The sequence below is a fragment of the Ascidiella aspersa genome, chromosome 1, assembly GCF_963924565.1.
Source record: "Ascidiella aspersa chromosome 1, kaAscAspe10.2, whole genome shotgun sequence".
Lineage (NCBI taxonomy): Eukaryota > Metazoa > Chordata > Ascidiacea > Phlebobranchia > Ascidiidae > Ascidiella > Ascidiella aspersa.
The window spans coordinates 16811179-16883267 of NC_139447.1; the positions used below are offsets into that span (position 1 = coordinate 16811179).

At 35.7% G+C, this 72089-nt stretch overlaps 4 protein-coding genes and 2 non-coding genes across 7 annotated transcripts; 4 read left to right on the plus strand and 2 right to left on the minus strand.

Annotated features, from left to right (window-relative positions):
• The first annotated feature begins 11323 nt into the window (after positions 1–11323).
• On the plus strand, positions 11324–14464 carry LOC146168092 (uncharacterized). Its single transcript, XM_083381034.1, has 3 exons — positions 11324–11836; positions 12240–12350; positions 13499–14464. Exons 1-3 carry the CDS (start codon positions 11456–11458, stop codon positions 13850–13852), a joined length of 846 nt encoding a protein of 281 aa, XP_083237160.1. The 5' UTR covers positions 11324–11455; the 3' UTR covers positions 13853–14464.
• Positions 14465–24413: 9949 nt separating this feature from the next.
• Positions 24414–36841, plus strand: LOC146168093 (glycogen phosphorylase, brain form-like). 2 transcript variants are annotated; one of them, XM_083390977.1, is made up of 21 exons: positions 24447–24496; positions 27815–27894; positions 27956–28072; positions 28215–28367; positions 28962–29109; positions 29328–29464; positions 29558–29701; positions 29849–29960; positions 30048–30130; positions 30187–30330; positions 30466–30705; positions 31177–31340; positions 34135–34264; positions 34375–34476; positions 35001–35081; positions 35153–35278; positions 35399–35520; positions 35614–35713; positions 35774–35895; positions 35995–36202; positions 36401–36841. In XM_083390977.1, exons 3-21 carry the CDS (start codon positions 27980–27982, stop codon positions 36587–36589), a joined length of 2598 nt encoding a protein of 865 aa, XP_083247103.1. In that variant the 5' UTR covers positions 24447–24496; positions 27815–27894; positions 27956–27979; the 3' UTR covers positions 36590–36841. The 2 variants fall into 2 exon arrangements, with proteins under 2 accessions (XP_083247104.1, XP_083247103.1); XM_083390978.1 differs by lacking the exon at positions 27815–27894 and having other exon boundaries at positions 24414–24496.
• A 4409-nt stretch (positions 36842–41250) lies between these two features.
• Positions 41251–49526, minus strand: LOC146168094 (poly(A)-specific ribonuclease PARN-like). The gene is made up of 10 exons (XM_083383290.1): positions 49314–49526; positions 48446–48551; positions 48215–48390; positions 47975–48146; positions 46794–46985; positions 46537–46726; positions 46302–46461; positions 46082–46191; positions 42328–42534; positions 41251–42250 (listed from the first exon to the last, which is right to left on the minus strand). The coding sequence occupies exons 1-10, from the start codon at positions 49510–49512 to the stop codon at positions 41753–41755; spliced, it is 2010 nt and encodes a 669-aa protein (XP_083239416.1). The 5' UTR covers positions 49513–49526; the 3' UTR covers positions 41251–41752.
• A 1732-nt stretch (positions 49527–51258) lies between these two features.
• On the minus strand, positions 51259–51333 carry Trnaa-ggc (transfer RNA alanine (anticodon GGC)). Its single transcript has one exon. It is a non-coding gene; the product is annotated as a tRNA-Ala (tRNA).
• Positions 51334–51403: 70 nt separating this feature from the next.
• Trnaa-ggc (transfer RNA alanine (anticodon GGC)) lies at positions 51404–51478 on the plus strand. The gene has a single exon. It is a non-coding gene; the product is annotated as a tRNA-Ala (tRNA).
• A 12663-nt stretch (positions 51479–64141) lies between these two features.
• On the plus strand, positions 64142–71406 carry LOC146168097 (denticleless protein homolog). Its single transcript, XM_083389248.1, has 10 exons — positions 64142–64247; positions 64488–64579; positions 66516–66552; positions 67512–67814; positions 68123–68307; positions 68377–68485; positions 69988–70198; positions 70266–70371; positions 70435–70663; positions 70813–71406. The coding sequence occupies exons 1-10, from the start codon at positions 64196–64198 to the stop codon at positions 71181–71183; spliced, it is 1695 nt and encodes a 564-aa protein (XP_083245374.1). The 5' UTR covers positions 64142–64195; the 3' UTR covers positions 71184–71406.
• The last annotated feature ends 683 nt before the right edge of the window (positions 71407–72089 follow it).

Consider the following 72089-nt stretch of genomic DNA (forward strand, 5'->3'; position numbering starts at 1 on the left):
CTTCGCCAGTTCTGTAGTTTGCAGCATTGCGACGTAAAATAAAGTTAGTTATTGGTCTACTTTGAACTTTATCGTACGTCACAATGCTACAAGTGTTGTGCCCAACTGTTTAAAAGAGGGCTACAACTCGTTAAAGTATTAAACTTTAAGACCAGTTGTACGTGAAAAAAAAGACAGCAGCAAATTGCTTATTACATTGAAGGTTTCGTTTTTTGCTTTTAAGTTGCATACTTTTGTCGTAACATTTTGGGTTGATTTTGATTTTCGAAGGTCCACCGGTCCAAATTTGTTTTGTAATTTTACCGGCCATAAGCTAAAAAGGTTGAGAACCACTCCTGTATAGCATTGATTTTTAACCAGGTGTATCGTACACCCCAGGGATCAAAAGGTCTGACTTTTAGACTTTGAGGTCTTAAACAATGCGCTAATTTGACTTAACAAATCTGCATAAGAAGATTAAGTTTAATGATACTTGACCCACCCAAATGCCAACCAGCACCCTAACTCAAATATTGTGCGTTGATTTAATAATTACATAAACCCTTTAGGTCTCAATACATCAATGTGTGACGTAACAATCCTATATACCCTGGACGAGAAATTGTGTTATGGCCACCAGAGTTTTGACTTTTTCCCTCAGCGTACAAATAATTATTAAAGTAACGCACATTATTTGGGTTGGGATTTGGGGTTAATTCTATCTCACTTTTTTGCTATCTTTTGTGAATTTTCAGCGAATATACTTTCAATTTATCTATGCCGGGGGTTTACCTAACTGTCCAATTAGTGCATTGCCACGACCTCAAGGGCTAAAAGTCAGACTTTTCTGCCAACGTATGCCATAATTGTCGTAGACCTTTTTGCGTAGAACTGCACTAATTTCTAACAGATCGGGTGGAATTTTGGGTATCGCTTCTCAACATTCCTAAATACCGAAATCTCAGTGAAAAAGCGATTTCATCCTTGTTCGCATGCCCACTACATACCTTTGCGAGCAAAGATTTTCTGCTCTTGTTGAGATTAAAAACAAAAAAGAAATTTTATCAAGGATGTTTATAGCAGACTTGGACAACTAGATTTATTTTAGCTTTTTAAAATTAGATTAGAATTAAAATTAGAGCATTTTTAGTTTTTCCAAATTAGATTAGAATTAGAATTAGATCGTTTCTAATTTTTTCAAATTAGATTAGAATTAGAATTACCGAATTCCTAAAAAATCAACTAGAATTTTAACTAGAATCACATTTAGTTTTTACAACCAATTTAATTTAATCACAATTTATTCTTATAAGAACGTGAATGGTAAATATGTGTGTGCTAATTTGTATGCCTTTTAAAGCTTTGTAGCCTGTAAAAATTACATACAAGTCGTTCCAACCAGAAAATTTTAATTGAAATTCTGTGTTTGAACTGAGAGCCTAAAAATGCCGTTGGACAAAGTAGCATTTTTGGTAAAATCCAAATTATATTAGAACTAGAATTAGAGAAAACAAGCAATTCACAAATTAGATTAGAAGTAGAATTAGCCGCATTTTGCTCTAATTCAATAAATTAGAAAACTAGAATTATCTAGTTGTCCAAGTCTGGTTTATAGGCTTATGATAGGAGCACTCTAAACAAGGTTATACTGCAGTGGTTTGATTCAGCCGGTTCGCACCAGTTCTATAGAACCGTCTCACGAAATTGTATGAGATCAGCGAACCGGTTAGCATGGGAACACACAATAAAAAGTATTTCCGACCCGTCGATGTAATTTATTCGGCCCGCCGCCTCTTTGACAATTTAGACACGACTCGGTTTTATATATTTTTTGACTATTTTAACTACGGAAGTGCGAAAATTTTTAGTGCTTCGCGCGACATCCTTCTACATCCGGTTTGTTTACGTTTTAATGTTGTCTTTTCACCTATATTAGCGCTGCTTTACCGTTGCGCCGTGGAAGGCAGCCAAGTGCGTCACGGAAAACGCATTCAAATTGGACGTATATTTTTTATCATATTTTTATTTTCGGTAATGTAATAAAAACTTGCAAGAAATTTAAAAGAAATGCCGGTCTACCAAAAAAATTTACAGCCTTCTTAAATGTTATTACGATCCGAGGTCCGGCTGATTCACGGTGGTTTTAACATGAAAATAACACAATTATTAGTTATCATTTTGTGCGGCCCGCAGAGATCTTTGTGAGTTTGATTTTGGCCCGCGAATAGAAAAAGGTTGCCGACCCCTGATTTAGACCAACGACATAATAAGGGCAAATGCGCTGTAGGCTAATATTCAGAACAGAATAAGATCAAAATCGTCTAAATAAGACATAAATCTGCCAGAATACGTCCTAAATGCATCGGAATAAAGCCTAAATTGCCAACATCACGCCTGAAACTGTATAGGTAGTGGGTAATTAGGATCGGAGAACGTCGGTCTGGCATCGGCCGTTTCGCTGTCGACGTTTGGACGCCCTACAAATCAGACTTGGGCAAAATACGGCCCACCAAGCCATTTAATCTGGCACGCGGCTCATTTTTCTTAAAATAAAAACCATGGTGACTCACATGTTTGGTTGTAAGATAAATAAACACTCTTTCCAGGATGGATCTATTACCCGCCAATCTCCATTTTAGTTTTAAGACCAAAAAGGAAATCTCTTTTTTTTTTTTAAGTTCCAAGCGTTTTTTGAGCGTCTTTTTAGACAGAAGTCGCCCTCTGTACTGTGACTCTTTTAAACGAAAGTTTGTCAAACTTAATATTCCGTCTTAAAAATATCTAAATGAAAATTAGTACATTAACCGTTTACCAACCTCTGAACATATCGATTTCTCATTTTGACAAATAAATTTGGTTAATGACATGTTTTTGTTTTTCCAAATTTATACCGTTTTTGCAATATGTCAAATTGTATAGCAAACACATCGGCAACGTATAAAGCCTCAAAAAGCAAAAAAGGCATTTTTGGTTTTCTGTGCAAAATTTTCACTTATTTTAACCTTGGGCGTTGCATGAGTTAACGCCCCTGACTACTTGGTTAATGCCAACATATCAAGAAATGTACATATATTTATCTGTAATCAATGTGTGACGTCCCCCTCTAAATATAAATTAAAACATTTGAACCAAATAGCCGCGATTTTCGATTTCGCGCGATGTCTTGTCGCCTTCAAATCGTCTACAGGTGTACGTACATTTGCTCACAACTCCCAACGTAATATAACATATGTTATTTAGCTTACTAGGTTTTTAGCGTCATATTACGTAATTTAGGATCCTATTTTAGACCTGGCCCGCCACATCATTTTGTTTTCTCATGCGGAAAATATTTGTCCACCCCTACCCGAGATTGACCGGCGTTAGAGCGCCGCTGTTTTGGTACCGCATTTTTGGCTCTGTTTAGGGTTATTGGTGGGTAATCGGTGGGGTGTGAAAATGGTTAGAGTGATAATTGTTAGGTGAGTTAGTGACAGGAACGTGCAGTCAGGGGAGGCAGGTGATGAGGCACTGCCTCACCTGCCAACATCTGGCAAAGCAGAAGATATATCAAGCAAAAGTCATATCAGTTAATCTCTACCGCAAATTTTACGTTTCCATACCTAAAGCGTGCTTTATTTTTTTGTATTTCTGTTGCGTTTTTCATATCAAGCGTTCACGCGGTCAAAATCATTGAAATACGCAAAGTGAGGCAACGCCGTTCCTCTCTTCAGATCAAGCCGTTCCTCTCTTCAGATGAGACTTGGACAACTAGATAATTTTAGTTTTCTAATTCATTGAATTAGAGAAAAATGCGGCTAATTCTACTTCTAATCTAATTTGTATTTTACCAATAATGCTACTTTGTCCAACTGCATTTTTAGTCTCTCAGTTCAAACACAGAATTTAAATTTAAATTTTCTGGCTGGAACGACTTGTATGTAATTTTTACTGTCTCAAAAGCATAAAAATGCATACAAATTAGCACACACATATTTACCATTCACGTTCTTAAAAGAATAAATTGTGATTAAATTAAATTGGTTGTAAAAACTAAATGTGATTCTAGTTCAAATTCTTGTAATGTGGCCCGAAAAAAAAAAATTTTTTTTTGGACACATGTTGTTTTTGTACGAATTATTATTTTTTTTTTCAGTCAATTTTTTTGTTGTTCACTTTTGACAAAGAAAAAAACATAGTTGGAACATGAAATTTTCACAACTGGTAAATACCCTCCCAAATTTGTTTCTAATATAAAATTTTTGTGCACAAGATCTAAGGGGAGGTTTTTAGGGGGGCAAAACTGTCATTTTTTGTTAATTTTGGTTTTAAGCACTTTTCAGAGATAAAAAAATGTAAAAAAAATCTGATATATTTATGGATGATGGATACATGACATATACAATGCTAAGTAACAAAATTTTAAACCTTACCCCTGAACTTTTCATCCGGGGGGTCAAAATGCACAACACTTTAGGAAATTTCAATGATATATTTACACTAGAAGAAAATGACATAAACATCTGAAAATTTCACAAATGTTAGAGAACCATTTAAAGCTGATGTTAAAATAAACATTTTACCTCTTGAAAAAAAGGGGAGTAATTTAGGGGGGTAAAATTAAAATTCGGCCGTTTTTGTGTTTAGAGGTGTCTAAAAAACTAAAGAAAACATTGTTAAATAGTTTTCAATTATAAAGACAAATTATAGATTGCTCCTCAGGCCAATTTTGAACTTCAATTTAAAATAATTAACCTATGGGGGAAAATAACTAAACAAAAATATAGAAATTAAAGTGATTTCATTCATAGAATAAAAACTGGAAACAGAGTGGTGTACACTGCCTCCACAATTTTTCATTTCAATCTGCGGCGGTAAAATATGTTGTTTTGTAAAAGCAATAAGTTAATTTACTAAGAGAAGCCTCTTTTTAAAAGGCAAGTCGCACGCGCTTAGTTTCAGTAAGACAAGCCACTTCGCACAATGAATGTTGCACGCGCTGGACAAAAAAAGCACAGTAGGCAGCCAGACGCTTCGCGGCCAGAATAAAGCAAGCGATATGAACAAATTCTGCATTGAAGGTTTTCTGCCGCTAGGTTAGAGTATATAGCTGTAAAGAACTAAATCGATTACGTCACACTATTGACTTTTGTCCCCAATGAGAGGCGTACAGGGGTGCAAGAAAAAATTGTCAAATATTTTTTAATTATGAAGACAAGTTATAGGTTTGCTTCGCAGCCAAATTTATATTAAGACCACTGACAATCATTCTTGTAAAAGTGCACCATGTCCAACCTATACCACGCAACTTCGGGCCACATCCGCTTTTGCCTGCTAAAGCACCGAAACTGGAAGCACAACATTGGGAGTATATGGACACTGACAAATAAGACCCGTTTAAAGAATATAGAATAACTAAGGAATGACACCCTGGTAAAGTATATTAGAACTGCGCTGTACCCCCCTGGTATAATATAGTAGAACCGCACCATACCCCCTGATATAATATAGTAGAACCGCGCTATACCCTCTGGAAAAATATACAAAAACCGCACACCCTGTCAACCGCACAACACGTTAACTGAGAAGAGGCCTTGTTTACAAGCGGATAGCGGCCCTAAGTAGCCACAGACAATCGAATGCTGACCGCCGAGATAATCGCGGAACAGGACATTTAGCATTTACACTTAGGTGCGAGTAGACAATAAATCTGGGGCATAAGCCGTTACAGCGTAAATTGCACAATAAACACAAAATCTCTTAGTCGGTAAATAGTCGTGCGCTACACCAGCATATTTATTTGTGTTCGATACGCAGTTCATACAATGGCAAAAGCTAAACAAAAAGAGTTCACTGGTTAGTGATGTACTTCGGGATTGGGTTAGGGCAGGGGTCGGCAACCTTTACATCTTTGGCCCGCCATATAAAACGAATTGCTTCCGTGGCAAAATTTAGTTAGACCACGCTGCTCTAGATTATAACTTTACAGTTTTTTTACAAAGATAACGTCGGTTGGTCTTATTAAGTTGTTGCGTATGGGCCTATTTTTTCGGTGGGCCTGGGGCTGCAGCCCCCTTAGCCCCTGCCTTAATCCGCCCCTGATTAGGATTACTATAAATTCGGTGAATTACGCGTGGACTGGGGTGTATAACTTTTGAGTAAACATAAAAAGGGTTTACCATTCCGAAAAAGGTTGACAAGCACTGCTGTATAATCCTACACCGCAGTGTAGGTTTGCTGAATTCGCGTCTTACAGATAACACTGGTCAGCATCCTAAAAGTTTGCAGAAAAATTCAACTTAACCAACTGTTGTTTTTCTGGAAATCTAAAGTAACCTAATAGCGATTTCGAGTCAGTAGCCAGCCGAAATTATTATTATTATTTTTTTTTGGGGGGGGGGAAAGAGTTTGAACTTGTACCAGTAAGAGTATTTGTTTTGGATACCCCCTATCGATGCTGAAAAAGACAAGACACGCTCAATAGGCAAACTATAATTTAATAACTTGAAGCTGCTACCTCAGAGATAAATCGACTTTATATAAAACATTAGCAAATAACTATATTTACAACAATTCAGTAATGACATTACGATTAAAAGTCCATTCGTCGCTTCCGCCAGCGAGGTTCGTTACAGCTTGATCGTCTTTTCATTTATCCTTTCACGTTAACAATGAAACACATATAAAACTATAAGAGCCTGGAAAGTCATCGCTGAGCGTAACCAGGTTTTGACCCGTTTCATACACGGGAATGACCGCTCAGGCTCAACGATTGTTGTAAGTAATGGCATGATAATTTCAATTGCGGTGCTAACGCTTGGGTAATCTTGAGCGTTTAAAAAAACCCCTGTAAGCATTCTTCGTTGATTTAAGGGCCCAAAGAATATCTCCGCAGGCTTACTTCGCTATCAAGCTTATACTAAGAGTACAAGCGCTTATTTATCAGGAGGGGGAATTGATATTATCGGGAGGGGGAATTGATAGCAAAGCGAAAAACTGTGGGTTGTCTTTGAATCGTTCCCTGAGAGAGCAGATCAGGCCGTATGGGGTATATACTAAACGATGAAGTACTGTAAAGCCGGTTCAGCACAGTTATCACGATAAACTTGTACCTCGACTACTATGGGCATTATCAGCTCTTTTATGCCAGCTAATTCACTAGCTTCACTATAAATGTTCGATGAAAAAGTCCATGCGTTCTTCTTCAAGAACGCTCTAAAGAGAACGAATAAGGCTCATCACAAATGGTATTCTGACTCCGACAGTGTGAAGCTTACGCGCTAATGGTTCTACGAGGGCCGAAAATCGCCAAATCAAACACACAGCGTAAGTAACAGCGGACTTCTCTAGAGCAGATTTTAAAGACAACTCCTTGGCCCTCGCTTCACTGCTTGCCTCTCTCATCAAAAAACCAAGAATAGCAAGTAAACCCCAAAAATATCGCACGACTCGTCAGCCATTACAGACACAAACGAGTTGTTTGCCTCGGTGACTATTTCGTGCACTATCAAATTGCTGGCTACCCTGAGAATTTCATTTGAGATCATTGGGCTTGTATACTTCGCATTTTCTGCCATTCCAGCAAAATGCTTTTTTAAACCTTCATCCACGGCGTAGATCCAAAATTGAAAAAGATTCCCAAAATTTCCTTATGCTGGGAAATTTCACGCACAGCTATGTTCCTTGAGGCACAGAATATCATGCACAGTCTTAACAATAGAAGTCATTGTGTTTCTATTTTCTCTCTTTTACAGCATATTTTGCCTCCAAGCTCGTACACACATTTTTGTCAGTTTCTATGCTTGGGACAAAAATTTTAGCAGCATAAGTGGCTTCGTTGTGGTAAACGTGTCCCGGTGTGGTAGGCGGCAGCCTTCTCAATGAATTTTTTCAATGCATGTTTTTTTGACAAAAGCAGCATTTATAAGATGTCCATGATTTAGACGTGCTTGCCTCACAATCAGAAACCCCTTCTCCAGATAGTTGAGTGAATACCAGGGGTCGGCAACCTACTGCCCGCGGGCCAGATCCGGCCAGCCAATGTAATTCATCCGGCCCGCCGCCTATTTGACAAACTATAGACACGAGTTCATTTCACATACTTTTTGACTTTTAACTACTCAATTGCGAAAATTTTTTGCGCTTAGTGCGAATGACTTTTGATACATTCGATTTGTTTACGTTTTGATGATGTCTTTTCAACTATAAATCAGCGCTTTTTTACCGTTGCGGCGTGGAAGGCTGACATTTTTTAATTTTTGGCAATGTCATAAACACTTCACAAAAAATGCCGGTATTGTATACCAAAAAAAAAATTGCGCTCGATTCGCTCGCCAGGTGCACCCAGACTTAAAAAGGTTAACAAACACTAAACTAGATTAAAACCATTAAAGTTATCGCGGTCCTTCAAAGTGGTTGTATTACATTTTTCATTAGTTGTATGGATGAAGACGTGTGGACTCGAATTTTACAAACAAATGCCTTTTTTCGTGCTTTGCGCAAACCTTTTACTGCCTCCCTAAATGAAATCAAACACGTATTTAGGTGCAAAAAAATGGGTGGGGGAGATTTTCTACCCTGGCTTATATCGGCTATTTTTGTTTCTGATTTTTTCCGAGGCCATTTTACAAAGTTACGTCCAAAAATGTGCGTTTTTTAATACTTCGCTTTAGTTTAAACTAAATAATATTATGTCTATTACGTTAATGGCCTCTTAATCATAGTGTAAAATATTTTTACTTAGATGAATGTGACATACACAAAGCTAATAAAAATACATTGTTACGTCATACAAATAGTTGTACGCCAAGTGGCCTAGATAGGTCTGTATAAACAAATTACCGCTCAGTTCCATTTGCAGTTTTGTCTCGCATGACAAGGGTCTAACTTTATTGAGGAAGGGTTCAAAGCACGAACCGCTACCCTAAATACGCTTGAGTTAGACTCTAGGTTCAAGGTTTCCAACTTTTATTTTGTCGACTTGTGTTTCTAAATATATCTTGGCAAAATGCATGACAAAACTGACTAAAAGTGCACTTCTTAAATGCGACGATTTTACTCACACGTAGCCTAAGGCTTTTTGCGCACGTCACAGTGTTGTCGAACTGCGTCAGACAACCGCAGAGTAAACAGGCTTTTTATTTTGCAAAAAAACAGAGCAATATCTCCAAGAACTACGTGGTTAAAATATCACATTAGTTTCATTGAAACGGCTTTCCTGTCGTTTTTAATTCTAATCTGTATATTTCGTGAAGCCTAATCCTCACTTTAGGGAGAAAAGTAAATAGAAATCTTTTTTCGCTGCAGTCGCATACCAGACAGTGGTTTCAGTGACGTTGCTCGGAGTTAAGAGAAATTCACTTTGCAAAACGAATGTAAGCTTAAGTGCTCGTTTCATATAAATTGCTTCAGAGGCGGGATCTTCTATTTTGCTCTTTATGAAAATAGAAATAATTTATGCTTCTTAAAATTTTAATTCGGTGACGCTTGTTATATTGGTGCCATTTTGGAAATGTTATTTGTATAGAGTGCTTTTTTACTTATTTTGATGATAGTGGTTTTAGTTGATAGGACATGTCAGCAACTTCCGTGAAATTTACCCCTCGACCAATATCCGGCCTATCAATTACCGCTGTTTACCTTTTGTTTAGCTGCCATCTGTATGACGCGCATCTATGCGCACTCGCTTCCGTGTTAAAATCCCAAATATTACTGCGTAACGAGTAAAGCCGAAGTGCAGGGACTCTGGTCTAGATGTATCAGATACTTAGACAACAAACCGCAAGGAGAAATAGCCAAAACATGAGCTGTCAAAGGACTTTCAACGCCCATGTTTTTAATTGAAATTCAAATAAATATAGACAACAAACGGACAACAGGTACACTTTTTTCATTACATCATACCGTAACCAGTGGTTAGGTCTTATTCTGTGCATTACCACCAACGTCAATTGTGAAAAAGTGTCTTTTACTTCGTGGTATTTTCATGATATATGTATCTTAAAATACTAATGTGTCGAGTTTAGCAAAAAATGCATTGGAATAAATTGTTCCGAAAGTTAATTAGGTTGTGCTGATGTAGCGGAAAAGGGCATATAATGTGTGAACAATTTTCGTATACATTCACATTTTTAGCAGCTTGCGCTATATGAACACGCAATCGGTGTTCGTTAAGGCAGTAAAAATTCTTGGTTGACTTCGTCGGACTAAAAAAAAACGAAAAAAAAAGTTTTTCGTAGATAATTTATTCCAGTAGGCTATTTAATTACGATTTTTCATCGTTAAAGCTCCAATTCCTTTTGGTGTGAAAAATAAATTTTTCCCATCGTGAAATAGAAAAAAAATGACCGTCGTCTTGTGAGGTTGTATTATAAATATGTATCAAGAAGGTCCGTTGGTCTTCTAACTGGCATACAATTTTAACCTTTTTATTCTAAGTATCTAATCAAACTTATATTTTATATCACTGAGTATTTGCCTATTTTTTTTTCATTGAAAATGAAGGAATATACTTGCGTGCAGCGTGAAAAATTTCAGAATATGTGGTGTTGTTTATTTAGCGCCCGGAATTTATTTTTGATGTCGTTAGAGCACTCTATCAATTTAACGAGCAATTTGCCTAAACATTGTTTTGTTTTCACGTCTTTTCACATAATTGAATAACAAACATTAAAATACAATAAAGGATTTAAGCAAATTGAGCTATTCGCTAACAGCCCTATTTGACCTACTTTTGAAACACCAAACGTAAATAGTTTAATAAAGCCATAAATTGTTAAGAGATTATTGAGCGGCCATAACCTTTCCAAACTTTTTTTTGTCTGTGTCAACCTCGGGAAAAAAACTCCACTGACTTTACGTAAAACATCGATAAATTGGTGGCAAGTGATTTTTTGCTTACGAAACTTCTGTGTAGAAATGCATTGGTTAGTCAATGACGAATCACACCAGTTGTAATAGTTAAGAATAGTCGCATCGATATGGGCGCCAACAATTGTTTACTGATGACATCATATTGTACGGCGTCAGATAATTGCGTTAGCTTGGAATCTTTGTAGATTTTTACAACCTTTGTAGCATTTTTTTAGATATGGTTCATACTATCGTAAATAAGTAAACTTGAAGACAAAATTAAAGATTCATATGGTTATGTACACATTTCTTTGAATAATACAAAACAAATGTTACGTCGTAAGTCAACGGATCGCGCGTGACGCGTGACGCGTCGGCGAAAGGAAAAAGGCAATGAAGTCAAGTACTAAAATTAGCCATTACCCGATATCCCAAACGAGAAGCGAGCGTGTGACGCCCATATAAAAACTCGGCGCAGTGACGCAACAATCGTCAGAAGCCTTCGAATAGCGAGACAACAAGCTTATACGTACGATTTGAAATTGTTGTAAGCAAAAATGTAATGACTTTTATTTGATTTTTTATAATACAGGATTTATGAGATCATATTAAACATTGCCTTGTAGCTTTTCTATCTGTTGGTCGAATGAAACTTCAAATGATGACGCATGGTCAGAATGATCTAACTCAAGGAAGGACATCACCTTATTACATTCCAAACTTGCACCAGGAGCGGATTTCAGATGTAAACTACCCGGTCGATCTGCGACAAAGTAGATTGTCAACCGAATTCGAGCGGAGCCAGCCATTTTATCAACAGTGCTCAATGCCATCTGCTACACACGACACCGCAAACCACCAAGACAGTGCTTCGATGTCCAGCGTTCTATCCGACGAACTTATGCTTGTTGAAGAACACCTTCGACCGCTAATTAAGCAAGAATTGCGTTATTCAATTCAAAGCAAGCGAATTGCTCGTGGCCTTCCGACAACTTTTGAAAGTGAAAATGTTCTGTCAGAAAATGAGGTAAATAAAGCATCCTTCAGTTTAAAAACTAACGGTGCCCAAACAACGTACCGAGCAAAAGTAGGCTATAAATTGTCTACCCTTTTCAAACAAATATGCCTTACTTTAAACATTTGCTTGATTTCGATTTTTTTTAATGACAGTTTTTTATCTTATTAGTAGAGGTTGTCTCCAGGCAAATTTGTAAACATCAACGAACGTTGATATTTCTAGGTTTTTCAATCAAAAATTGCTTTACGTTGGAGATTAGCTTCCTTCTATCGTTAATTTCTATTATGGAAAAACTTGCTTATATATATATATAAATCAGGTTTTCACTTTAATTATGTTTTTGACTTTAATCCGATCATTTCTTACAACCCAGTTCAAATAGATGTACCTAACCAAGTAATTGCTGTTTTAGGTTCCCTCGCCGGATACGATACTTAAGCGGGCTCGTAGACGCGAAAGAAACAAAGTAGCCGCTGCAAAATGTAGATTCAAGAAAAAAATGGTGTCAGAAAAGCTACAAGAGGTACATTATTTGAATCCTAAATCTAACTATTGCTTGGTAAGGATGCATGAGCCACGACCGGATTAAGGTTTTGGTGGACCTGGGGATATATATGCTAGTGTGAGGCCTATTGATTTCGTATTAATTGTGAGGCTATAAAAATCAGCTATGACGCCACAAATTTCGTCATAACGTGACGTCATAATTTAAGTAATATTAAGAAGTGTGCGGTATTCAATAAACTTCTGTGTGCAATACTGCAATTAAAGATTTGCACTTTTTTTTACAAAGATCGCAGTGAGTCTATTTTTTAGGCGAGCATGGGACTGTAGCACCATCAGCCCCTGATCTAATCCGGCCCTGGCATGACCGACACGCTGCAAGTAGAAACTTCCATTTGTCTTTTTCATTTTTAAATGTTCGTGTAGTTTATTTTCTTGAACATGACACGAACCGTTTGATCATTTTCTTTAAAAAAAGTTGTACGCTGGGGAATGTGTTTTCTTCAATTCGCTTGCTAGTATTATTTTTACAATTTCTCCGACTCATTAATTTATAGGATTTCGCTTCGCTCCGCCGAACTTAATAGAGACAGCGTCCTCAGGTAATAGAAACAACGAATAAACAGCGCAAAAAAGGCGCTTGCATGTAAAACTGGCAAAATGTGCCAAAGTTGTTTAATACCTGTGATTTTATTTTGCTAAACGTTAGTTTGGCACTGTAGTCATGTAACTCAGCATCTGCAAACGAGTTTATTATGTCATAATTACGAATTTTAGATAAGTCGCAAATTGCTCGGTATAAGAATATTTCTAAGATTAGGTTATTTATTGCGTTTTCTTTCTAGAATCTATGATAGTAAAAGCTTGCGAAAATATGGTTTGGGTAATGGCCTGGTGCAAGCCCCCGTGACAACACTGCACATTGTACAGTGAGTAGTCAGGTCACCGTATCAGCTAAATTTCAGAAACGGCAAAACAAGACTAATATAAATGAGAAGAATAGATTAAGTGATCGGCTTAAAATAATGTGAGTCAGTCAAGACAAAAAATACTTAAAAAAAAAATTCGTGTAAGCCAAACTCGAAAAAGTGTTTTTCCTAAAGAGTCCTTGGAACCCCAACCCCCGTTGATTTCCTATTGTTTATTTAGTATACATTTTGATTAAAGGAATCAGAACATTTGGAGCACATCAATTTGACGTTAAAAAGGGAGATTGAAAAGCTGCAAGATGAGCGCCAGAAGCTGATGTACATTCTGAACCTGCATAGACCCACCTGCATTGTTCGCAGTCCGTCGATAGGAAACCACACGAACGCAGCGTATGGTCAAGACGAAGTTGCTGATAACAAAAACAAAGCACAACTTCAGCCAACATGTTCACTGTTAACTGCATCTGGCGAAAATTTGGGACAAGTACAAGAAACAGTTGAACATTCTCAGCCCACATGGGGATCACAAACCGAGCAAGAACAGTATTTGGATAATTTACTACGATCACCAGCCGTGTGCTTAAAACAATAATTGCCAAACAACGTTTGCGGTATAACAAGAACGTTATATCACATGCCAATTACCATTCACGTCGTCACCAAGCTTTTCCTTAAAATACGCTGACCTTTGTAACACACATTGAACTAGTGGTATTTGAGCACTTAAGGGTAGCTGAAATAAAAGGTATGACATAATTGCCCTTTTTCCAAAGTCCTAAACTTATTTAAGTTTGGAGTACCGTTTGAACAAAAGTGTTCCATGGCACTAAACATTACAAATCAAAAACACAGACGCGTTTCCGTAAAACTATTTTCGTGGATTATTGATACTTACTTCATATCAAGTGAGAGATCTACCATTTTTCTGTAAAATCCTAAGATTCTAGCTTTTGGTGGACAAGGTGATGGGAGAACTTTTATTATATCATACATTATAATAACTCCTGCTGTTATGCTGTTGTAAGCATTAATCTTTTTAAAGTGCCTTATACGACAAAATTGTTATTCGGTGAACTATTCCTGTGTTATACGTTGTTAATACTTTGACCTTCGCAATAACTGTGAAACGTAGTCTACATATCAGAGATAAGTATATAAACATTATTATTACTAACTACATTGAAAGGTTCGAAACCCACTTTAAGCTCGTTGGTGCACATTTGCTGTATATAACGCAAAGTCGATCAGCATAACAAAAGGGTCAGATAGTTAGCTCGGTTTAAAGGAGCATTAAGCCTAAAAAAGAAATGAAAGTTATACCTCACAAGAAAAAACGTTATTAGAGCATGCTTCATGCCAACTGGTAGTATCGCAGGGTGGACAATTTGCACTCTCGCCAATACGAGTGCAACTCGCTTGGGGCGATTGCTGACCAACACCCACTTGCCCGACTGGCGAGTTTTCCTATTTTAGTTAATTGTTATCAGATCTAATAGACGAAAAATATCAAAGTTAAAGGCCAAGTATTGCTTAAATCGCTAGCAAATCATTATTGTGCAAATACAAAAAAACGAATTAAACACTGATAAAAACACCTCTCGCAGTTGGCGAGCCGATATTTTGGCGAATGTTATTTCGTTAGGGCATTAAGTTGCTTAATTTCAACCCTTCAATACTATTGTGTGGTATCGGTGCCGATTGGATAATATATATTGAAATCTAAGAGATGATTAGCGTTCAGGCGTAGCAATTTTTGTTTTGATAATAAATTAATCAAAAAATGGTTTAAACAACTAATTAACCTTCTTTAACAGAAGATTTTTCTGTTGGGTCATCACAAGAATGGTTCCAGAAACTCCTAAAGACGCCATAATGGCGTTATTCATATTCGTTATGGTCCACAACACTTCAAAACGTCTATGAATAGTCCATATTTTAAAGTAAGATAATAACAAAAAATTATATTCGACCAAAGTAACAAAAATTATATTGGACCAAAGCGATCAAACGAATTCATAAGATAATTAAGGGGTCATTGTGTTATTTTGGTAACTTAATGAAACAATGCAAGGTTTTAAACATTTGAATTAAAGTAAAATAACCATTAAGAATTGATAATAGGCTAAACCAGAGCTTATGAACCGGTTCGCCATGGAACGATACCATGTGCGCCGATGGCAAGTGGAAAAATATTCTTAAATGTAAAACATATGTTCTTATTATATTACATTTCTCTTTCGACTTAGCTCATTCATCCCAAAGTTATTTAACGATAAGGCAACTATGATAGGGTTACCATATTTTCGTGCCCTAAAATCCGGACACTCTTTAGTCCCCACTAGCGGTTTTTAAAATGAGGTAGAAACACATTGTCTGTCAATATGACGTCACACTGGCAATGCTTTGCCTGTCCATTGTATACCGGAGCGGATTTTTTAACATAGTGTCGTGAATTCACTAGGCTATTGGGACATCTCTGATTTGACCTCTGGTGATCTCTAGGCTAGGGTTACTATATTTGATACTGCGCAATCCATAACAAATTTATCTCAGTTGGATTGACCAATTTTAGAATATTACCAATACCAAAGTACATTACCGCCATTGCTTTTTTGTGAAGGAAGAATAAACACGAAACTATATACACAAACAGAAAAGTAATGTTGTATTGCAATACACGAATGCGAGTTCTCATTAAGCATTAAACAAAACGACAATTTCCTTGGTATTCTCATTTGGTCTGCAACAGACTTCTTGTTGCGCTATTTTTCTACTGCTTTGAAAATTTTTTCAGCGAACATACGCTCTTATCGTTTCAGACATGCTCTAAATTTTGCAATATCGACCAAGATATAAGGCCTTCAGCTACTAGCCCAGCTCCACTCATCCATGTATCCCAAATAGAGCGCTGTATTGTCGTTTTTGACGTAACAATGAAATTATTACCCGCAACAAACAATTTTAAATAATTCCGGACATTTAAGCATATTTTGGCATTTCCCCCCGGACGCAGTTTGAACACTAAAATTCCGGACATGTCCGGGGAAATCCGGACGTATGGCAACCCTAAACTAGGAGGAAAATAAAATATAAGACGCAAGTAAATTCAGAGCGATATCGGTCTTACCCAGGGCCGGATTAACATAAGTGGCAGATGTGGCAGCTGCTACGGGCCCGCGCTTCACAAGGCTCCGCGCTTGGTGAGCAAACAATTTTATTTTGGCAAAAAAATGTCTAACATAGTTGGTAAGAAATTTTTGGCTTGCAAACTGGAATGGCGTAGGATAATATTATAGTTGTAACTTGTAAGTTTAAATTACTAGTCCCAAAATATTCTAATTATTGTAAACTTTAAAAACAGTAATTTTCACTGGAGGCAATTCTGCCTTGATCGAGTGCTGTCACGAACACAATAATGTGACCGCTACTTCGGAAATACTTAGACACATTTCAGCCTGTATACCCAGAAGTGTTAACTATTAGTTGCGCTTTCAGCTTGGTTTCCCAATCGCACAAAAATCACTCATGTTAGCTCGCATTTTTCTTACATCGAACGCTCTGCTTTATATTAACGCAGTAAACATCACGCCACTTTTAGACATTGTGACGTAAAACGAACGGTTTTAGTCGTAAACAAGTTTAATAAGGGTATTTTTTTATCTTTTTTAAGGTATTTTTATCTGAAAAGAATGTTAAATACCACTGTTAGATACTAATTGTGACAAGGGCCACGATACTAGTCCTAGTTGTTTAAGAAAACATTCGAGGGAATGGCAGCTTCGCATTTGATTTAAACTGTATTTAGCCTATTGCTTCTGAGAAAAAATTGTAAGTAAGTTCTAACTACCTAGCTATTTCGTGATTGAGAGAACTATAGCACCTTTTGTACTAAACTTAGCCAGCTGGTTGAATGGTTGGGTGTCAGCTGAAGGCCTACAGTAATTCCTATGGTAGTCTGTTGTACTTTAAGTTTATGTTGTCAGGCTAACTGTAAACTGATTGTAATAGTTAATTCAGTGAAATTTAATTAAGTTCAATCTAATGCTAACTCTTATGAGACGACTTCACAAAGACTTCACGAAACAGAGATATAAGGAAATATCTTTACCGGACAGAGAAAGCCAGAAGAAAAGAGAGGCATCAGAACGGCAACAGAAATTTCTGCAAAAATGCTATTTATTTTTTCTATTCCGTCACCATCTAGTTATTTCCGTCACCATCTGTTAGCTCAACTTTTCATAATGATGCTAGTATGCTGGAACCTCAGCAGCCTTGCTCAAGCTCAGGTACTACCGAGCAAGAACAACAGGAACCAACCGAGGAAATGGAAACTCAACAGCATTCCTACTTACCAACATCTAAGGTTCTAGATCTGGCAGCTCAATTCAATGACTTGGGGGAGTGGCCTCTAGTTCTTAGATATGAACAAAAAAAGACATGGGCAGCAAGGGGCAGTTCACAATGTCAACACATGAACAGTGACTTTACCAAATCAATAAGATTCTATGAGGCTGAAGGTTACAATAGATTTTGTAAAGCAATATTTTACACATGTTCATAAAGCTACAAATGAAAAGCGGCTTAGGGAGTGGTTATGCTACAGCGAGACCAAAGTCAATCTGTATTGTTTTGCCTGCAAACTAGCAGCCTCATCCAACACTGAATTGAACGTATTTTGCGAAGGTTTCAATGCCTGGAAGCATGTTCAGCTGCTGATACAGAGACACGAGATAAGTTCGATGCACAAAGCTGGGGTCCTGTACCTGATCAATCTAAAAAAAAATGGAGAAAAAAATGATGCCGCCCTGACGAAACAACTTGAGGACGAGAAGAAATACTGGGGTTCCCTACTGGAGAGGATCATAAATGTCATAAAGTTATTATGTGAAAGAGGGTTGGCCTTCAGAGGAACAGATGAAACAGTAGGATCTCCTAACAACAGAAACTATTTGGGACTGTTGGAGCTTATTGCAGCTGTAGATCCATTCTTGTACCAACACATCAAGATGCATGCCAATCGTGGAAAAGGGTACACTTCCTACTTATCAAAGACTATTTGCGAAGAGGTAGTCGAGACATTGGGAAAAGCAGCTGAAGATATAATCGTCAGGGAACTGAAAGAAGCTAAATACTTTTCCATATCACTAGATTCAACCCCGGACATTGCTCACACGGACCAGCTTTGTTTCACAGTAAGATATGCCAATCCAACAGGGCCTGTGGAAAGGTTTCTTGCATTTCTGCCAATGGAGGGCCATACTGCTCAGCAGATTTTCGACAGCCTGGTGCTGTACACCAGTGAGAATTGGGTATCGATCTTGCCGATTGCCGTGGACAGAGTTATGACAGTGCGTCCAACATGAGCGGGAAATATAACAAAGTACAGGCACTTGTCCAAAAAAATGTAATGCTGTTGCAGAATATGTGCCATGCTATGCTCATTCGTTGAATTTAGTTGGTGTATGCTCTGCACAATCGTGTCCATTGTTTTTTTGAAATAGCGTACTCGAGCGCTTTCAGGCAACTCAAGCTTCTCTTCAATCAAAGCAGCAAAACCTCAACATTGCTTCAGCATTGTGTGCCTCTTTGGCAGAATCCCTACATACTTATAGAGAACAATTCGCTAAGTTTGAGTCACAGACGCAGAAGCTGACTCAAGTGCCAGATTACCGAACAATAAGAAGAATTGTCCGAAATCGAAGACGCGATGATGAGGATGTAGGCAGTGGCCGTTTAGTCCCAGATGCAATGGATAATCAATCACCTAAAGACAGATTTTGGGTAGCATAGAAGTTTTTCTTGCAGTATTGACAGCCTATTATCTGCGCTGAAGAAACGTCGCGAGGCATACACCCAATTGAACACACGGTTTAGTTTTTTGCGAAATCTGCATGACCTAAACACCTGCGCAGATCCAAGAAAGTGCTGACAGACTTTTAGAAGCATATCCTCAGGATTTGGAAGATGGATTAAAAGATGAACTACCTCAGTTTTCAGAATTCGTAAAGCACATTGGTATTGATTGCTCCTCTCCAGGACTCAACTATTTCACTTTGATCAAAGAAAACAATATTTACACCACGTTTCCTAACAATAACAATGTGTTACGTATTTATCTATGTATGATGGTAACTATAATTGTACTGGATAAAGATCGTTTTCATAATTGAATTAATTAAAAACTATCTGCGAAACACAATGGGGGAAGAGCGGCTACACTATTTAGTTCTTTTGAATATAGAAAATGACGTTCTAAAGTCCCTAAACTCATCTGAATAATTGCCAAATTTGCAGAAATCAAAATGCGCCGAAAATACATTTAAATAATATTGTTGAAGTTTTATATTTCTTGCAAATAAAATATTAAATTGGACTTTTTTGTTGTAGAATGTAGATTAAATTCATAAAATATTTAATTACTTCTGGTGATTATTTTTGTACATCAGATCGATCTGCCACAGTCCCCGCACTTAGTTAATCCGGCACTGGTCTTACCAAAAAAATAGAACTAGCTTCGTTTTTTGAAGATATACGTGTGCAACGCGATGTAAAATGAGGTTAAGAAACATTGTGTTTAACGGTCATATTAGCCATAGAGACATGGCATTGGTTTCATATAAAATATAAGTTTTTTGTTTAGTAATAGAAAATAAATAACATTTTAGCCATATAGACCACGTGTAAACTTTATGAAGTCGTCCACGAGAATAAAAAAAAAATATTTTAACCAAATTAGCAACACGTACGACGGAGTTATAAATGTCATTAAAAATTATATGCCTGTCTGTTGAATGGAGCAGTTGTGGCACAATTGATGAGTGCGATACTATTAAATTTGTTTGGGTGAGAGTGTAGCGTTTGCGCTCCATATTGTTACCGAGTTGAAACTTCGGTCATTCAATTGAAACAGCCTGGTGGACTGTGTCGTCGCCTCGCTAGCCTGCTGTGTGTATTCATTAATTTAACAGCATATTGCTGATCGTGTTTCCGAAATTTCCTGTTTTTTGTTGCGTCGCCGAACCGCATTGTCACGATATTTAATTACCGCCAGCTAGAATGCTGTATATAAGGGATTTCATTTTATACCAAAAATAGCAGTCTTGCATATTGTTCATTGTGGAGTCCAGATCGCGTACGTTATACGGAGGTAATTTATTGTATGTATCGTAAGTACCTGTAAGTACTGTTTGTCGTTTGTGTAATTGCAATAAATATTCTTTCATTGTGCTTAAACCCACAAGAGCATGAGTTTTAAGGCTTGATATGACAATATTATGTTATACCAAGACGTCTTTAATGTAGTAACCTAAACAGATATGATATGCCTATAGTCCAGTAGTTGTCATCATTTTCTTCCCGTGAACGCTTTTAAACTGCTATTCAAAACTGAATTGTCCCCAAAAAAATTTGCACTTGCAAAATTTGCACTTACCTTTAAATATGTCAATACAAAAGGGAGTGTACGATCTTTAAAATTGTTATATTTTGATTAGCTGTATTAGTATCAAATTATTAGTAACTAGATGAATACAGGACTAAATAGCGATATAGTGTTTTAAAAACAGTGTGAAATACAATCTGTAAATTTAATAGTGGTGATTTTTCAAAAGGCTTATAATACGCGGCTTGATTGAAAACTTACTCTGGAAATATGTTAAATTCCATTTACCGAACGTGTAGCATATTACTCTTAACTTTCATGATTTAATTTACACAGTCACAAAAAAGATGCGTCCAACGTCAGACAAACCCGTAACCCGTTTAAAATAAAAATTGCTTACTGTTAAAACTGCTGCAATCAACGCGATATTTTGAGAACCTTGTTTAAATTTGGTGGTTAAACATCCTTTAAGAACTTTTCAAGCCTAAAAGTCTTAAACTTTGCACTTGGTGGCGCTATAGCTACACTTTCAGTAAATATAAATCTCATTCCATGTAATGTGTTTTCTGCGTTTATTTAATGATTCCAAGCTATACATTGAATCGACTGGCGTAGTATAAATTATTAGCAAGCTTACTTTGTACACAGTTTTTTTACAATGCGAATTAATATGCAACCAAAAACCAATGTCAAACTATATCCAACATCAAAATAATCCCGTTTTAAATTGAGTTCTTTAAAATGAGTTTCTAAAGGCTGGTTCACACTAGACGCGTCTAGCGTTAACGTAAAACGTTTTTAAAAAACGCTTTCGGTTGCGAAAAGTTGAAATATTTTAACTTTGAGGCTTTCGGTTAGAAGCGAGTAAATTTGCCGTTGACGCTGGCAACGCGTTATGTGTGAACTGGACGACGTTAGCCGTTAGCCGCCAGACGCTAGACGTTAACGCGGCTAGTGTGAACCAGCCTTAAGTGTTATAAGCGCAACAGTTTTCGAAATCTATCTGAATTTTGCGTGGTTATACAAAATGAAACAGTTCAATTAATTATTTTTCCAGCGGTAATAAGAAATATTTTTCTTGGGGTGAAGTTGCTGGGGCTAGTTTCTTTTTTGTGTGTGGTGGGTAAAAAAAATTAAATGGATATTATCCGGCGGGTGCTGGAAATATGTTTGACGTCCTTAGCCGTTGGGTGTTTGGTCGTTTCATTTCAAATAAGCACACATTATTTGTAATTTTACTCGAAATAATTAGATGTTTCACAGTCACGCAGATAAATGCGTTAATTTATAACACGCCGACTAAATTCTGCTTCCACACAGGCGAAATAATGTGGCTCCATTTGTGGGGAAGCATTTAGGTAACCTAGGGGTCCAAACGCAGGCCCGCGGGCCGCATGTGGCCCGCGACATCATTTTTTGTGGCCCGCGAAGCACTGTTGAATTATTGTAATACGTAAAGTTGAGGGTTAAATCAATGAAATACAACTGACCAACAATCATCGACAAGCATATTGCAATTGTGTTATTATAGGCCTAGTTACATTATTAAATAAATTAACCGATTTACTATCGCCCATTAAGTTTCCAGGGGTGGCAAGAACGCCTAATTTTGGTATGTGTGGCCGGTTTAAAAGTCGCAGTACGTCCTATATGGAACTTTCCAAAATGGCTGTTTTGCGAACTTGTAGGTTACATTTGCGTTTTGTTTTACGTATTTTTAATGGACCAGTAAACATAACATAAAAAGTAAGACCCTATATAAATTAATATATTTGCCACTTTAAGGTAAGTGAACGATGAAATATATAGCGCTTCGGGAAAGTATTGTTTTACAGGATTTCACTGTGACTAAAGGTTAACGCCCTGGACCTTTCCATCGTGCAATTCTAGCCAAATATATCTAGTTAAAAAACATTCTACGCTTATAAATGCTGTATTCTGTTTTGTCAAATACGCATTTTTTTCGCGCTTCGCGCCCACCATTTAGCCTGCAGTCTCATTATCACATTACTTTTTGACGATGCTTTTTGTCGTCATGTTTAAACATTTCATGCCCCGACCTTACAAAAATCGTTGATCGCCTAGCACACATGTCGCATGTATAGCCTACTTTATGTGGCGCGCCAAGTATATCAAAGAAATATTGTGGCCCGCGATGCTGTCAACCTTAGAGCACCCTAAGTTAACCCATTTCAGGCACAATAAGCAAAATAAAATAGTCAATGGACGGCAAACAAATATGCTGTATAACAATTAGCGATTAGAGAAATTCAAATAATTTATTTAGAAAAAAATTGAAATGTTTACCATTTTACACACTATTTCGCACTCAAGCCAGGATATTACGCTATTCGTAACATTACTTTTTAGTAACATGGTAAATTACTTTTTTAAATCATCGGCAATAACACGCGGATCATGCAAATTACGCGGATTACAACATAATATGTAATAGTTTTATGAGTACGGCCTAATATTATTGCTGCTTTTACGATGGCCACATTCTATACTTTAATTTTAGAAGGTATTTACCCGACTCATTTTATTTACAATACAAAACATTACTTTCGGTAACAATTTAAATTACTTAGAGTTAAATTACTAGACCACCCTTAAAAATAGGGCCCTGAAAAATGCCATCTGACAAAATATAAAACAACAGCAAACCCGTTAAGTTAATAATTTGCATAATTTGCAGTTTTCAATAAGCGTCCCGGATTTACGTTTCTAAAAAATGGCAAGCCTATTTAAAAGTAACTTTATAGTAAGATTTGCAAGCTTATGGCGTAAGTCCTGTCTTTCTTTTAAATTTTGGAAAATTCTGTCTAGTAGGCCTAACGTAGACATTTTTTCAAATTGGATATGTTTGTAAATCAGGTTGTGTTCAACACACCAAAATCGGAAGGTCACGTAGGTGTTCCAAAAGTTGAAAGGAGATCGCGACAACAAAAAGGTCCGTTGGCATATAGGATTACGGGAAACCTATTAACAATACAGGGCAGTATAAGTCCTACGAAAATCTCGCATAACAGTACAGTTTTTACCCCAACAATAAGCAATTTTTAGAACAGTTTAAAGTATAAACTAATTTCAGCATCCCTGGAGAACGATACTTGACTGAACTAAACGACCTATACATGACTGACAACAAGTTGCAGAGCACTAAATTCTTACAAATTTTGACACAACAGTTACTCATATAATTATTAAAGATTCTGGCTTGACCCCCAACCAAACAGCAAATCAAGTGGGAACAGATCTTATAAGGTTCGCCATACCGTACCCCTTAAGCCTAAGGTGATCTTTATCTAGCTATACGATTGTACCGTGGAAAACAAACTTAGAATATTTCAGATAAAACTAACCTTCGAGTCATTGTAACAAACGACGCCCTGTTCTTATTTGGAATTAAAAGGCTCGGATAAATGTGTTTTCAGTTGATGATTTGGAATCTGTAGTGAACGTATTTTACTTCTGGAGTGAAGCATAGTAACTTTTTGGGAAGAACTAATTCTGCCTGGATCTCGGCGAAACCCAAGTTATTGACTTACGAATTTTTAATATGTTATCCGTGGAAAATTTTTGAATAGACAGTTAAAATTTTAGTGGTAAGTTTTGTGTGTTTTGCAATACCTGATATCTTATATAAACTATTATGTTGTTTAACTCCCAAACGCCGTTTACCATGTAATATTTACCTGCGGCGTTCTACTACGTGTCCAATCTTAATTTCTGTCAGATTTTAACTCATTTCGCGTTACTCACTTGTAAGGTTTAGAAGTTATATTTTTTCGATCGTTATGTTTGCAAGAAAAAACAAAACGCTGAAACAACAAAGTGAATCTAAGGATGCAGGTTGGTTTGTAATAAATAAGGAACCACGTCAACTATTACATAAGTTGGTGGTTCAATTTTTCCGCTTTTAGTAAAAGAAGTGTTGAATTAAATATTTAATATAAAAACGTAATCATTAAAACCTATCTAAAAAAGCCCTGTTATGAGGCCATATTAGTGTGTCAACTTCAATGACCACGTGGTACAATCGTTCTCCCAATGATTTACGGCCAGGAAAACTGTTCATTCGTAAATAAAGGCTGAATCTAACCGACTAAAGCTTGCTCTAGTGCAGCGCAATTTGCAAATCGAATGTTGGATAATTAGTACAAATTAACGCGCCATTTTGAGGTAGCCTATATATACGCAATATGCTTGAGGGCTCAGTAGTATACGCCGCAGGATAAATAGCTATAGGCCTACCCGCATTCAAGTCGAAACTTGACCTGCGCATCTACGAATTCCGGAAAGGCAATATTTTTTTATATTATGTTAACCAATGAGACGCTAATAACATTTTGCGCAGATTTTTGTGATATTTCTGAAAGACTGACGGGAATTTTCTTCAGTGGCACTTGATTGCAAGCGCTATTAACACGGTGTTCGAGAGCACACTATTTTAAGATGTTTTATTTAATGCGCTTCACCGAAAGCACTCTCGTTATCAAGATTTGGTTTTACGGAGCTTATTTTAAACATTATGTTACTATTGTTTAAATAACTGGCAGAGGATGTGTGATAATATAGGATCGTAGCCGATACCAAAGTGATAGCATCGGTACTTGTCATAATAGGTTTCCTAACGCATAAGCAAATTTAATACTCTTAAATCTATATCAAATTTTGCTTATTTGGTCATAGCAATGACGTCATTTGATTGGTATCAGTCGCGGTACGTTTAGCCCAAAATTTCTGATATTTTTATTTGTTTATTACAACATGATATAAATACGTACTATATGCCAGTTACAAAAATAGGTAACACTCTTTTAAGATGACATACTGTGCAAAAAATAATCGCAACACACCTATACAAAACATTTTGCAACGCACGACAAAAACAGCAATTTTATTACTTGGCAATCGCCCTTAATATATGGCAAGCAATAGTAGTAACTTTGTTAATATTAGTTTCAAAGGAATAGTATACATTTTTGTCTCTAATGTTTGTCTGTTACAAATATGTTACCAAAACCTAAAAGTTACGCGGCATACTGAGTCTCTCAAGGCACACTATATATAGTGTGCAGCGTCACGCAGTACGACAATCACTTTCTTAAAGTGTCCCAACATAGCACTATTAAGTCCTATAAAATAAAAGTTTTGAGTGTTAAAAATTTACTAAATTTAATTTAAAAAACATAGCTAGGGTAAAAAAGACATTACAGGATAACTTATAAGAGAAAAAGTTTAACCACAATACAGCTCAACCATATGGTTACCTGTGCGACTGAGAGCTGCACGGCCGTGCAACAACTTTTTTTAATTTTTTAATGGCGTGTGAAAATCAATTATAGTAAAAATTCTTGTTTTGCAAATTTCAATTTAGTACCCGTAATCGAAAAAACACAACTCCCAGATGCATGGTCGCCAACACAAAGATCGAACGACAACTTTGGGTTTTTTTAATATCTTTGTTACGTTATAGGGCAGGCCTATACTAAACTTTCATGCGTTATAAATGATAAGAAAAAATGTTCAAGCATTCTGGTTTGAAAATGTAATTTTACCTTTAGCCCTGATTCTATCTGAAACAAATCGTATACCGACATACTTATAAAAGTCAGAATTACTTCGCCACAGAGCTTAAAGCAAACTGTGACGCAAGTACATTTTGGTATCCTTCGTGACGTAACGCAAAGTATGCCAATTAGCCTATCCCGTAACCAGAGGCGTAGCTAGGGGGGTGCGGTGGGGTACATATGTCCCCGGGCGCCAAGGTACAGGGGCGCCAAAATGAGGCTTACAAATGCCAAAGGCTGCTGCTGCTTTAAATACAATGTTCTATTAAAACTTGAATTGTTTTTCCGTACAAAGTAAGGTATATTATGTTAATGTAATAGAAAATGTGATTAAACATGGAGGAGGGGGCGCCAATTTTATAATTTGTCCCCGGGTGCAAAATAGACTGGCTACGCCTCTGCCCGTAACCTCGACAACTATACGAAAAGCCTGATAGTTATAAATGACATTACGAAGGGCGGGACCACGAGGCCATGCCTTTAAACTCTATTTTTCCTAACTTTAACTACCGGTACCCTAAATACAAAAAAATCGAATTTATACTAGGTATTGCGTAAATTTTCAGTCTAAAGGCGTCGCGTAATCCTAACCGTTTCTATGTTTCCACACCCGTAAAAATAGAACACTTTATTTACCTGAACAATGAAAGGGAAATTGTTCTTGCTAAAACAAATTAAAAGTTTTAGACATGACGTCACGAAGTTACGTCATAACGGGACGTGTAAACCGAGCATGTTAGAAACCGGAGGTTATCACTCTACATCCTCAACAAAGATGCAACTGAAATCGCATAGTTAGAACATTTTTATTGGTAGGCCTACGGCTAAAGCTGCACATGAAGCATCAGTTCGAAGGTCAACAGGAGCTTTCTTACGGTTACTTGCAACAAAAGTCATTTAATGAGTGACGTCATCTTTGATTTTTTCTGCTTTCATCGCACGAAATCCTGATTACGCCCTGGCCCTGCTTTCTCTGTGTGGCCCGCGAACAGTCTGCAAATAAAAATATGGCCCCAGAAGCTACCAAACTCGCACCACCCTACCGTATTAATTTAATTATGGAGTATTAAAACAGGCTTGCACAAAATCTGAAGCTTTTAACGCGATTGGAATGCTCGTTGCAGTGTTTTTAGTTCGTGTTTTGCCTATTGGTGCGGGTATTTAAATTGCACATTTTGAACTAGTGCTTTACAAGAAGGACTACACACATTACACTTTTTTGGGTAATATTACAAATGTATTATGACCTCAAAGTTAATCGTGAACATCGCTAGTCTGCCAACCGTGAACATCACTATTCTTGACTATTTGCAAGGTCGTCTTATCTCTCTCGCGACCTCGAACAGGCGTTACACGGGATTTTTAGTTCACTCAGTATTACGTCACATCGGAACGTGACCGGCTACACGACGTTATTACCAGCAGTCCTAAACCGGCATTTTAACGTTAAGTGCCAGTTCAGACTTGCTTTAAGTCAGTTTAGCAATTGCATTTGCCTTTTCCCTAACAGTATTTAAAATATTAGTTTTTATTTTGCCGTTTGCTTTGTGGAAACAAATCGTATAGTCTCCTGATTAGTCTTAAACCTCGCTTTCAGGACCTTCCAAAGTACTGTGCAGCAAAGCAAAACAAGTAACAGCTAACATCGAAATACCGAAGGTTTCTGGAAGCAAGCCGGTATAAGAACCTTTTAAAATGTTATTTTTCTTTCAACAAAAACAGTTGTACTGTGATATAGGCAAAACCTATTGAAAAGATCAACATGGCAGCAAAACCAGTAACGGATCAAGAAAAACGCAAACAGATCTCGGTTAGGGGCATTGCATCTTTGGAGGGCGTTGCTGACATAAAAAAGGTAAGTTTTACACCAAATTTTAAATTAAGAGGCATTTTTTATGAAATGTAAAACTCTTTGTAATACTGTGAGTTTATGTTAAATGCTATAAATAGTCATGGTTTTGCTAAAAAAGGTAGCTATTATTTCATTGTTTTTAAAGTCATTCAATCGCCACTTGCATTACACTCTGGTGAAAGATAGAAATGTTGCCACCCCAAGAGATTATTACTTTGCATTGGCAAACACTGTAAGGGATCAAATGGTTGGAAGATGGATTAGAACTCAACAATATTACTATGAAAAAGATCCAAAGGTAGTGTATATTAAACACTAACTTAATAGCAATAAAAAACAGTATATTTGAATGAGTCTAACACAGTTATACATAATAAGTATCTAAACTAAGCAAAATATTCTCAACAATTTTATATCTCCTATCTTACTCTTGATTATAGAATGTACATTTTTAATTATTCACTTTTATCCCCAGCAGAGTGGCAATATCAAAATAATTTAGTATAAAATTGGTTGCAAAAGCAATGCTATGGGTGGTGCAATTTATAGGGTACAAGTATGTGTGCCATTTGTATATATAAATACTTCATTTTACCCAATAAATTTCACTGTTTGAAAAAGCATTTAAAAAATAAAAAAATTCACTACATTTTTTACTTCAAAGTAAGTTAAAAAAAAATGCCAAATTTCACACAACTAATTACAACTCGGCCATTAGTATTATGCACTGCTTAGAACGAAAATTACTTATATAGTGTTGACTGCAGGGTTGTCTAAGGTTTGAGGTGACAAGTAAATCTGCAAGCACTAATCTAATGAATTTTTTTAAAGCAGTTTTAAAAAACAAATGCTTTTGAAACCATACTTATTGTAACAAGAATCTTTTGTCCAGAGGGTATATTATCTGTCACTTGAGTTTTACATGGGAAGAGCTTTGCAAAATACCATGCTTAATTTGGGTATCCAAAGTTCCTGTGATGAGGCAATGTACCAAATTGGTTTGGATATAGAAGAGTTGGAAGAGATGGAAGAAGATGCAGGTGTGACAGAAATTTATTTTTGACAATCCTAATTCTTTTGTTTTTTCTTTTATTGTTTACACCGATATTACCTATTTATACACTAATAATGTTAATTGTTTAACTACTAACCCAAAACAGTTTTTGATTAAGGGGACAGAAGTAGATTTTAATAAAATAAAATCTACATTTACATGCCGTGTTTTACTATGTATCACCCCTTTGATTCACAAATGTAGGTTTGGGAAATGGTGGCCTTGGAAGATTGGCTGCATGTTTTTTGGATTCAATGGCAACTTTAGGTCTTGCATCCTATGGTTATGGAATTCGCTATGAGTATGGCATTTTCAATCAAAAGATTCGTGAAGGATGGCAGGTTTCTACGGGCTGATATGACTTTACAGAAATATTATTCTTACAGAAATATTATGCAGAAATAACGTATTAAAATATTGTATTCTAAAACCAGGTGGAAGAAGCTGATGACTGGTTGAGGTATGGCAATGCATGGGACAAGGCGAGACCAGAATATATGATTCCAGTTCACTTTTATGGAATTGTAGAACATGAAACTGATGATTGGTGTAAACCAAGCAAATGGAAGAATACAAGTGTAAGTTTAAAGAAAATGTACTTCTATTATCTTTGTGTTCGGTTTTTTATTTAAATTATGGATTGAATTAAATTGACTAATTTTTAAACAAATTGTAGATATTATTTATTGTCACAAATAACAAATCTAGCAAATGTTTTATTCTAGGTTGTTTTTGCAATGCCATATGATACTCCAACACCTGGATATGGAAACAACACTGTCAATACTTTAAGGCTATACACTGCTAAATCACCTAATTCTTTCAACCTAGATGTTTGTAAGTCTAAAAACCTGCATGGAAATATTTCTAACTTATTTGTTAAATAAGATAGTCAGTTTATTTTTTTGTATTTTCCTTGTTTAGTTAATACAGGAGACTACATTCAAGCTGTATGTGATCGCAACCTTGCAGAAAACATATCTCGAGTTTTGTACCCAAATGACAATGTAAGTTTTTAAAAGATTAAATCACTATTTGTTTTCGTCAACAATTTTGCTTTTAGTTTTTTGAGGGCAAAGAACTCCGACTTAAACAAGAATATTTTGTGGTCTGTGCAACTGTCCAAGATATCATACGCAGATTTAAATCTTCAATATTTGGTTGTAGAGATCCCATTCGAACATCATTTGATGCATTTCCAGATAAGGTATCCATGTTATTGCAAATTGGTAGTCCATAAAGTAAATGTGAATCAAAAAAGGTTTAAATTTGATATGTTAAGGTTAGGTAGCAAATTAATATATCTCGATCACCGCTTAAACTACAAGGAAATGCTGTTCAGGTTGCTATACAATTGAACGACACCCACCCTGCACTTGCAATCCCGGAGCTAATGCGTCTGTTTGTGGATGTGGAGAAAATGCCTTGGGATCGTGCATGGAACATTGTAAACAAAACATGTGCTTACACAAACCACACAGTTTTGCCTGAAGCTTTAGAGCGCTGGCCAGTGCACTTGATGGAGAGAATGCTTCCAAGACATTTGGAGATTATTTACGTCATCAACCAAAAGCACTTGGAGGTTAATAGTGTCCTGTGTATCTAACGCCTTTCGTTATTTCAATATTACTTTAAAAAAAAAACTTCATAAAAAATAAGCAATTTGAACTAAAAGCTTAGCTAGCAGTATAGAAGAGCAAAAGCAACCGCCGGTCTTACATCTGTGTTTATGTGACTTTTCCTTGGGTAAAGCAGTCGTGTCTATGACATCACCATGACCCTTTCAATTAATGAATCAATTGTAACAAATGTTTAATAAAAATGAATAGACGCTCAAACCGTTTACTACTTAAATCCGGAAATTTTAGCCAATTTGATATAATTCGTCCCGTTTGTTTCACAAATTAAATTTTGCCAATTTTAAAATGTGTTTTTATCGACTCCTTTTATGTATCATACACTATAATTGGGTGGTCGCGCAATTATCGAAAGCTAAAGGTTCGCGAGAACTATGACATACAGTTTCATTTTATTAACACTGGTTCTGTTGTAGAACGTTGCACGCCTGTTTCCTGATGACGAAGATCGACTTCGACGAATGTCGCTGGTGGAAGAGGAGGGTGAGAAACGTATCAACATGGCTCATCTATGTATTGTTGGATCACACGCCGTCAACGGAGTGGCTGCCATCCATTCGGAGATCATTCGTACCTCGGTGTAAGTTACCTTTTTAAATAAACTAGTTTCCGTAGTCGCAAAAATATAATGGTAATTTGTGGGCACGGCGATTTGGCGTTAGTTATGATTCGTCGGTAAAGTAATTGTTGAACATTTAAAATTATGACGCTCACGCGTCGTTTGCACTATGAAAGAGGATTTACATAAAATCTCTGCATGTCGCATCGCTTAACTGTATGCCATCTACTAACCAAGTAAAGGCACAACGGTCGGCCTATTTGTGGCGGCAAGCGTATCCCACTTTTAGACGCGTCTTTCAATTTATCGTTCTGCATGTAGTTTGTGCTAACGGAGGAACGGTGTCGAGGGTGAAGGTAAAAAAAAGCGAGAACCAACGGGAAAATATTTGCTTATCCTTGGTAGACGGGGAAAAGTTCGCACAAATATTTTACCCAAGTGTAAAACTGCAAAAAAAGATTTTAGTTTCATTTATTATTACTTCAAATATTGATAGCCAGAATAAAAATATAATTACCCCACAATTTTTTTGCTATCTAATCAGTAGATAACCGTTGAGTTTAGATTTTATTCTTCTTCCCTGACGTTTTTAGACTCTGCTCTCGAAATAAAACTTTTGCCAAACTAGGCGAAAATCCGCGACGTCAAGTTAAAGAGAAATAACCAGTTTGATTCTAACCCGGCGTTGTCCCCGGTCAAATGAGTATCTATCAGTTTAATTTTTTATCCGGTTAATCACTACTGGTAAATGACTACCGGCGTTCTACCGGCCGGCGATATAAATCAACTGCAACTGCAATAATCGTGCGATAAAAATATTTTCCATGATTAAAAACAGGAAACAATTTATTATGATGTGGCCTCTATCACTATTGCTCATGAAACTGTTTGTAACATGCGTTTGCTAGCATCGTATTGTATCCATTTATTATAGAAAAACTTCATTACATATTTACTTATGCCTATACGTTGCACTACGTGCCGCTACACGTTTGTTAAATATAAATTTGGTAACATGTGTTTTTTTGCATTTCGCGGTCATCGGAAAACATGTACCCTACATTGTAAAACAGAAATGGCGCTGGTCATCTCAGCCTCTTGCCATTTTTTTGAAATAAAACTACTAAATACTCGACTATAGCACAACACTTTTACTAATAAACCTAAAAAGTCGGTGGTTTTTAACCCTTTTTCATTCTGTGGAAACCTTGAACCGATATTCAAACTCAAATCGCATAGCGCGTTGAAAAGTATTGTTAAGCAACTGAACGTAAAGTTTTGTCTCGCTTGCGAAAATGACCTCTACTGTTTAGATTTAACAGTGAGCTCTGCTCCAATATGCATATGCACGCGAATATCACCCCAACTAAAATGTGCTTTATTTGGTTTGAATTGGTTTAACTGTACGAAATACATAGTTATGCCTATACCGTTTTTTAGAATAATTCTTATACCTCTAGAAAGCACAAGAAAAAAAAAGATTTTCCGGTTACATTGCATGGTTACGGCACATTTTCGGCCAACTGATTTACGTTTTCGCACCAATATTGCAAAAACGATAAAAAAAATACGATTTCTTACACAAATTCCCTTTCTGAGAACTTCTTAAGTTATAGCAACAATTGTTCGACTTGCGTGATATTCAAGCAAATACGTAACTGTGGTACAAAAGTAAGAAAAAATCCGTTTGCTGTTCAAACTTCTGCAATAAAGGCGACGTCTTTACATATTTCTGCATTTTTTTAAATCTGCCTACGCAAAAAAACTATTAGGTTTTAACCCGTGACCGTTCCAAGTTAAAATTGCTAATTGCTACGACCATTTTTAAGAGTAATGCGACGACGCTCGATTTAGGCTCTCCAATACATAATGTAAACTCTACTAAATTCCTAATACAACCCATTTCACACCGCTAACCCAAAACAATGGCAAAACAGTCAGGCGCCCAATCGCTTATGCCAGAATGATTAAACACCATCGTTCCATCCCCTCTCCCGGGGGTTTTCTCTGTTATTTTCCAAATTTAGATACGTTTGGTATTCCGTCTTAGGTTTAACTGCGTAGGCTATTTGATTTTATTATTGAAGCACCATGGCATTACTGATATAAATAATCCTCATTAGATATTGTTGCATTTTAAGTCCTAAATGTGTGTTCCCACCAGTGGTCCATACATTTTTTTTATCAAACCAAGTTTAAAGAAACGTGTCATTAAATGCCCTTTTAAAGAGCTCCTGTGTATCTTTTAAATATAAAATTGACCAGGGTAAACATAGTAAACAACTTTTGGATTTTTGTACGAATTCTTTCCAAACCTCTAAAAATTTTCATTTTCAACAAATTTAGTATGTGTCCTAGCTTATATTATCAGAAGGTACTTGCCCTCTGTAAGTCTAATAAATTCGTTCAAGATATTACTTTAGTCAAATGGTTATCGTTAAAGTTTTTTTTCGCTAAGCTTTTCCGCGATTTGTATTTAATAATGTTTGCAATTTAGCCATATCGACGTGAGTCGGCTCACTATTTTTTGATGCTCCTATCTTACGAGTTGTGAGTCTGAAAATCTTTCTACAACACAAACAAGCTGGTTTGTGTTTCGCGTACAGTTTTTACACTCTTTTTGTTTTTATTAACGCTATTATTTATTCTGCAATCTAGTCCCTAGAATGCCACGTTGGAAAGAAAATTTATAATATTTAGGAGAAATACCCCCTTTAATCAGTCGTGGACCTACGCACCTGGCAACTTCGTTAGTATTTGGGCCAAATTTCATTTGTTAGTTTTGCTAACCAGGTCGTTTTTTATAATTATAAAGGTTTAAGGATTTTGTCGAGTTATCTGAGAAAATGGGCGAACACAAGAAGTTCCAAAATAAAACCAATGGAATTACTCCAAGAAGATGGTTGCTGCTATGCAATCCAGGTCTTGCAGATCTTATTGCAGAAGTAAGTTTAGGGCAAAATAAAACCCTTAATAATTATTGATAAAATGTACGCTGGTGTTATATTTACATTTAGATATTTTTTGTTTGTTTAATATGCGACATTTTGTTTAGCAAATTGGTGAAGACTGGCCGAAAAATTTGACTCAGTTAAGAGAGTTGGAAGCATTTAAAGACAATCAAAGTTTTATTCGTCGTGTCAGCCAAATAAAGCAGGTATATTTTTTTGATTATTTAATATATTTTTATTTCAATTTTCTGAAAGGCTTTCGCTTCGTTTAATTTTTTAGTTGTCACAAAATAGCGCAAAGCCCGGTATTGCTTTGGTCTTTTGTAATTAACAAGAATATGTGTACATTGATAGGACTGTATAAAAGGGCGTATCTTTATTGAATCCAAAACCATTGGCAGCAGGTTTATGCTGTCGGTCACTGTTCCGCTGACGCGTATATAAACAAATAAAAATTGAAAGTTTGAAAATCTGAGAAACCAGGATCTGACATTTTATTAAAGGCGTATTAATTTCGCCTATACTGGCATCGCCAGTTCCTTAATACATATACATCGCAAAGTTATAATATAATGTATTTTATTATGGGAACTGACGATGCCAGTATAGGCGAAATATATATTCCTTTAACAAAGTGTCTGATCCTGGTTTTACTCAGGTTTTTAAACGACCAACTAAAATGTACTTTAAACTTTACAAACTGATCGTAACGCTGTATATTCTTTATTAGGAAAACAAGATGAAGTTGGCAGAATTTATCTCTAAGCAGTGGGGAATTAAAGTTGACCCTTCATCAATGTTTGACGTCCAGGTTTGTATATATAAAGCTTTTAATTGAGGTGACCTACGTAATGCATGTTCTGACATTCCTTGTTGAATCAGGTAAAAAGAATACACGAGTACAAGCGACAACTGATGAATGCCCTGCACATCATTGTCATGTACAATCGAATTAAGTCTGACCCTAACAAAGACTTTGTTCCCAGAACTATTATGATTGGAGGAAAGGTAAAAGTTAGTTTGGTCGTAAACTAAAGAATAACCAACGTTTCTTAGCTATTTGTTTATTTATTTATTTACCAACGCACATTGTGTAGTGTCCTAATTAAGTAAACCTATTTTTCCTAGGCTGCACCTGGTTATCATACCGCAAAAATGATTATTAAGTTGATTAACAACATCGCAGATGTGGTCAACCACGACCCGATTGTTGGAAACCGGCTTAAAGTGGTTTATCTTGAAAATTACAGGTAAAAATAATCTAAATTTTATTGTTTATTTAAGGCAAAATACTTGTCCTGGTAGAAGTAAAACATAAATCCTCGTTATTTTTCTGCACAAAGGGTCTCTCTTGCTGAGAAAGTGATTCCTGCTGCGGACTTGTCTGAACAAATTTCAACTGCAGGAACCGAGGCTTCGGGAACTGGGAACATGAAGTTTATGGTATGTGGAATTTGCCCATTAGAATTGTACATAAAACATAGTTGTTTAACTATGTTTTAGCTAAATGGGGCGCTGACTATCGGCACATTGGATGGAGCAAATGTCGAAATGGCCGAAGAAATGAATGGAGAAAACATTTTCATATTCGGCATGAAGGTTCATGAAGTAGAGCAACTGAAAAGGTGCAACATATTTGCCTGTTTTTTTGTGTGTTTTTGCCTAAAAGTGTAAACAAGAACTTTTTCAACTGACATCCTGTATATTGAAATTTATCATTTCAGGGAAGGTTACAACGCGCGTTCGTTTTACGAGAAAGTTCCCGAGTTGAGAACCGCCCTTGATCAAGTGGCCTCCGGATACTTTAATCCTAACGAACCAGGCCAATATTCAGACTTTGTTGAGACCTTGATTAATCACGACCGTTTTATGCTTCTTGCGGACTTTCAGTCTTATGTCGAATGCCAAGATAAAGTCAGCGAAGCCTATAAGGTATGCTCAGTTATTTATTAATTTGATAAATTATATTATTTCTTTGCATCTAATGTTTTTTTTACGATGGATGTTGCTAAATGCTTGATCTCTGAATTGCGTGTCGCGGCACACCAGTGTGACTTACGTATGCATCTTGACAAGTTGAGGTTGGAAAACCCTTGTAATAAAGCTTGTTTTTTATTAATTCCTAAACAGGATTCCTACAAATGGACCCAAATGTGCCTGGCAAACATTGCCGCTTCTGGAAAGTTTTCCAGCGACCGGACGATTGCCGAGTATGCCAGAGATATCTGGGGAGTAGAACCTCAACCCGATTTAAAAATTCCAGCCCCACATGAACCACTGGAGCGCTCAGAGAATACAGAGGGATACAATGACTTTTAGGTTTATGATTCACTAACGGTTCCGTCCTCTGCAGTATTTCCTTTGTGTAAGGCCTTTTTGTGTATTGAAACGTATTTAATAACTGCCTGTAATATCATTGGACGAACCACTGTATCGTCGTGTAGTGAGAGTCTTTGTTGCTTTAGCTGTGACTGTGAGGAGCATGATTACTCTCATTGTAACGTTCCGTTAGTTGATTGATTATTGCTTTGCTTTGTTTATTCAGTTGTACAAGTTCAAATATATCAGTTCTACTCGTACATCAGCCTAGTTTTTTTCTAATTTTAAAACTCCCAACGTGGCTGTTGGAATTTGTTTGCTGTGCCCATGATAGATCTTGAGGTTATTAAAGTGGGGAGCGCGAATAACTCGGGCTGTGGTCTGGATGTAACATTTTACACTTTTTGTGTGTTACAATATTATCAACCCCAGCTCGTTCTTGTTGGCGTCGGGTTGGAGATCTTTTAGTTAACATCAAGAAGTACCAAAAACGGTTAATTTTGGTGACTTCCAACACACTGTTTTAACATCATTTAACATAACCCAGAGTGATCTAAACCGTCTAAACCAGGGATGGACAATTATTTTTAACCGCGGGCCGAATGAGAAACTTAAAATGCTGAAGCGGGCAAGGTCAAAAATAAGATCCCAAATCCACGCAATATAACTACATATCTTGTTGATATGTTGACATTTATCAAGTTGTGGGGCACATTGACCCAAAAGTTAGGATTAAAATACGTAAAAATTTCTCACAAAAAAATGTGTTTTTTTGAGGCTTTAAGTTGCCGATGTGTTATTTGCGGTACAACGGCCATATTGCAAAGACTGTATAAATCGGGTTCATTAACTAAACTAGGATGACAACATGTAAATCGGTATGTTTCAGAGTTTAGAAAACGGCTGGTATTTAGTTCATAATTTAAAGACGGAATGCATTCGACCGAAGCGCAAAAAATAAATAAATATTAGGATAAGTTTGTTAAGAAATCAGTGTAGAAGAAATGTAACAATCTGAATGGTGATTTCACAAAAAGATAAAATAAGAATTGATGATAAATGATTAACGGCTGAGCAGGCATGTTTTATGCAAGTTGTGAGTGGAATTATGGCAAAACTGTGAGACCGGTTGAGCGGTAGTTATAGAAAGCCTTGGTTAAACGAATAAGATTGTGTAAAGTGTTTCTTGAACTGTTATTGATCAAATGGAGAGAAAATGCATTTAGGATTAACCAGACACAAAAAATCTGTATTTAGCAAATAGGCCAAAAACCAAAAAAAAGAATAAATCATAAATCACAGACAGTAGGGTGCAACAATGAGCCACTCAGCTGCGCCACGTGTCACATTGAAAAACCCCAATAAACGCATTTTTTGCGCTATGTGCGATTAGACCAGTGGTTCTCAAAGGGAGCCACTTGGCTCACTTAGGGGGAATTTTAAATATTGGGGAGGAAATTTGTTCCAGGGAGGAATTGGGGAGGAAAAGTGAATGAAAATGGCCCACATTATATTATTTGATCATTAACACACATAACTAACTAACTGCACAAAGTTTAAATGGGAACGTCTACCTACTATAAGTCTTAAAGTAGCCTTATATGAAGTGAAGACAATATGCTGCTTTAACTGTGTTAAACCTACGTCATACTAGACTCTGTTTGGTTTACAATACCTATTGTTTCGTCACAGTAAGTAAAGTTCACTAGCACCAGGTGTCTGCTTTATACTGTTTGTTTGTTTTGACGTTTTGCATGTTTGTAAAAGTGATACGTAAAAGTAAAGTAAAGAAAGGGTAAAACATAAGGTTGCCCAGATCCAGTACATATTTTAAATTCTGCAAAATGCCAAAGCAAATGCTCGAGAGCGACTTTTTCCAATTCATTTATTTAAAAAACAGCTAATGTGGTTGGATCTACAAGTTTGTTCGAAGTATGCCAAATTAACCGTTGCAGAGCAAACACTTCTATTTCCGACTACATATTTAGTTGCATGTGGTTTTAGTGCCATTACGGATATTTAAAAAAAAGGGGGGGAACACTTTATGATTTTCGGAAAAACTTACATGCTTTTCTGCTCAATTTTAATTTTTTTTTTGTTTTAAACATGAAGCTCATGGTTGACATTAACCAAGGCTTATATCAGGAATGGGACAGAGTCGTAGAAGCAAGAAAAAAACAGAATGGAGAAAGTTTTACGGCACCAGAAAAAGAAAAAATGAGGCTTTTCCATGCAACAAAAAAAGGGTTGATTTTCACTGCTAAATCCTTAGTTGCTATTACAAAAATTATTTTGTCTAGTGGGCCAGATATGTTATTCTGAGACGTCTATCCCAGGATGTCTTGGAGGCATTTTTCGGACAGGTGCGGCAACAGGGTGGTTGTAATTTACATCCCAATTTAAGGGAATTTAGCCAACGGGCTCGTGCACTTAATGTAACAAGGGGCTTGAAGCGTTCAGTATTTGGCAATGTAATTTCTGAGGGAAGTATGGTGTAATTAAAATATTTATAACACAAGTAGTAGGTTCAAAATGATAAGGATCAAGCTTTGTTTTTCCTTCCCACCCTATGGAGGTGGGCTACAAACCGATTTATGTTGCACGCCATGACATATATACATTTTTTGTGTTTTATATTTTTTTATTCATGTTTTTCACCATTGTTTTATTGAAGAGCATAATAAACTTTAAACCGGGTTGTTTGCCGGGCGAACTTAGTAAATAAGCCTGGACACCATCGTCAAGGAGTCGCCCTTTGTCCAGGTTTTCAATTTTTATATTCCAGAACTGAAACCCATAGCTCCATAGGCAAATTCGGAAACTAGGGAAAATTAAACTGGTTACTGTTGGCTGTTGCTATGAAAGCAGTTATGTAGCTTGAAATGATCAAACTGTAGATTTTGATGAAGAAGCCAATTGCTGACGACATGATGCACCCTGACCTTTTGCTTTTTTTAACTTTCCGCTTTAACACTTGGGCACTGTGAAACAGTTGTGTAAAGTGGGTGGAATATGAATGCCCCCTAGTCCGGACATATTTTTTAATACTATTAGACAAAATTGAAAACACATAGTAATGCGTTTGGTTGACATCCACTGGCAAGTCTTGAACCCATTTTCCAATTAACTTTTTCTGTGAAAGCAAAACTTCTTCGGCAATCAATGCAGGATCAAGTTCACGTGCAGATTCCTGTTGATGTACTGATTTTACATTTAATTCAGACTGTAGGAAAATATTTTTTGCAACTTCATTTATACCCCAAAGGTTTTTAACACTGCTAGGATTTTCTTCTTTTAGTTGCAGAATTAAAACCTCGCCCGTTTTGTAATATAGGGGACGTAGAACTCTCCCCCCTATGTAGTAGCAAATATCTCTTTCAGTATCATTGATGGAAGCATGTTGTGTTTCGAAATCAGTGCAATTTTTGCCCTTTTCCTTCAACAAAACTGGAAAAAGCTCTATCAGCACTGACCTGGTATTTAAATTTTGACTGTGAACCGTCAACATAAAATTTTGGCTAAAATCCTCCATTTTTATATTTTGATTATAAATTTGCAATACACTATCCAAAGTTAACTCGAAATTTTCTAATGTTAATGAAGAAACGTATGTTTTACATTTTTCTTCAGCAATTTTCCAAAGAGACATTAATTTATCAATAGTGATGGCGTCGCATCCCGAAACAACATGCAGTCTATTGATATGAGACTGACGACCTCGTGATGTAGAAAAGGATTTTTTACACGATTCGCATATATACTTTTTGTCTGCTTGGTTTGACGAAATATCCATTTCTATTTCAATAAGTATTTGCTCCAAGGCTTCATCCAACCCTTCTTCGTCATCAAAATTCTCGGTTTTGTCCATATTAAAGCACAAGACTTATAATAACTGTGGTAAAAAACATACCAAGAAGCCAAGAGCGCTAAGAAATCAACGAGGCGTGGTAAATTCAGTGAAGCGTAACACGGCAGAAGCATTTTTGACGAATCGCAGTCGTGTCCAGGCATGTATTGTATAGGTATTGCTTTAACAACGAATAACGCTTTGTAAATACTTTATAAATATTATGTTCGGTAAAATTGTTTTTTGCATTTTTGTACTGTTTTTTATTTATACCCTACTTTTGTAATGTGCACTATTATCTCTAAGATAAATCATAAAAACGCTCCTTGCATATAATATCCATATACCAATACCTAAACAATGTGATATAAGCCTTGCATATACTGTGAAATTTTGGCAATACTTGTTTTTGGGAGGAATTAACATTGTTTAAGTCTTTAAGGGAGGAATACGAAAAAAACTTTGAGCACCACTGGATTAGACTATATTTTTGCACGAGATCATTAGGGAACAACAAGTATATATATATATGTGTTTAACAATAATTGTTCTATGACGTCACGTAATGACAATTTCTAACGTCATCTTTAAAAAAAAATTTACTGTCGGCCGTGAGATCAATAAAGACAAGGTTGGGCACCCCTGTTTTACAAAGTGTAACCTTAATGTTTTGTTAATGTTGCCTAGCGGAGAATCACTTATTGTCTGTTGCTCACTGACAAACACTGTTTTGTCATGACATAACCAATCCTAGTAGACCCCACTCGTAAAAAAAATCCTTAACATGGTGTTTTTTTATTTTTTTAGTATTCATGCGAAACGTGCTTACGCTTAGTCAATGTTTTGTCTGTAAAAACAACCGCATGTATAAAATCCACAACTAGCTCTGAATAACTGTGCACCTACTGTACAATGTCAGAGCCCTGACCAGGCGCGGATTGAGAATTTTTATTTGGGCAGGGGCACGAAAAAAACAAATAATGGCCCTAGCAAGTTTCGTTCGCGAAAAAAATGAGAGGTCCGTCTTGCCCCGCTACAAACTACGTTTGTTGAAATAGGTGAATGTACAGTTTGTGCGACAAAGACGCAGATCACAACCATTTTTTACCATTGACTACCAAGTCAAGGGGGAAAAATTGTCATGTTAAATGAATGGTTCAGAAAGCGAAATGGTTTATTGCTGATCAATATTAAACGATATTCACAACATTTTCCTTGCAAAGTTGAACACAATACAATTTGCTTTCTTCTGAATAACGGACGAAACTATTACAGTTAACCCTTTTGTTGAAAAATGTTAAACCTGATTTTAGTTGTTACTCCCAGTCCGTAGGGACAGCAAACAAGTTTGGTTGACTATTTGATTGACTACTGTCTTTTTTTTCTAAGATTTCAGAAGTCTTGTTATTTGTTTGCTTGACTGCCGTTTCACAATCCTCATGGGATTTTTGTCTTTTTAACAATGGCTCGTCTTGATCAGCATCAGCACAACTTGAGAATATTCTGGATTTGTCAGAGTCCTCACCGGATGGCTCCGGCCTCTTTCTTGGTATTGCATTTGAAGCGTTTTTCTCGCATGTAATTTTTGTTGCTTGAAGGCTGGAAGTGAAGGATGACGATGCCTTCAGTACTTGTGGATAATTTAACGTTAAGGAACTTCGATTAGGTTTAGATGATTGCCAAACAAGGTTTTTAGAATTAGTCTTTATATGATTTTGAGGCGACAATTCACTTTGGTATTCTTTGTAGGTTACAATCTTGTACGATATTGGTTCAATATTTGCAGAATTGACAAGATTCTTGACGTTCTTCGCCTGAAAAGATTAACATTTACCATTACGTTAATTAAATAGACCCCAATTAAGGTGGCAATCCAATAAAATTTTATAACCTGTTGCTTGTTGTATAATCCAACAAGGCAGTGTGTTTCATCTATCCAAGATATGTTGATTTGCCCAACTGGAGAAAACAACTGGCGTATATCGTTAGATCGCCAGGAAGGAGGAAATTCAACATGGAAAATATGTTCACGATTTGGCGTCAAATCCGCTCCCGACAAATTTAAGTAGGGAATGTCATGACTACGCATCAGAAAAATCTGCATGAAATTGGAAGATAATTTATGTTACCAGTACGACGACCATCATTTTTTTACTAGCTACTTACGAACATTAGGCGTTTTAAGCAAATTGAAAACCTAAGCTCTGCTGGTTGTTTTTTATTGTAAAGATAATAAATATATAATAGTGAAGGTAATATATATTGCGAAACTTTGTATTTAACTACAAAAGTGTTAGGTGTAGTAGTCTAAATAGAGTTGAAACTTTGTTCTACATAAAAAAACGTCACGTATTCCGGGCTCAATAGAACATTTAATAGTGCTTTTTGGTATCCAATCTTTATTATTAGGCAGGCAAGGCCATGTACATTGCATAACTTTGAAGACACTTTTTATTTGTGGCCATTCGTTGCTGATTTCGATTGAAAGTGATTAGAGCTCATTAAATACTAGCAAAATTGAGGTGAATTAACAACGTGTAAATAACGCAAGTTAGTACTACATCCTATTAAAAAAGAATCCACTCTGGTTTAGAATTTATATTCAGCCATCTAAGATAACAACAACGATCAAAAAGCCAATGTAAACTATTGATGCTTGCCTTACATTTATGTATGTAAAAATTACTATCGGTCAGACTTATATTTCTCGAATCACAAAATTTGGTTAAAAGTAGATTGCTATAATAAAAAAATGTACGTATCTTAACCTTTTTACGGGAATCTGAGCCAGAATGCCGTTTTAAAATTTATTTTAGTAAGTTTGCTTGACTTTGTCGGTTTAACAAAACTTAAAAATCTCTTATAATAAATGACATTTGTCCTCCGTACGGGATTATGTATTTGCTTGAATATCACGCAATGCGCACAATGGCTGCTACAACTTAAGCTTTTACGTTTGTGAGTGGTTCCCTATCGATATATGTCACGGTTTTCGTTACGTGAAAGATTTTTGACGTGCTTAGCCGTTGCCCTACAACTTTTTTGGTTTGTCAGTGATTCCCGATCGATATACATATCGCGAAATTTCGTTACGTTGGAGTCGATTGCGGGTTAGCTCTTATTAAACCATCCCGAATAATGATGTAGCGCCGGAAATACGTATGTGTTAGGGCGGACCATCGCCTTTGCTAAACTACAATGGCGTTAAACTACAACACTGGCCGTATCCTTAAAAGTTTTATTGTAAATGTGATTTCGACAACCTATTTTAGACACAATACGGAACATTACCCTTCGGTTACATCTGAAATTGCCACAAGTAATTTTTAAATTATCGATTTTAAGCGAGATATGAGCACACTGACATGTTATGGGTCAATATAATGCAATTGTGATTAACAGGGAACAGCTTTAAGGCCACCCGAGAATGATTTGGCACCGGGATTACATATTTGTTTTTAATATGACGCCAATCAAAGTTATCCGATCACTGCGAAATACAAAAAAATACATATAACATTTTATTTATTTTACTGAACGTGTAGCTCCACTTAGTGCGAGATCAGGGAAATTAAAATGTTAACCATTTTACGCAGTATTTAGCATTCTAGCTAGAATATTACGGTATCCGTAACATTACTTTTTAGTTACATGGTACATTGCATTTTTAAATCATCGGCAATAACACGCGGCACAAGCAAATGACGCAGGGTGCGACATAAGATGTAATATAGTTATTATAGGCTACAGCTTGATGGAATCTTACATCTTGTTTAACCTAAACTCATGGTTGCCATCGACATGGATCCAAAAATACGGACAAGCGAAAACCAAGATTAGCATTTAAAAAACGTTTTTGGAAATGCATTGTATTTATACGAGCCGTGTCATATCACATTCCATACTTTTTGCCAGAAACAATCTGGTCAAGCCAGTGGCGTATTCAGGGGGGGGTTCGGACCCCCCCCCCCCCCACTTTTCGTAAGTGACAATATCGATTTTTGTTCGTTTTTCTCAGTGTTTAAACTCACCGTCCGAAGCGGCGTCTTTTTTAATGTAATTGGGTCACGCGTCTTAACCTAATGCGAAACCAAAATCAAACGCAAAACGCCGTTTTTCGTTTCTTGTTTGGTCGACCGTAAACGCAGGATATTTTTTCTCTCGCATTTCCTTATTCGTTCAGGTTGGCTGATTAGCAAGTGTGTGTTCGACAATTAACAACAATAAATCAAGCGGTCTCCGCCTTTTTCTCGCTTATAACGTTGAGTTAGGCGGTGCTGATGTGTCTCGCAGTTTTTTTTCTACGCAAGTGCGAAAAATTTTCGCGCTTTGCGCGAATGACTTTTGTACGTCCGTTTTGTTTACAATTTAATGCTGTCTTTTGAACAGCGCTGCTTTATCGTTGCGCCGTGGAGGGATGCCAAGTGCGTCGCGAACAAATGAAAAACGTATTCAAAAATTTGGACATATTTTTTTATTTTTTAGTTTCGGCAATGTAATAAAACTTGCAATAATATTAAAAGAAATGCTGTTATATCAAAAAAAAATCGCGCTCGCTTAGCTCGCAGGTGTGCCCTCTCTTAAAAAGGTTAACAACACTGATTTTAGAACTATTTAAGTGGTGTTTTTATGTTGTGCTAGTCGAATAACACCCGGGAAAACGATCTTCGTTTAGTATTGCAGGTGGCGAAAGACGTGCTTGTAATTTAGCGTGGAACTACCAAAATCAATTACAAATATTTCACGGTCTTGTTTTCGATTTACTCCTGAAGTTAACGATTGCACACTAAGCGGTATCATTTATGACGTTATCACAATCGCTATTTTATGACGTCATATCCGTCACTATTTTATGACGTCATTAACGTCAGACGAAAAAGCGGGGAATTCCCCAAGTTGAAAATTCGGGACCCCCCCTTTTCAAATTTCTGGATACGCCCCTGGGTCAAGCAATATATAAAGGTTTATGGTTTGGTTTTTGGTCTACTCATGTTAATGTTGCTCGAAGAATGCTATTTTTAAAAATCCGGCACAGAACGTAATCAACCGGGTGAAAGGTGGCGACCTAACGGTCGATCACGATCGACGTGTTGGCCACCCCTTCCTATAGCTTTACTGCTTTAATCCAAGTGTGTCGACAGCACTGCATCCATTTCCCCATTAACAACCATTTCTTATAAATGCTGCCTTCGCCGCACCCTATTCCGCTGCTGTAGCCTAAACTGCAGTAACCTTGTACTGCTGTTTACTGCTAAAATGCCGTCAGCTGCTCTATCCTGGTACAGCATCAAAAATTGCTGTACCACTGCCCTACCTATCTCACCACTTAGAAGTAAAATCCCTACGCCACGGGAGTACCTTTTCATTTATGATGTCATAAAATCTCGGCGTAAAAGCATAATTTTAGAATATTATTCAACACCGGTTTCCAGAGGAAAACGATTTAAATTCTGTAGTTGTTGAAAATAAGACAAAATAAGGACATTTCTTAGTAATAAGGACATTTAGGTTTTCAAAGACCTGGCTCTTCAAAATAAGGACAATCTTAGAAATAAGGACTCATCATGGACATGCTTAAATGTTATTTGCCCATCTTATATCACCGTGTTTTTAAAATAGATCATCTTAAACAGGACTTTACTCACCTTGTTGATGTATGGAGAAACTAAGTTGCACAGAGCAGAAAACGAAGTAACATTGCGTAATGGTTTTTGGAATGACGCTAAAAAATGAACCATTGACAAAAAAGAAGATCCTGAAATCGTATGATATAATTATAAAATAAAAAGATGTAGAATATATATTTCAATAACATTTAACATTGGCAGATCGTATTTTCTAAATAATTGCTAAAATTAATTCTACCTGTCACAAAGGCATCATAGGCAGCTTCATGAAGGTTAATATTCTGTTCTTTTAAACCTCCCACGTTATATTTTCCTGGGACCTCTAGTTCAACAGGCCGGAAAGGACTTGCTTTTAAACGAGTATTCATTTCACCCAGTGCTGTTGAAGAAAGTATATCCTAAACAAAATATGGTATGCTTCAGATCAGGAAGATAACAATGATTTTATTTATATTGGACTTTAAATAACCTACCCTGAATGGCATCATACTCCCCATTAGTTTTGTGTCAAGAACTTGAGGAAATGTGCACGTCACAAGTGATTTAAATTCATCTAGTTCATTTGGCAAGGGGTGAACAAATTGCTGAATTGTATAGATAATATCAAGAAGCATATTGTGTCCAACAATTAACTTTCGACACTGGCTCAAAAAGGAAATAACCCTAGACATACATTAGTATATATAAATTTTGTAAATAAAATGACGGAATGTAAAAAATATAAACAAACTTGGAAAATCCAACTGCATCTTCTACATCCGAGTTTTCACGTGATTTTGTCTGCTCTTGTCTAGCTTTTTTCAAAGCTTCACTTCCCCCTCTTACGACCACAACATGACGCTGATTTGTGTTCTCGTCAGTTCGAGACTCAACCAAAATTTGATCAGCAAATGTCACAGGTAGTGTTTCGTACAAAATCTTTCTGGATAAAGAAACCATATCCAGAACTGGGTCGAAAATTAGATATGTATATTAAGGTTCAGTAAAAATCTTGAATACAAAAATTCAACAATGTTTGATTCACTTGAAATATGAGAATTTTAAAGACAATTGTACTATGTTAAAATTGCAAAACATCGTAGGGCACTAAACCTTTAGTCAGGGAACATAACATTATCCAAGAATAGAGTATTACAAAAAAGCTTGCTTTACTCTACATCAGTGCTCAGCAACCTTTTGTCACAGGGAACACCAACAGAGTAAAAAACAAACAGGCGGAACACCAACGATATATATGACTATTGGCAATAAAAGGAGCGATTGACGATTAAATGCACTGAATTTGTCATAATATATTATTTTATCTCTGATTCTGCGGTTTTGCAGACTTCCTAAAATTTCTGAAGCTGACCAAATCCTGAAAATTGTACCCCTTTGCAATAGTGGATCAGAGAACATTAAATAAAAATAAAAACCGGACATTGGTGCTTTGCACTTTTTTGCAGAATTTTTTTTAAAACAGCTGCCAAGACTAATTATACAATCACAAAATGTAACAAAGGTTTTAAAAAGTTATAAATATATATTCTGGAAAGTTTTTAAAATTACATATATTATAGAAGGTCAAAATCCCTGCCTTGATGAGATATACATTTTTCACATTAATTTATCTGATTATTAAAGAGTACCCTTGAAAATACAAGTAATCACATCTATGGGATAGTCAGGGAACACCGGTTGTGGAGCACTGCTCTAGACCAGAGATGGTGAACTACTGACCAGCGGGTCACAAAGTGACCTACTTGACTTTTCAAAACTAAAATTCTTAAGTTAGATAAACTTGCTAATAGTATAATTAGAGTTAAATAAATAAATTTTAAATTATTTTTGACATCGCTAATCAACCACATTTTAAAAAATTAGGTAAATTTTTTCAGAGTATCTACAGAAACAATACTAAAAAGGACTCACCGAAAGTAGCTGTTGCACGAATCTAGAACCAACTCTTTTTCTTGCTTATCATCTTCCAAATATTGCCGAACTTTATTAACTACCTGGTCTAAAAAATCTTTTGCTTTTTGGTCAGTAAAGAGTGGTGGACTCCCATTAGATACAGGGCTCTGCAAGCCAGAATTAGACTTGCCTAAAAATATTACATACATTTTAAAAATGACATTTCAAAATAACTTATTTTATTTGAAATCTCGGTACGTTTTCCTGGTGATTTTAAAGAACATTCACGGAAAGCTTGTTTTTCCTCCAGTGCGGCACGAACATTAGCTTCCTCATTTGGCCGGAGAAAAGGAATACCATTCTTAAAAACCTTATTGAAATCAAAACCTTGTTTAGTAAGAAAATCCAGGCTTGAACTTTGGCACGAAAATACCCTAAACAAAAGTTCCATTATTTTAAGTCTTATTCACTACTATAGAAATTTGAAACCTGTCAGGAATTCCTGCAACAGTTGATTTGAATGGAAATATATAAAAATTAAATGCAGAGGCTTTATACTTTTGTGTTTCCTCATTCCAACAAAACGTACACATTCCTGTAAAATAGAAGTATATTTTGCAGGACTGTTTGTTAGTTTGACTTATGTAAAACAAAGATAACTGCAATTTACATTATAATAATTAAATCAGAAATACATTTATCAAAAATTTAAGCAGCAATTTTGCCTAGTTTGAATGAGTAGATCATTAAGTTGTCAAGTTAACCAGTTTAGATGTGGTCGAAATCCAGGTGTGTGGACCTAACCTTTCCTGCAGCATAATTATCTGTGGTTGGCAGGAGGTTGTTTTATTTGGTAAAACCCAAACATTCTATTTCCATACCAGGTTTGGTACAAAGCTTTTGAATATATAGTAAAAATTGCACAATTTAAATTGAAGCCCATTGTAGATCGCACACCAAAAATACATAATGTTTTGTAACCATATGCCAAAGACAGTTATTTTAATTTTTGCGTGGCATTTAAGACAAAATTTGCGCATATAGTATACCTTTATTGAGACAATGATCAAATTTAATAGTTCAAGCATTGCAAAAGAATTTACATGGTTTTGCAATGGGAGATGCTTTATACTACTTTTTTTTAAACACGTACCATAGCGCAAAGTACTTAATAAAGGAAGTTAAAGAAGGAGTTATAGTTTTTAATCTTGTTCTCCTGTTTGTCTTTTTTAATTTTTGTCAGCCTTGCTTTTCTATTAACCAATAAGTAGAAATACACACAACACACTAAGATGAATTTCCCCTAAAATATTACATATATATATATTATATACATTTATACATAAAATATACATACCAAACTGAATTAAAAGAAAGTTATGGGTGTTACTGTGGATTTTTAGGTATCTTTCTTCAGGGGAATCATAAGATGTTACATTAAAAGAACCATTTGTTAATCCTGTAAATTCTCCATCAATTGCAATGAAACTTGCTTCCTCCATGGTCTTTTTTATATAAGGAAGCATTTGTGAAAAGTTTTCACGTGTAATGTCCATTTTTTAATTAGCTAAGATCTGTTAACAGCCCAAAAATACAACTAAGATTAAATACAATAAAAAGTGTCACTTTACCACTGCAACTAATGTATTTATTTTGTGATTTGTATTGAGTATTTTGTAACTTTTTCACAAGAAATGGTAATTTGCTAAACAGTTTGCGCCCTCGGTTCCAACCAAAGAGATTATAACCATGAGGACAAACTCTCACTTTTGCCTTTTTTCTTTTGCCTTTAAGCAATGCATTCTACTTTCGATAGCCGTCACGGTCTGATTCACAATAAGAAAAACATCATCTTTTCCATTTAAGCCTGTTATAAAAATGTACGCTTTTGGCGTAATCTGTTGTTTAATGACCCCTAGTCCTAATTTAAACCGTTTTCTGTTTACAAAATTGACTTGGTAGGACAGGCAAGGTTATCACAAGTTGCGTGACACTTTCTTAGGACCCTACTGTACATTTTTGAAAGGTGTATTACTGTTAAAATTTACGCGATTGAGCTATGTCGTTGATTTCGGGGCTCTTTCCATTTGGGACGTAGAAAGTAACGCAAAAAACGGTCTACAAATGCCGCATAACGCAACGCACATTATTATTTTATTATTAATAATAATGCTCGACCAACCCAAACTCAAACCCGCACCGTAACCCAAATAATGTGCGTTGCGGTATGCGGTATTTGTTGACCTTTTTTGCGTTAGTTTCTACGTACCAAATCGATGGAGCGCCTTGGTTTCCACTTCTAGGCGTTAAGATTTATGTGAGGAATTGCCAAATAAATTAAATTGATACCACTTAGTTTGTTGTAAATCTCAAGGTGCCGAACTCATTAAACTTAACTAGGCGACGCTCTTTCACTATTGTACGTAAAAATTAATAAAAAAATGTTTTTCTTCAAATGCCGCATACCACAACACATATTGTTTGGGTTAGGGTGCGGGTTAGCGTTTGGTTGAGGGTGGGCCAAGTTATTATTAATAATAAACATAATATTACTTGACCCACCCTCACCCAAACGCTAACCCGCACCCTAACCCAAACAATATTCGTTGTGGTATGCGGTATTATTATTATTTTTTTTTGCATAACTTTTCACGTACAATAGTGAAAGAGCGCCAACTAGGCCTATATGGCGGTGTTAATTGTTAACTTCTTAATGTAAATGATATAGGTATTTTGCATTGTACACTGTACAGAGCCTATTACAGAAAAGGCAACTTTTGGTAAACCAAACCTATAAATGAATTGGCTTTAGTGTACAAATTGTAGAATTCCAAATTTGATGAGTGTGCCGCAAATTAAAATTATTTTTCTAGGGCGTCGCAAAAAAGTTTGCGAACCACTGCCTTACATTACTAATGGATTACAAATGTATCTATTTCTATACTACTGTTTAAGATCCCAAATTTAGCGGTGGGGTGCAGTGGTGCTATGCAGCTTGCGAAAAAATTTTGAAGTTCAAATTTTGTCTGCCCCTTGGTGATAATTAAGCTTAAAAATTAATTTGCCAGCTTTTCTCACGTAATTTTGCCAGCTTTTCTTACATAAAGTAAGTTGGAATAATATTTGGTTGTGAAACATATGTACACACATATATGTGTGCTTACAACTGAGATCTAGCCCTTCTGAAGCTGCTTTTTGACCAACGATAACGGCTTACGTATTATTAGTACACCGAAAAGCCATTGCAGACTCACCGAATCTGTCGATCAATGATGCAAGCAGAGCAGACTAGAAAAACAACTAGCCTGCAGTGAGGTTCGAACTCACGACCTCCGGTCAAGCCGGGACCGTCGCTCTACCAACTGAGCTATGCAGGCTCAGAAGGGAACGAGTCGAGAAACAACCATCTCGACTCGTTCCCTTCTGAGCCTGCTCGTTCCCTTCTGAGCCTGCATAGCTCAGTTGGTAGAGCGACGGTCCCGGCTTGACCGGAGGTCGTGAGTTCGAACCTCACTGCAGGCTAGTTGTTTTTCTAGTCTGCTCTGCTTGCATCATTGATCGACAGATTCGGTGAGTCTGCAATGGCTTTTCGGTGTAATATTTGGTTGTATACCAATTTAATTTAAATAAACAAATTTGCATTACTTGGTAAATGGTAACAGCCATTGCTCATTTAGGAAATGTTCTTTACGCAAATATATCCTTATCCTATAGAATATATACTTTCCATACAGTAATTTTTCTTTAGTATGCCAGTGTTCAGTGTGCAAATTAAATTTATGCCGTACTGCTGCTCTAAATAGTCTTCTATATACTTGTTCCAGTGTTACAAATTAAGACACATTGAAATTGATACCATAAACTGAAAATTAATACCAAATTCTTTGAAAACATCGTTCAAACGAAATTTTTTTGCACCTCAGTTTGCTGTGTGTCATATTTAACTAGCAAATATTGGTGGTGTGCTGTTTGTGAGAGTGAAGCAAGCAATTAGCATTTGTAAGGTAGTTACATTTGGAATCAGTAGTTACCAGATGTCACTGAATTCAGTTAATAATTTTGCAAATTATATTATATTTGATTGCTCAGTATTGGAGTATGTTATTATAATGTTAAACTTCTCCACTTGGTTTATTTTTATAGAACTTGCTCATAAAACAAGTGTAATGCATATATACTACCGGTACACTAAAACAAAACTGATATCTTTACTGTATAATAACATTTATCATTCAGGTTCAGTTGACTACCTGGCTATATGCATATCACTGTTTAAATAGCACTGAGAAAGACTATATGGTAAAACTAGCAAATAATATAAAAAAAGCTGGCTGAACATATATATAGTTTATACAAACTTTTGATAATATCCTCCTCTGTGAAGTGCGTTTCGCAAATTTTGACCTTATCTTTTTTGTAAAGAAGTTTGATATTTTTATCTTCACGCTGACTTAAAATTACTTTCTCTAAATTTTCTGCCCATTCCAATTTCGTTCCATGACAGAATTTTTTATTCGGTACAGCAAACAAGGTATGTGTTGGTGGCCTATTCTGGCAAAAAAGGATGCAGCAAATACTTGGCATTGTTCTGCGCGAAAACATTATGCTTAAATTTATTGTTAGTAAACCAAGCTTGACTATTAATCTCAAAACCAAAAAGGTCGAGGAAATCGATATAATCTTGACTTGATTAAAGACGTTTCGATTAGGGTTCCTCTTTTTCCCGGATTTTTTCACTCCTGGGAAACGGGATTGAAAAATAAAAATTCCCGGGAATCCCGGGAATCTTGACGTAATTTTCGTGTCCTAATTAAGTCATTATGATCAAAGTTCATAGAAATTGTGCAAGTTGTGCAACTCAGATTCATGCGCGCTCAAATGTTTCCCAAATTGCCTTAATTTATAATGGGCGCTTATGGGAGCAAAATAGAAAATCATCGTTTTTAACTTTTTTCGGCAATTTTGTAAATTTTGACGACCCAATATACAAACGTATATGTATAATGCACCGAATTACGTTGAAAAATGTTATATTTGTGTGATATATCGCATTAATTTGGTTAGATTAGCGTTCGAACGAAAAGGTAGCAACTATACAGGTTTAGACATTTTGTTAGGTAAGAAGCTATTTACCCGGATTAATAAGTAGGTAAATCGATATATAATTACAATTAGTGTATGCTTGCTCGAGTGTGCCAGGCATATAGCCAATAGGTACTTTTTTGTTTATTTACCCGGCTAAGAAATTTATTTAAATGAGTTAGAAAATCAATCATAAAAATAATGCAATCATCTAAAAATTAAAATAGCCAATTTTTTTTGCAGTTTTCCTATAAAGAGATATCTAAATATCTGAATATGTTCAAAATGAAACCTAGCATATTGTCTTACAGGTTATATACCCATGTTTTTAACAGAATAATTAAAATCCTCCTGTTCCTGGACTCCCTATAAGAATTGCAAGATATCTTCACTGCATCCAATGGATTTTTTAAAGAAAATTATAATTTAACAAAAAAGAATGTTCAACTTTGTTTTTAAGCTACATGGTAAATGTGAAAAATAAACTTCCTTGATTTTAAAAATAGAGTTAGCTCCACCAGGCAACATATCAATAAATATAAATCGCTCTTCTGGTGTAAACGAAAAAACTGACGTTTCGGCAGCAGATACCAGCTGACCTCATCAGGGTTAATAATTAAAACGAGAGTGCGTTAGCCATCTTATATACTGAGAAGTAAAAAATTGAAAAAACGTAGATTAAAATTAATAATTCTAGACGTCGCTGAAGTATGCGATAAGCTGTGACGCATTATTATTGTGATTTTATAGTTATTTATAATAATTTGTTTATTTAGTTGAAGATTAAAACTTGCCAATAAGAATTGTAACTATGTGCTTGGAAAATAAAAAAACATTTTTTTTAGTTTGTTTTATTATAAATTCCATTCTTTCACAAATAATAAAAACAATGCACAAAATAAATTATAAAAACAAAATGCAACACAAACATACTGAAAAAGGGAAACCAAATGACTACAGAAGTGGTGTGGGATAAAATCAGTTGTAATAGACTTTGTTGACAACAAGCATAGCTGGCAAAGTAAACCCACAAAATATAAACCTAATATCAAGTTGTAAATGGGAAATAAAAGTTTGCTTTCAACATACACAAAGCTATTATCTATTAACAAACCAATAATTAAGAGTCTATTTCAATGGACAACAGTACTTTTTTAACGTATTATGTCTCCTTAATGCAGGCTGTAAAGTGGGAAAGTTACTTTAAAATTTAAATGCTTGTTGAACCAATAGTAACAATCAAACATTTTCTTTATTTTCATTACACTTTACATTAGTTACTGATATTTTTGTTTGCATAGTTAACTAAAGTATTGTGGACGACAAAGTATGATCCTGACATGACACGCTAATATCGAGTATATTTCGGCCATTTTTACGCAAATTTTATTTATTCTGATCTAAAATGTTTAGTTTGACTAGTATTAATTATTGCCACTCATCCAAATATTTTTTATTCGGCAAAATCGTTAATAAATTGCGATTTTTTGCTTTTCTGCCATAAGCGTCTATTGTTATTTGGGAAACAAGATGGCGTCCATGTCGCTATAACTAAGAGCGAGTTAGCTGCGCAACTTGTGATTTCTATAGAGACTTTGATTATGATGTTTAAAACAGGAAGTCGAACCGGAACCGAACCGGAACTTTATGAACCGGTTTTGGGTCAATTTTGTCCGAACCTGAACCGGATTTTATAAGATTTTAAGGAGCTGAACCGAAAATTTTGAAAGTACCTGAACCGAACCCGAACCTGTAAATAAAAGCGGTTCGCTCCTGCATGACGTCACAGCTTCTATTTTACAGAGTCAAGTTACGCCATATTCGAAATTTTATGAAAAAAATATGAATATTGAATGAAAAAATCGTTGATTTTTTATTTTTTAGATATTTTAATAATGAGTTGCTGTTTTTTTAATACGTCACGTAACTTAGATTAAATGACTTACAATTCAAACATTATTCTCTACATTTATTGACCCACATTTTGATATTTAACGCAAATATATTGTATCTGAACCGGAACTTTATGAACCGGTTTTGAAATAGCGATGGTCGAACCGTAGCTGAACCGGAACTTTTAAATTCCTCCGATCCGAAATCGGAACTGAACCGGATTCCGAAAAAATTCTTGAACCCGAACCGAACCTGAACCAGAAAAGTCAAACGGTTCGACTCCCTGGTTTAAAATTACTTTATATTAGCTCTAAACATTTAATTAAGCTCATTTATGTCCTGTAGTATTGCTTCTGCAATCTTACAAGACGTTCTCGTATTAAAGGCTGGACCCGTATTTGCTTTTATTTAGAGAGGTAACTTTGTGACATCACATTTTGAAGCAACCTTGTGACGTCACGATACGAAGTAACTACGTGACGTCATGTTACGACGTAACTATGCAACGTCATCTCTGAAAAAAAGTGTCATATGCCCCCTTCGTTAGCGTATCAGCCAATCATTCTAACGAAGTAGGCTACACTGGAAATATTAAAAAATGCCCAGGATAAATGACAAACCTATCCTTTACGCCAGGGGTGGGCAACCCTAGTCGCGGGCCAAAACCAACTTCAGAAAGGATCCTGTGGGCAGACTTGGACAACTAGATTGAACGGCGCTAAACGGGAGTTCGCGTAAATTCGCGACAACAGGAATTACGACAATAAGTATATGTTATCGCAGTGAATAGGTTTAGGTTGTGGTGTGTCGCGAATTGGCGACAAGCGGCGTTAAAGGGTTTGCGTTGATTTCAAACTATTGAGCTCCAAGCACAAAATCAAGCTCTTTTAAATATATATCAAAAGATCCTGCGATCGGCGTTTCAATTTAGACTTTATAGATGTAGATTATACATAATTTGCGAAATTCGACACATAATGGTTTAAGAAAAAGTCTCATAAACAATTTACAGACCTTTCGGTCGGTACTTCTTACTTGTTTATTTTTAAATATTTTTAAAAGTATAGTAGATTTTCACCTGATAAACTAGGCAGAATCAGTTATTGTGAAATCCATGTGCAATTGCGGTTTCCATAATTCCGAGCGGTGATGTCGTTCATCGGCAACGCTTGTTTATATTTAGTGTTCCGTATCACAAGCAAATGCTTTGATGACGCTATTGAGCGTCTCTTGACGTACCGTATCTTTCGATGAGATCAATTCTTCCAAAAGCTGGCTTCTTGCAGGTTCCAAACATGATAGTTTTTAGAGCTCGTTCGACGACTTTTCTTGTCCATAAGAAATTAGAGTTCTTCCTCATCTCGGGTGACGCCATTTGAAGCAAGTGGGTTAATTATGAAGTCTCATTAATTGTCTTTGCCCGATGAATCAACCTCACTCCTTCAAGGTAGAGAAGTTGCCAGCCAGCCACAACCGTTCTGTGTATTGACTGACACCAACTGGAGTATATTCATATAACGCTCTCGCTTATACAAGTTGAGAATTTGCATGGAAATAAAATATTGTCTTTTGCACGGAAATAAAATATTGTCCTAATATGGTAACATTTTACAGCGGCCTACTTCTCAAAAGATGAGGATGTTTGAACTGGCGATTACTCATATCGTTTCATGTGAACTGTAAATCTTGGATGACGGAAAAAGCTCGAGGCTAAGGAAACTAGCTCGGCTTTTAGCTTAGCGGATGTGAAATATCACTAAACGGCGCATTCAAAAGTGGCATACAGCGCCAAAGCGAAAACAGCAACACATCAGAAATTACGCAACACAATAAATATTCCATTACATGTGAAGTTATACATTAATTATTGCTTGTGATGCTACATAATTACGCTGACAAAATTTCACATTTACCTAAATATGAGAAAATGGCCTCTTACCAGTTGCCCACCCCTGCTTTACGCCTCCAAACTGTAAATCTAACAAAACCTCGTAGGCCTACAACTGACAAAGAAAAACGTTCTTAAGGCAACAACGCTAGCGCGAACTATCGAAGCAATTCATTGTTCATTCTTTAAAAAACGCGACGCATTTATAATGTTTAGCGTTTTCATTAAGTAACGGCCCTTTTTTTTCGTCCATGAAACTTAGACTAAACGCCAACGCTATTCACAACTGCCTTCCCCATCTAAGAAAGGCAGCACCTGTGAATTTATCGATAGGCCTATATGCCCTATACCAGTGGTTCTCAACCGGGGGTCCGCGGACCCCCAGGGGTCCGCAAAACGTTTTCTGGGGCTCCGCAAAAAAATCTCAATTACCTTTATTACATTAATTAACGCTTTGAAACATGCTTAATTACAACCTGAGTAAGTGCATGACAATCACATTGTAACATTTTGTAAATCGCATTGAGTGTGATGTAACACTTCTATTGTGATGTAACAGAAATAGATTGTAAAACACAAGGCAGCATTACAACAGGCAACAGGCATATACTGGATTTTAGTTTACGCTGGCGTTCGCAAAGATGACATGTGTGATGCGTCTATCATTATTGAAACAGACCCACGCATTTCAGGACTTGCTTCGGAGATGCAGCAGCAGAATTGGCGCTGGTCTAGAATCCTACCACAACGCACATCATTTGGGTTAGGCTGCAGGTTAGCGTTTGGGTTAGGGTGGGTCAAGTATAAAAATAAATTTAATAATACTTGACCCACCCACTCCCAAATGCTAACTCGCACCCTAACCCAAATATTGTGCGTTGATTTATTAATTGTGGTAGGATTCTTGACCAGCGCCACATAAATCACATTAAAATAAATGTGTCATGAATCAATTTGGTGTTGTCTGTTACTTTACTCAACATAAGGTGCACTAGGCAGATATACTGAGTTAGTAAAAAAAACTAAACCCAGTGATAACATCAGCAAAATGTAAGGGGTCCGCGACCACTTGAAAGCACCAATAAGGGTCCACGGGTACAAAAAGGATGAGAACCACTTCCCTATACGAAAAAAGTTCCCACTAACAGCTTTAAAATCTCCAGCTTTTCAGTCGGTATATGTTAGTACCAAGTTCAAGTCATCTACTTTGCTGAATGAAATATTATAATGAAAACAATAAAGCCACTTGTCCAGGGATGGCGAACCACTGAGATCCTAAAATGTTATCAATCATTTTTAGAAAACGATAAATGTTAAAAAACAATTATTCGTTAGATAGCACTATACTGTTTAAATCAGGGCTGCCCAATCTGTTGGTCGTACAAAAGTGTTTTTTGGGGTAACGAGTAGGCACACATTAACTGCCCTTGATTGCAGAAAGCAGACAATTAAAAAAAAGCTCTAGTTTAAACAATGAAGGCTACATTGGCCCAAACACAATATCTGAGAATTATTCCAATCGCAAAACTATACGTGATTATACGTTGTATTCTAAAAAACATTCCGACGTTCTACGACCGGTCTATAGGCCTATATAGTGAACAGTAAAAAAAATTATTAATAAATAATAAAATGATAATAGCCCACTTGTCACAAAAATAAATATAAAACTTTCTTTCTCCAACCAAACTTGCATATAGGCCAGTCAAGTCATTTAAAAACAGTGACTTAAGCACATTCAATAGTCTGGTCCTTGATAAGTTTTTATTTGGAACATCAAAATAAAAACACGTAAATCGACGAAGTCCAAATGTTTTGCAATATTTAACGTTCCCAGCAATCCCAGGAGACAGTGAAAGGTGTACCGCTCATGAAGTCAGCTGTCTCCAATTGACTTTAGTCATTACAACACTTGACCAGCAGTGGCATTGTTATCAAAGTAAAATCCAAAAGTCAAGTCATTTAAATGTCTTCCAAAATATACATATGTTAAAAATCAATAAACACATTACATTCTGGTCAATATTTTGCCGATTTTTCACTATTGTTAGTTAAGATGAAAGAAAATCTCCCAGATAAAAAGTCCTATAGCCTATGTGTCTTCATTAAAATATATAACGCCTAGGTTCGCCAAAGTAATATCGCTTCGTGGTAGGCTAGCACACTCTCTTGATTTATATTCGCAAACCTAGGCTTTATATGTTTTAATGAAAACACAATAAGAAATTTCCACCTGGGAGATTTTCTGTAAGTGGACATGCACAAATCTCCTGGTGGCTTCATCGCAAACACGCAGAATTTGATTAGTTAAACTCTTTGACATTTTATTGCACAAGTATTTAAGTACACATAACAGGCGCTCAGTCACTAACAATAAACAACGTTACATTAAAAAGGGCATATTTTTCTCAACCTTTATTTTTTATACATATTTACTATTGCTACCAGGCATAATATTTAACAGTTTTCTGGTAAACTTTTTTTTTGTAGGTCTACTAGTGGCGGCGAAACAAAATGTAAGAAGCGAAAGCTAGAAACATTTTACCATTTGCGTAGTTAAAATAGGCCAAAAAATAGAGTGCTGCGGTAGCATTTTGGCGACCCTTACTTTGAAAGATACAAGCGAGCGGATGCAATTGCAACGCAAGTAGTGGAAGAAACCATCCAATTATCGCATAAGGATTTCGCGGTATATACGATAATAGACATCATACCTTATGCCTTATCTGGCTTTTGGCGGGAATTTCAGATAGCTTTTAACCAGACTTGGACAACAATTTTTTTACGCTTTTTCAAATAAGATAAGTATTACCGAATTCGCAAAAAACAGAACTTCAGGCACTTTTAAGTAAAATCGGCAGATTAAATTAATTTAAATAAAAAAGAAGGTATATAAAAATTGAATTAAAGTTAGACTTGTCCGTTTAAAGTGAACAGTAATTAGTTATCAATGCCAATTGCCAACATCAGTTTTTAGGGCTGGTCTACAAGTCTGGAAAGTATGGCAGATTTCGACGAGATCTCGCGGGTGCACGGCCGAAAAAATGCGGGTGACCGGGTGCAAGAAATATCAAAAAAGTACAACTCGGGTGCACTTTATGATTTTCCAAACCACTCTGTATTACATTGCACTGTAAACGTAGCGGTTTACATAATTGGGGTGCAGTTTAGATATTTTTCGGGGTGCACTTTTAAAAGGTTGAAAAAAACTTGCGGGTGCACTTGCCATACTTTCCATAGTGGCTGGTCTAGAATCCTACCACAACGCACATTATTTGGGTTAGGGTGCGGGTTAGCGATTTGGGTTAGGGTGGGTCAAGTATTATTATTAAATGATAAATATAATAATACTTTGACCAACCCACAGCCTGGAAAGTATGGCAGGTCTCGCGGGTGCACGGCCGAAGAAATTCGGGTGACCGGGTGCAACAAAGGCCAAAAAAGTGCACCTCGGGCAACAGGACTCAAAACCAAAACGTGCACATTGTGCGCACAATGTGCACTTGCGATATGTGCACGGTTCGGTGCACATTCCAAGGTGCACATCGTGCGCACATTGTGCACTTGTGATATGTACGCAAACCGAAATGTGCACATTGTGCGCACAATGTGCACTTGCGATATGTGACGATTAAGTGCACATTGTGCACTATCGTTCAATGTGCAGCTTACAATGTATCAGTGAACGTTATACAGAAAAATAAATAACTTCATATTAAACGATTTTTCCGATGATGTTTTTGTATGGAAAAGATCAAGTAATAAATGTTATTTTTCGTGCCATTCTTTTTATTATGATATATTTTTTATTTGAGTTCCACTTTTATGGATTTCCGATTATATGGAGTGGATTTATTATGCATGTTATTTTTCGATCGATTCTTTTGATAATTCTTTTTTTTTAATTGAGTCCCAATTGTATGGATTTTCGATTATATGGGTTAAATTTACCAAACAAATAAGTTAACAACTGGAGGTAACTAAACCTGCAAATTTAGCCTTAAAACCCGTAAAAGTATTTTTAAACGTTCATAATTTTTAACTACTCTGCTTATGTGGGCATGGTTATGACGTCATTGGGTATCGGATTGTGATACTTTTTGTTCACGATATTGGTTATCGGAAAAAATGTCACGTTTTGGGCACCCCTAACCAATTGCATGTTAATAGGACATTTTAAACGTAAGGCAACACTTCTTGTATTTAAAGATCTATGTTTGACCATTTTTAATCTAATTCAACTGCACTATTGCATTTTAATTTTGTTAACTTAAAAAAAAATTGGTTAGAATTAGTTGAACATTGAATAGCGATACGTCTGCTTAGATTGTTTGTGTTTGTTTTTAAATGATCAATGAATCCTAAAAATAACTTTCGTAATTAGTGGCTCTATCGACCTCGTAATTAGTGGCTCTATCGAATTTAAAAAACTTCAACACAAAAGTTTATTTTATAAAACCAGAAAATGGAAGGCGTCACGGCACACATATAGCACAAAAGCAATTAGGGAACAAAACAATACTCACTTCAGGGCGAAATACCAATCGTAAGATATAAAGTTGGAAATGGTTGAATAGAAAAATTTTAAACGGAAAACTGCAGCAGCAATATTTGCAAAATACTTTAAGCAAGATTATAAACGAAATACTATCGATAGGTAGGTAATATGAAAATGCGACAGAAACAAATTAAATATAACCTTAAATGACAAAGGAAAATGAAATTACAGTAAAGTAAATAAAAAATGAATAAAAAAGGAAAGGCTATCGAAATAAAAAAATTAAAAATCCATACACTAAAGAAAAGTTAAAGACGACCGTAAAAAAATGCTACAGAAACATAAAAAATATATAATGTTAGATTACAGAGAAAAAAATAATTACTGAAAATAAAAAGTAAAGGCATAGGCCTACATTTATGCAACATCCAAAAAGGTAAAGAATGCTGAACTGTTACCGAATCACCGCTTTTGTAAAATTTTAAGGACCAGAACCGGAACTGAACGGAATAATTTGAAAGAACATAAACCTTAACCGAACCCCAACCTGTAAACAAAAGCGGTTCACTCCAGCATGACGTCACAACTTGTATTTTACAGAGTTAAGTTAACGCCATGTTCGTAATTTTATGACAAAAATATGAATATTGATTAAAAAAACGTTGATTTTTCATTTTTTCTATATATTATCAATGAGTTGCTGTTTTTTTAATACGTCACGTAACTTAGCTTAAATGACTTTACAATTCAAAAATTATTCTTGCCTCTAACCAACGAAATTGCAAACCGTGCTCAAAATGCGTCCGATTCTCTCGGTATCAACCCGACGAATGACAATGCAACACAACGCCATCCAAAACGCAGCCGCACACAAAGTTGTCAGCAGCGCTAGAAAAACTGAGACTTCGAAATTCACACTAAGTCCTGTCCGTGAGGGAAAACCAAGTCGGTGGGTAGCTGACCCGAACGGCGATTCCCGCGGACAAACGCATTAGTCCGGAACGAAGGGTCTACAATAATTAAATTTGTGACAATCTGTCTATCTTCTGGTAAGTAAGAAAAGTACAAATCCTAAATCTGCCTGTCTGTCTGTTTTTAAGTTCGATAATAATAATCGGCTGCCGGACAAATAGCGCCTTACCATCACACGCGGTGGAAAAAGTGATCACGGAAAACAGAGTGTGCAACTTTTTAGCCACCTTTGCCGCACCGGCACATTAATAGCACATCAAATTCAAGTGAGGTGCACATAAGATGCAGATTTAGTGTACATTTGGCGCAAATATCGCAAGTGCACAATGTGCACCTTCGAATGCGGTGCACATATAACAAGTGCACATTGTGCGCACAATGTGCACATTTTGGTTCGTGCACATATGACAAGTGCACATTGTGCGCACAATGTGCACCTTCGAATGCGGTGCACATGTAGCAAGTGCACATTGTGCGCACAATGTGCACATTTTGGTTTTGAGCCCGTCTCACCTCGGGGGCACTTTATGATTTTCCGATGCATTCTGTGTTGCATTGCACTGTAAACGTATTCCGCACAATCATTTTACATATTTCGGGTGCAGTTCGGATGTTTTCGCGGTGCACTTTTAATAAGTTGAAAAAATCTCGCGGGTGCACTTGCCATACTTTCCACAGTGGCCCACAGCCAAACGCCAACTTGCACCTTTACCTAAATATTGGACGTTGATTTAATAAAATTGTGGTAGGATTCTAGACCAGCGCCTCTTTTTTCATTTGATTTAGACAAATGCAGGCTAGAAATTTATTTCTGTTCAGTAATAAACAGAATAAAATCAATAGCCATAATAACATAAAGCCCTAGGTCCATGTAAACCCTGTCTTGGGCCTGACCTAAATGTGCAAAATAATTGACTGGTAGTATAAATCTGAATTTTGGCCACCATACCCAAATTGTCTGCAAAGGACTATAAAATGCAGAGAGAAAAATGTAGTGTGGCGCTGGTCTAGAAACCTACCACTTTTTATTACAGCAATGGAACTAGTTATCGTAATTGAAATAAAGACAGCAAAAGACGGTAAGTTTCATTATGTGGGCTGTTTCCTGATTGCCCTGGAATTTTCAAATGCGATTATTATTATTGTTTATATTTATAATACTTTATATTTTATTCAGTTTTACTAAAGGGGCCTACAATAATGTCATAAGCACTGAAGTTAAACTATGTGCTTTGAACAGTTTAATTTAATATGTTTTGTTTGTTTGAGCATAGTCATGACAGCATTGGTATCTAATCGCAATACTTTTTGTCTAAAATATTGGGTATCGGATCAAATGTCAAGTATCGAACATACCTAGTTGTGACATTACAACTATGGGAGTTTATAGCAAATATTTAGTCGAAGACTATAATAGTTTTAAGTATTAGATTGGTCAAACAAAATATGCTATGGGGTCACTCAAGGTCAACCTTATGCCAATATCCAAGAGGATACACATATCTAACTGGTAGGCTATAAAGGGCTAGCAGCAGTTAATTTCTGTCTTTTTTTCAAAAGAGCCTATTATATTTAACCCTTACTATTCTGGCATTGTATGTTAATTTCGAGTTTTCACGTTTTATGTTAATAACGTAAAAGCTTGCTAAGCCTAATCCGTTTCTGATATGTACTTCACACACTTGTGTTACTACATGTATGTGTAATCACTATAATAAGGATTGGCTTGTGATAAAATGCCCAACTCGAGCTCCCTGAAATTCACAGTTTTCATATGCCGAATTTTCAATGTTGTTCTTGCTGCATGTCAATCTTTTATATATATTGATTTATTATTTTGTACTTTTTTAAAGACAGATTTCAACTAACTCATATTGACAAATTTGAGTAAATAAAATTGGATGCTATGCTACAACTCCGCAAAAGAGAAGTTCATGGATGGAAAGTAAACAGAGGAGGTAGCATATGTCTTTCATACTTTGTTTTACATAATTTCCCTTTAAACATGGTGCTTATTTTCACTTTCAGTTGGTTGTAGCCAACCTTTTTGTAAAACAGTGAATTTTAAAATGCAAAAGTAAAGCAGTCTTGAGAGCGCTTGTTATTTCAGAGCTTTAGGCAGCTAGACTTGTCAATTTCCACAAAGAGAAGATTTATCAAGCTTGTTCCATTCTCTGATTTTGTATTATTTATTTTAGAATATCAGATTTGGATCAACAACTTACAGAAGAAAATGCTATCAAAACTTCAACATTTTGACAACAAAATCACTTTTAGTGACCAGCATGGGGTATGAATAATTCAGTGCATTGTTAGTTTTAAGGTATCTACACTTTTTTGTGTGGAAATCGTAAACTGTTTTTGTTATCTAATTGAAAAAAGTGCGCATAAATAAATGATTCTTATATTCAAATTTTAGTTTTAAAATGGACCAAATGTAGCAAATTTTTGCTCCTTGTGAACAATAGCTACTCAAATTTTACTATATGGATTTGGTCCGTTTCTCGAACTTTTAACACAAAAAAGTTTCCCTGGCTTATGTTTTGTTGTTTGATGCAAATGACTTGACTTGCTATTTTTGTTCAAAACAACTTTGACTTGTTTTTAATTACATAAATAATTACTTAAACAACAATCAGTTGTAATTAATTTGCTATTTTTGGCTCTTTGACTGTTAGGTCTCTCAAAAATGCAATTTTTAGCCATATTGTTATGGAGTCAGGCAGCTGTATGGCTGTTTGGTCAAAACTTAATGTCCCTAACAAACTGGGCTGAATCAATATGGCAATGCCCCCCTAAAATGTATGTTTTGCCAACTACATAAACGCAATTATTTTCACACTTTGCATGTATCTGAAATCTGAATTCTGTTTGTAGTATGTCTTATGTTTGGGGTGTCAACATCCAGTCTTATTGAGGACCACATGAGAAGATTTAAGTATGTCAGTGGGGAACAAACGATAGAAGAAAGAAACTGTTTTATATTCAATTGTTGTATTGTATCAACACTGCCTAGTTAACAGTATAGATACAGGGTTGCCTGCAAAGTCTTTGAATTTTTAAATGACTTGATTGTCTTTAAAAACCTAATGTTTTTCTGAAATCTTCAAATTTATTTTGTGTACAGCTTAAATTTTACAAAACTGCCTTAGCAGAAAACTGTTTGTAGATTGAAAAAAAAATGTTTGAAGGAAATCTTAAAATGAAACAACTTTAATTTATGCCAATGGAAGCTACAAATTTTGAATTTATTTTGCTTTTAAATCGAGACCAAAATGTTGAATTACAGTTAACCTACCTACTTAAGATAGCGTTTTTATTATTTACACATAGCAAAATCAATTGCAAAAACTTTTTTTTAAATCAAACAAATGTTATTATTGATGTGTTGAAAAAGTATTTTTGCCCTAACAACCTAAAATTGTGACACCTTCATTTACACAAAACAATGCAAACAATTTAAAATCTTTTTGTTACAAAAATATTTTCGCGGGCCCAATGTTTGACACCTCTATCTTAGCCCGTTTTAAAATTGTGCTGGAATATGTGGTCGTCTCATCACAAACACAAAGTTTTGGCAACTTAAACAATATAAAGGTATTAGGCTACACTTGAGTTTTTAATTTTAATTACTAAAATTTGCCCTGTTTTGTGGTAACTTTATGACGTAACTTGTGACGTCATGTTTCTAAAGACAGAACTTTGTGAAAATCCTTGATTCTTCTCGGCTAACAACTCTTACGATTCAGCAAAATTATCTTGTTAAGTGACATGATATCAAGCAATGTGGAAATCTTTGTTGTGTATAGAACACTTAGTGCTTTGTTCTTGATTGAATGTTTGGATGATTAAACCAAATATATAAGTGCACCTTTTTGTGCTGCGAACACTTGGTGGCTTTTTTAATTGAAAGTTTGGATGATTAAACCAAATATATAAATGCACCTTTTTGTGCTGCGAGATAACTTTAGGTTCAAATTCAGTTAAATATTTGACATGAGGTATATTAACAACAGGTTTGAGGATTCTTGCTAAATGTTGTTATGACAAAACTTTAATATTGTCATTTTTGACATATTTCATGCCCTCTCAAATAAAAACGCTAGATCTTCTCTTTTAGGGGGTCCACAGAGAGTCCTGTCATATACTGCAAAATAAGAGAAAACTTACTGCATGTATTAACAGCTAATAAGGCTGCTTTTCAAAACAACTTTTTATTATTTCAGAATGGAGTTCCACCATATGCATGTGCATACTGCACAGGTCGGTATATAGGATATTATTTTGTGGAAACATTTTTTAATTGAATTGGGCATTATAATAATTTTTAGGAGTGAGTTTTACTTTAATTTGTAAATTTTAAAGAGTTTTACAACCAGCTGACTTAGCACAACATGGTGTGGTTAAGTTGTTAAAAAAAACATGTGTTTCTGATCTATTTTTCACATTGTTGTATATTCATGTCATGAGGTAGTATTATAAATAAATCACATAGTTAATTCTAAAAATAACTTGCATCATTATCGAAACAACAATCCTGAGATATTACAGGTTAAAAATTCTTTAATGTTAATCTGAAATATTAATCCTTTTAATGAAAAATGACCGGTATAAACCATATAACTCTTGTATCCCAATAGGGCAAGGTTTCATTGACCTATAAATCCAAAGCACATAAAACAATAACTTCAGCATTTCATATTACTAGACTACCTCCTGTCAAGGGTCTCATTCAATGCACACTATATAACAGTGGGGATGGTAGTATCTGTATTGTATCGGTGCCAATCAGATACAAAATTAGTAGGAATTTCAGCCATGAGTCGTGATCCAACCTATTGATTTTTTAAATTTATCAAACAATGGTAGTCAACTCTAGTCAATAAAAATGCTGTTGCTACCAGGCATAGTATATACTGAAAAGAAGTTCTTCAGGTACCTGATTTTCGGCTACATATCCAAGATGCCTTTATAAGGGAATGCAACAACACAAAAAAGTAAAATGACGCAAATGTTTTAAACTGGACAAGTCAATTAAAAGGAATTGTTTTATTTACCTAAAATTAACTGTAAAAAATACTTTTTAATTGATCTTTAAATTTAGGTTTTAAAACTCACTCCTTGTGTCCCGAACTTTTAACTTAAAGTTGCACACAGTTACTAAAATGCATTATTTTTTTCAATTTGAGCTAATTTAAACACAGTGTTTTATATTTTTACAGCACCTGGTTATGAAGATATATGTTTAGTGGTTGATGAAGAAGGGTTTGTTTCTGTTATCAATACTTGCTATCAGTGGAATGGAAAAAGCAATCAGGCTACTTTTATGCTCCTTTCAAAATGGTTAAGTCATAACAATGCAGCTTTTGATGTGTGTTGGGTACCTAAAAGCAACCTTTTTGTAACTGCTTCTGGAGATACGACTGCTATACTTTGGGATGTATCCTGCCCCAAGAAAAAGTTGAATGTATTCCAAGGCCACAGTTGCAGCTTGAAATCTATTAGCGTGTCTAAGCACAATCCAAGTAACAACAATTGATATATTATTCTTCTGTTTGTTTATAAACTAATGTTGTTTAAATAAGGTTAAAGCTGTTCTACTTATGATATTGTCTTTTAAAAAGAAATATAAAGTCACTCCTAATTAATTAACAAAACATTTGTAGCTGCAAAAATACATTTATTTTGATATATTAAATTTAATCACGCCAAACATATTTGTGAGATAAATTATTTTTGTATAATAAGATAAAGAATATATTTTGTATAATAAGATTTATTTGTTAACATGTGCAATTGACTCTTTAATTTTAATATTCTGCTGTTTTTTTAGATATTCTTGCCACTGGTTCGCGGGATGGAAATGTTTTACTTTGGGATAGCCGAGCTAAGTCTGGATCTGGTTCTAAAAGTTCTCCCATATTAAGAATCCAAGATGCACATGCAGTTTATGATGCACTAACACCACAACGAAAGCGACGGCGGTTTGCCAGAGACAAAAATAATCCTCTTTTGGCAGTATGTGAATTGTATTTCCTCTATACAGTTAAAAAATAATGTTTTAAACTACAAGTTGTTTAAATGCAGGACTCGCGACAAACAGTTACTTCAGTTGTATTTCAAGATGCTACCACTCTTATAACATCAGGTGCCATGGATGGGACAGTGAAGTTATGGGATGTTCGGAAAACCCCAGGTGATTTTTAAAAATTAAAAAAATAATAAACAAATTTGTATAGTAAACATCTTGTTTTTATAGAGATTTAATTGTTCGTTTACATTAGTTAGTTTGTTTAAAAAAAGGTGTTGAGTAGACCTGAAGCGATATTGTAATTGCAGTTTAATATGTTATTTATTGATGCCCAGTTTACAAATAAACATCAAATTTAATCTATTTGGTTGTTCAAAATTAGTAAAACAATTCTAGTTTATTTAATTTTTGTAACACAGTCTATCAACATTGTATGCTATAAAAAAAAAATTCTGTTATTACTAAGCATAATGTATTAAGATATTGTTTTACAAAGCATATTGTATTTAGATCAATTTTAATAAGACTACAGCTAATATTGTATTTTTGTTTTGTAAAGTAAAAATATGAACTTTAGGGAGGAAATGAACATTTTATGATTTAAATTTGCATTGTTCTTGGTCAACATATTATTATCCAAGTTGTACTGAAAACTATATGAATTGCTTAAATTCACCTGAAATAAAAGGTTCTCTGTTACAATAAATATTCAAAGTGAACACATTAATAAATATATATGGGTGTAATGTTAAGTAAAACAGTTTTCAAATCCACTTACCTAATGTAAATTTGTTCTACTTTTTCTCTGTTTTTTTGTTTAAATGACCAACCTGTAGGTGCACTTTGCACAAAGCTGTAATGTAGCTTATAATAAATACCAAAGCCAAATAGGTTGAGTAAAACACCTTCTATCTTAATGAAGACATATTGATGCAAGTGTGAAAAAAAAACTTCTTTTTTAAGATTGTGTCAATTTTCTTGACATATTTGGCTTTAAGTATTTTTTTTAAACTTATTGATTGTTATGGCAAGCCAGTGTGGCTGTACGTGACAACATAAAAAAGGCCCTGTGAGACATTTCAGTCTAAAAAACTGTTGAATAAATGTTTAGTCCAGTGGTTCTTAAACTTTGTGAGACACGCCCCCCTTTTTTACCAAAATTTGTGCCACACCTTGTTTCAAAATAAAAAAAACATGAAACAGAACAGCAATTTATTTCCAGGTAAGTTGCATCAATGCTAAGAATGTAACTGTTTTTTAGATACCAAATGTTTAATTCTAGTATTAGTAGCAGGGAAATGTCACGCCCTAATGTTTAGTCATTATTCATACATAGTTTGCCAATTTCTTGCGCACCCTTGTGTACCTCACAAGCACCTCAAGGGGCGTGCCCCCAGTTTAACAACCACTAGTTTAGTCAATTATTTTCTGTAATTCAACTAGTACAAGCCTTTATTTAGTTTAACAGAATTAAAGAGAGGTTCGGTGATGTGTTAGAAATTAAAATGTGCTAATCTGCATGATTGCCAAACAATTTTATACATATGATTAAAAATAAATGTAAAATCTACATCTTTTGACATTTTTAATATGACTAAATAATATTTATATAGTAATATTGTTGTTAGTGCCACAACTTGTTTCTCTCAACTTTGCACCTATTGCAGTTGTTTCAAACAAATCAACCAAGTCTACATCAAATAGAGGTTTCTCGAAAGAATGTATTGGGTATCCCGGAACGAGTGAACGAAGAAGAGGTTATACCAGCCTTTGTTTAGATTCTACTGGCTCTAAGCTGTTCACTTCTTGTACAGACAACACAGTATATGAATATGATTTGACTTGTGGCGTGATCAACCAACGTATGCCTAAAGCAAAGTATGTAGTACTGTGTAATTACGTTATAAATTTGTACATCAATGATTTCATGAATATTTACTTTCAGATACACTGGTCACTATAGCTCTTCATTTTATGTAAGAATAGCCTTAAGTCCTGATGACTCGTTTCTATTAAGTGGATCTGATGATGAAGGGGCGTTTATTTGGAATGTAAGAATTACTCAATTGTTGTGTGATTTATTTTAATTTATATCTGAGACTTCTTTTTTATAGACATTTGGGCATAACAATGAATCGCGTGTCCCATCCTATTGTTTAAAAAGTTGCGGAATGGAACAGGTGACCGCAGTGGCTTGGTGTCCGAAGGATGTTGCGCGCGTTGTTTCATGTTCAGATGATTGTGCTGTTAGAGTGTGGGAAATTCCAACTCATAAATCAAAAAGCAGCATGGACAAAAGCAGTAAATGTGCAAAACCAGATATTATTTCTGAAGAAGCATTAGGTAAACAAATACACTTTTGCATGGATACCAACATCCAACAAATCAACAGTCTAAATTCCAATTGTATTTGCTTAATTGGAAAACTATTTCATGTTCATTCAATGTGCTTTTTAATAGAGATAAAACCTGTAAAATATTACCTTTTTCAGTTTCCCACTCTCAAAACGAAAGCCACTGTAAAATTAAACCAGACGGAACTTCGACATCCCCATCTTCTCCGGATTCGTCGGAAATAAGAAAATTTGCAGAAATGGACTGCGATACAGTGAAAGCAATTTATACTAAGTCAATTAAAAATTGGCTGATCAAATCGCCGCTAAAGCAAACAGGTGCGTCAAACAAGCCCGAAATATTAAAAAAAGAGAATCTTGGCAGCCAGGAGAGCAATCAAGGCAACAAGGAAAATGCATTTGAACTACAATCAGCAGTAAAGAGTAGACCAAACAATACATCACCAAAAACCGTCACTCCAAAACGAAAACACTCGCGCTCTATTAAATCCTACTTTTCCCCAAGATAAATTTGGATGCGTTTCGCTTTTACCTAAAATAAACCACCTTTCGTATAGCGTTTTTTATTGTTTTGGATTTCAAGCGCACATAGAGAGCCTAAAAAATAAAATATTATTTTTTATAACGGTATAGGGGGGGTATTATACTTTTATCTGATTTCCTCATTCTACATTCAACTTTTGTAAACATTTTTTTTATTCTTTTCTGTCGTTGCGTATTGTGCGCATTGCTTTCTAGCCTACATTATCCTGATTATTAAAAATGGTTAATTTGCGCACATTATAGCAACTTTTGATTGCCAATGACGGTTTTATTTTATATAGGTCTTCAGGTTGTGCTTTTCAAATAACATTTACCCTCTCAGCGAAGGTAAAAAACGCGTGAAATCACTCATGAGTCAGTTTGGAGTTATGACTCGCGTTGCAATAAACCATTTCGAAATGCAATACGATTTGTAATTCTAAGCAGTTAAATCTCTAAATTTATGTGGCTTGGTTTGTCCTCCGACAAACGTTAGAACTGCACTGATTTCTGACGGATGAGGTGACGAGAGAGAGAATTTAGCGTACCGCATAATGCTCCAACTCAAGCGATACTCTCCCATACGGAAAAAATAAGTGAGGGCTAATGGGCTATGAGTGCGCGTCTCAAGCGAGCGTCGTTGTAATAATCTTTACAATGGCAAGGAATTTTCAGTTTTAAACGGCGGTCACGGGTTAAAGTTTGTTTGCTTCTTGTGTTTTTCAACGACGCAAAAGTTACCAAAACTGTTTGCATTTATTGAGTCGAATAACAGTAAGCAATTTTAATTTTGAAACAGGTTACGGATTTTCCTTTTGTTGGATGCCGTATTTGGCTGAATGTTACGATTTACCGCTAACACACAGGTCTTGCCAATAACATAATTTAATTAG

Excerpts from the sequence above, each read along its gene's own strand:
- LOC146168092 (XM_083381034.1), top strand. The coding sequence starts at position 11,456 with ATGAAACTTCAAATGATGACGCATGGTCAGAATGATCTAACTCAAGGA. Across the intron at positions 11,837-12,239 it reads ATGTTCTGTCAGAAAATGAG|GTTCCCTCGCCGGATACGAT; the intron begins GTAAATAAAGCA and ends TTGCTGTTTTAG. Across the intron at positions 12,351-13,498 it reads TGTCAGAAAAGCTACAAGAG|GAATCAGAACATTTGGAGCA; the intron begins GTACATTATTTG and ends TTTTGATTAAAG.
- LOC146168093 (XM_083390978.1), top strand. Across the intron at positions 34,477-35,000 it reads GTGTCAGCCAAATAAAGCAG|GAAAACAAGATGAAGTTGGC; the intron begins GTATATTTTTTT and ends ATTCTTTATTAG. Across the intron at positions 35,521-35,613 it reads GTTTATCTTGAAAATTACAG|GGTCTCTCTTGCTGAGAAAG; the intron begins GTAAAAATAATC and ends TTCTGCACAAAG.
- LOC146168094 (XM_083383290.1), bottom strand. The coding sequence starts at position 49,512 with ATGGACATTACACGTGAAAACTTTTCACAAATGCTTCCTTATATAAAA. Across the intron at positions 48,552-49,313 it reads CTTTCTTTTAATTCAGTTTG|GAATGTGTACGTTTTGTTGG; the intron begins GTATGTATATTT and ends TCTATTTTACAG. Across the intron at positions 48,391-48,445 it reads GTTGCAGGAATTCCTGACAG|GGTATTTTCGTGCCAAAGTT; the intron begins GTTTCAAATTTC and ends ACTTTTGTTTAG.
- LOC146168097 (XM_083389248.1), top strand. The coding sequence starts at position 64,196 with ATGCTACAACTCCGCAAAAGAGAAGTTCATGGATGGAAAGTAAACAGA. Across the intron at positions 64,248-64,487 it reads ATGGAAAGTAAACAGAGGAG|AATATCAGATTTGGATCAAC; the intron begins GTAGCATATGTC and ends TATTTATTTTAG. Across the intron at positions 68,486-69,987 it reads GGATGTTCGGAAAACCCCAG|TTGTTTCAAACAAATCAACC; the intron begins GTGATTTTTAAA and ends CACCTATTGCAG.